Below are 72,089 nucleotides of genomic sequence, written 5' to 3'. Positions count from 1 at the left end.
TATTTTTGCGACAAAAATCGAAGTGTCTCGAAATCGACGGTACTTAGCATATATATTCCCAGGCATGTATAGATGCCGCCAAACGCGAAAAATGAACGATTAGGCAAACAAAGATTTTCCCCACAACATTGAAAAAGTGGCACTGAGAATTCATTTTTGCGACAAAAATCGAAGTGTCTCGAAATCGACGGTACTCAGCACATATATTCCCAGGCATGTATAGATGCCGCCAAACTCGAAAAATGAACGATTAGGCAAACAAAGATTTTCTCCACATCATTGAAAAAGTGGCACTGACAATTCATTTTTGCGACAAAAATCGAAGTGTCTCGAAATCGACGGTACTCAGCACATATATTCCCAGACATGTATAGATGCCGCCAAACGCGAAACATGAACGATTAGGCAAACAAAGATTTTCCCCACAAAATTGAAAAAGTGGCACTGACAATTTATTTTTGCGACAAAAATCGAAGTGTCTCGAAATCGACGGTACTTAGCATATATATTCCCAGGCATGTATAGATGCCGCCAAACGCGAAAAATGAACGATTAGGCAAACAAAGATTTTCCCCACAACATTGAAAATGCGGCACTGAGAATTCATTTTTGTGACAAAAATCGAAGTGTCTCGAAATCGACGGTACTCAGCACATATATTCCCAGGCATGTATAGATGCCGCCAAATGCGAAAAATGAACGATTAGGCAAACAAAGATTTTCTCCACATCATTGAAAAAGTGGCACTGACAATTCATTTTTGCGACAAAAATCGAAGTGTCTCGAAATCGACGGTACTCAGCACATATATTCCCAGGCATGTATAGATGCCATAAACGCGAAAAATGAACGATTAGGCCAACAAAGATTTTCTCCACAAGATTGAAAAAGTGGCACTGAGAATTCATTTTTGCAACAAAATCGAAGTGTCTCGAAATCGACGGTACTCAGCACATATATTCCCAGGCACGTATAGATGCCGCCAAACGCGAAAAATAAACGATTAGGCAATCAAAGATTTTCTACACAACATTGAAAAAGTGGCATGAGAATTCATTTTTGCGACAAAAATCGAATATTCTCGAAATCGACGGTACTCAGCACATATATTCCCAGATATGTATAGATGCCGCCAAACGCGAAAAATGAACGATTAGGCAAACAAAGATTTTCCCCACAACATTGAAAAAGTGGCATGAGAATTCATTTTTGCGACAAAAATCGAATATTCTCGAAATCGACGGTACTCAGCACATATATTCCCAGATATGTATAGATGCCGCCAAACCGCGAAAAATGAACGATTAGGCAAACAAAGATTTTCCCCACATTAGGCAAACAAAGATTTTCCCCACAACATTGAAAAAGTGGCACTGAGAATTCGTTTGTGCGACAAAAATCGAAGTGTCTCGAAATCGACGGTACTCAGCACATATATTCCCAGGCATGTATAGATGCCGCCAAACGCGAAAAATGAACGACTAGGCAAACAATGATTTTCCCCACAACATTGAAAAAGTGGCACTGAGAATTCATTTTTGCGACAAAAATCGAAGTGTCTCGAAATCGACGGTACTCAGCACATATATTCCCAGGCATGTATAGATGCCGCCAAACTCGAAAAATGAACGATTAGGCAAACAAAGATTTTCTCCACATCATTGAAAAAGTGGCACTGACAATTCATTTTTGCGACAAAAATCGAAGTGTCTCGAAATCGACGGTACTCAGCACATATATTCCCAGGCATGTATAGATGCCGCCAAACGAGAAAAATCAACGATTAGGCAAACAAAGATTTCTTCCACAAAATTGAAAAAGTGGCACTGACAATTCATTTTTGCGACAAAAATCGAATTGTCTCGAAATCGACGGTACTCAGCACATATATTCCCAGGCATGTATAGATGCCGCCAAACACGAAAAATGAACGATCAGGCAAACAAAGATTTTCTCCACAACATTGAAAAAGTGGCACTGACAATTCATTTTTGCGACAAAAATCGAAGTGTCTCGAAATCGACGGTACTCAGCACATATATTCCCAGATATGTATAGATGCCGCCAAACGCGAAAAATGAACGATTAGGCAAACAAAGATTTTCCCCACAACATTGAAAAAGTGGCACTGACAATTTATTTTTGCGACAAAAATCGAAGTGTCTCGAAATCGACGGTACTTAGCATATATATTCCCAGGCATGTATAGATGCCGCCAAACGCGAAAAATGAACGATTAGGCAAACAAATATTTTCTCCACAACATTGAAAAAGTGGCACTGACAATTCATTTTTGCGACAAAAATCGAAGTGTCTCGAAATCGACGGTACTCAGCACATATATTCCAAGACATGTATAGATGCCGCCAAATGCGAAAAATGAACGATTAGGCAAACAAAGATTTTCTCCACATCATTGAAAAAGTGGCACTGACAATTCATTTTTGCGACAAAAATCGAAGTGTCTCGAAATCGACGGTACTCAGCACATATATTCCCAGGCATGTATAGATGCCACCAAACGCGAAAAATGAACGATTAGGCAAACAAAGATTTTCTCCACAAGATTGAAAAAGTGGCACTGAGAATTCATTTTTGCAACAAAATCGAAGTGTCTCGAAATCGAAGGTACTCAGCACATATATTCCCAGGCACGTATAGATGCCGCCAAACGCGAAAAATGAACGATTAGGCAATCAAAGATTTTCTCCACAACATTGAAAAAGTGGCATGAGAATTCATTTTTGCGACAAAAATCGAATATTCTCGAAATCGACGGTACTCAGCACATATATTCCCAGGCATGTATAGATGCCGCCAAACGCGAAAAATGAAGGATTAGGCAATCAAAGATTTTCTCCACAACATTGAAAAAGTGGCACTGAGAATTCATTTTTGCGACAAAAATCGAAGTGTCTCGAAATCGACGGTACTCAGCACATATATTCCCAGGCATTTATAGATGCCGCCAAACGCGAAAAATGAACGATTAGGCAATCAAAGATTTTCTCCACAACATTGAAAAAGTGGCACTGAGAAATAAATTTTGCGACAAAAATTGAAGTGTCTCGAAATCGACAGTACTCAGCACATATATTCCCAGGCATGTATAGATGCCGCCAAACGCGAAAAATGAAGGATTAGGCAATCAAAGATTTTCTCCACAACATTGAAAAAGTGGCACTGAGAATTCATTTTTGCGACAAAAATCGAAGTGTCTCGAAATCGACGGTACTCAGCACATATATTCCCAGGCATTTATAGATGCCGCCAAACGCGAAAAATGAACGATTAGGCAATCAAAGATTTTCTCCACAACATTGAAAAAGTGGCACTGAGAAATAAATTTTGCGACAAAAATTGAAGTGTCTCGAAATCGACGGTACTCAGCACATATATTCCCAGGCATGTATAGATGCCGCCAATCGCGAAAAATGAACGATTAGGCAAACAAAGATTTTCTCCACAACATTGAAAAAGTGGCACTGACAATTCATTTTTGCGACAAAAATCGAAGTGTCTCGAAATCGACGGTACTCAGCACATATATTCCCAGGCATGTATAGATGCCGCCAAACGCGAAAAATGAACGATTAGGCAATCAAAGATTTTCTCCACAACATTGAAAAAGTGGCACTGAGAATTCATTTTTGCGACAAAAATCGAAGTGTCTCGAAATCGACGGTACTCAGCAGACATATTCCCAGGCATGTATAGATGCCGCCAAACGCGAAAAATGAACGACTAGGCAAACAAAGATTTTCTCCACAACATTGAAAAAGTGGCACTGAGAATTCATTTTTGCGACAAAAATCGAAGTGTCTCGATATCGACGGTACTCGGCACATATATTCCCAGGCATGTATAGATGCCGCCAAACGCGAAAAATGAACGATTAGGCAATCAAAGATTTTCTCCACAACATTGAAAAAGTGGCACTGACAATTCATTTTTGCGACAAAAATCGAAGTGTCTCGAAATCGACGGTACTCGGCACATATATTCCCAGGCATGTATAGATGCCGCCAAACACGAAAAATGAACGATTAGGCAAACAAAGATTTTCCCCACAACATTGAAAAAGTGGCACTGAGAATTCATTTTTGCGACAAAAATTGAAGTGTCTCGAAATCGACGGTACTCAGCACATATATTCCCAGGCATGTATAGATGCCGCCAAACGCGAAAAATGAACGACTAGGCAAACAATGATTTTCCCCACAACATTGAAAAAGTGGCACTGAGAATTCATTTTTGCGACAAAAATCGAAGTGTCTCGAAATCGACGGTACTCAGCACATATATTCCCAGGCATGTATAGATGCCGCCAAACTCGAAAAATGAACGATTAGGCAAACAAAGATTTTCTCCACATCATTGAAAAAGTGGCACTGACAATTCATTTTTGCGACAAAAATCGAAGTGTCTCGAAATCGACGGTACTCAGCACATATATTCCCAGGCATGTATAGATGCCGCCAAACGCGTAAAATGAACGATTAGGCAAACAAAGATTTTCTCCACAACATTGAAAAAGTGGCACTGACAATTCATTTTTGCGACAAAAATCGAAGTGTCTCGAAATCGACGGTACTCAGCACATATATTCCCAGGCAGGTATAGATGCCGCCAAACACGAAAAATGAACGATCAGGCAAACAAAGATTTTCTCCACAACATTGAAAAAGTGGCACTGACAATTCATTTTTGCGACAAAAATCGAAGTGTCTCGAAATCGACGGTACTCAGCACATATATTCCCAGACATGTATAGATGCCGCCAAACGCGAAACATGAACGATTAGGCAAACAAAGATTTTCCCCACAAAATTGAAAAAGTGGCACTGACAATTTATTTTTGCGACAAAAATCGAAGTGTCTCGAAATCGACGGTACTTAGCATATATATTCCCAGGCATGTATAGATGCCGCCAAACGCGAAAAATGAACGATTAGGCAAACAAAGATTTTCCCCACAACATTGAAAATGCGGCACTGAGAATTCATTTTTGTGACAAAAATCGCAGTGTCTCGAAATCGACGGTACTCAGCACATATATTCCCAGGCATGTATAGATGCCGCCAAATGCGAAAAATGAACGATTAGGCAAACAAAGATTTTCTCCACATCATTGAAAAAGTGGCACTGACAATTCATTTTTGCGACAAAAATCGAAGTGTCTCGAAATCGACGGTACTCAGCACATATATTCCCAGGCATGTATAGATGCCATAAACGCGAAAAATGAACGATTAGGCCAACAAAGATTTTCTCCACAAGATTGAAAAAGTGGCACTGAGAATTCATTTTTGCAACAAAATCGAAGTGTCTCGAAATCGACGGTACTCAGCACATATATTCCCAGGCACGTATAGATGCCGCCAAACGCGAAAAATGAACGATTAGGCAATCAAAGATTTTCTACACAACATTGAAAAAGTGGCATGAGAATTCATTTTTGCGACAAAAATCGAAGTGTCTCAAAATCGACGGTACTCAGCAGACATATTCCCAGGCATGTATAGATGCCGCCAAACGCGAAAAATGAACGACTAGGCAAACAAAGATTTTCTCCACAACATTGAAAAAGTGGCACTGAGAATTCATTTTTGCGACAAAAATCGAAGTGTCTCGATATCGACGGTACTCGGCACATATATTCCCAGGCATGTATAGATGCCGCCAAACGCGAAAAATGAACGATTAGGCAATCAAAGATTTTCTCCACAACATTGAAAAAGTGGCACTGACAATTCATTTTTGCGACAAAAATCGAAGTGTCTCGAAATCGACGGTACTCGGCACATATATTCCCAGGCATGTATAGATGCCGCCAAACACGAAAAATGAACGATTAGGCAAACAAAGATTTTCCCCACAACATTGAAAAAGTGGCACTGAGAATTCATTTTTGCGACAAAAATCGAAGTGTCTCGAAATCGACGGTACTCAGCAGACATATTCCCAGGCATGTATAGATGCCGCCAAACGCGAAAAATGAACGACTAGGCAAACAAAGATTTTCTCCACAACATTGAAAAAGTGGCACTGAGAATTCATTTTTGCGACAAAAATCGAAGTGTCTCGATATCGACGGTACTCGGCACATATATTCCCAGGCATGTATAGATGCCGCCAAACGCGAAAAATGAACGATTAGGCAATCAAAGATTTTCTCCACAACATTGAAAAAGTGGCACTGACAATTCATTTTTGCGACAAAAATCGAAGTGTCTCGAAATCGACGGTACTCGGCACATATATTCCCAGGCATGTATAGATGCCGCCAAACACGAAAAATGAACGATTAGGCAAACAAAGATTTTCCCCACAACATTGAAAAAGTGGCACTGAGAATTCATTTTTGCGACAAAAATTGAAGTGTCTCGAAATCGACGGTACTCAGCACATATATTCCCAGGCATGTATAGATGCCGCCAAACGCGAAAAATGAACGACTAGGCAAACAATGATTTTCCCCACAACATTGAAAAAGTGGCACTGAGAATTCATTTTTGCGACAAAAATCGAAGTGTCTCGAAATCGACGGTACTCAGCACATATATTCCCAGGCATGTATAGATGCCGCCAAACTCGAAAAATGAACGATTAGGCAAACAAAGATTTTCTCCACATCATTGAAAAAGTGGCACTGACAATTCATTTTTGCGACAAAAATCGAAGTGTCTCGAAATCGACGGTACTCAGCACATATATTCCCAGGCATGTATAGATGCCGCCAAACGCGTAAAATGAACGATTAGGCAAACAAAGATTTTCTCCACAACATTGAAAAAGTGGCACTGACAATTCATTTTTGCGACAAAAATCGAAGTGTCTCGAAATCGACGGTACTCAGCACATATATTCCCAGGCAGGTATAGATGCCGCCAAACACGAAAAATGAACGATCAGGCAAACACAGATTTTCTCCACAACATTGAAAAAGTGGCACTGACAATTCATTTTTGCGACAAAAATCGAAGTGTCTCGAAATCGACGGTACTCAGCACATATATTCCCAGACATGTATAGATGCCGCCAAACGCGAAACATGAACGATTAGGCAAACAAAGATTTTCCCCACAAAATTGAAAAAGTGGCACTGACAATTTATTTTTGCGACAAAAATCGAAGTGTCTCGAAATCGACGGTACTTAGCATATATATTCCCAGGCATGTATAGATGCCGCCAAACGCGAAAAATGAACGATTAGGCAAACAAAGATTTTCCCCACAACATTGAAAATGCGGCACTGAGAATTCATTTTTGTGACAAAAATCGAAGTGTCTCGAAATCGACGGTACTCAGCACATATATTCCCAGGCATGTATAGATGCCGCCAAATGCGAAAAATGAACGATTAGGCAAACAAAGATTTTCTCCACATCATTGAAAAAGTGGCACTGACAATTCATTTTTGCGACAAAAATCGAAGTGTCTCGAAATCGACGGTACTCAGCACATATATTCCCAGGCATGTATAGATGCCATAAACGCGAAAAATGAACGATTAGGCCAACAAAGATTTTCTCCACAAGATTGAAAAAGTGGCACTGAGAATTCATTTTTGCAACAAAATCGAAGTGTCTCGAAATCGACGGTACTCAGCACATATATTCCCAGGCACGTATAGATGCCGCCAAACGCGAAAAATGAACGATTAGGCAATCAAAGATTTTCTACACAACATTGAAAAAGTGGCATGAGAATTCATTTTTGCGACAAAAATCGAATATTCTCGAAATCGACGGTACTCAGCACATATATTCCCAGGCATGTATAGATGCCGCCAAACGCGAAAAATGACCGATTAGGCAATCAAAGATTTTCTCCACAACATTGAAAAAGTGGCACTGAGAATTCATTTTTGCGACAAAAATCGAAGTGTCTCGAAATCGACGGTACTCAGCACATATATTCCCAGGCATTTATAGATGCCGCCAAACGCGAAAAATGAACGATTAGGCAATCAAAGATTTTCTCCACAACATTGAAAAAGTGGCACTGAGAATTATTTTTGCGACAAAAATTGAAGTGTCTCGAAATCGACGGTACTCGGCACATATATTCCCAGGCATGTATAGATGCCGCCAATCGCGAAAAATGAACGATTAGGCAAACAAAGATTTTCTCCACAACATTGAAAAAGTGGCACTGACAATTCATTTTTGCGACAAAAATCGAAGTGGCTCGAAATCGACGGTACTCAGCACATATATTCCCAGGCATGTATAGATGCCGCCAAACGCGAAAAATGAACGATTAGGCAATCAAAGATTTTCTCTACACCATTGAAAAAGTGGCACTGAGAATTCATTTTTGCGACAAAAATGGAAGTGTCTCGAAATCGACGGTACTCAAGACATATATTCCCAGGCATGTATAGATGCCGCCAAACCGCGAAAAATGAACGATTAGGCAAACAAAGATTTTCCCCACATTAGGCAAACAAAGATTTTCCCCACAACATTGAAAAAGTGGCACTGAGAATTCATTTGTGCGACAAAAATCGAAGTGTCTCGAAATCGACGGTACTCAGCACATATATTCCCAGGCATGTATAGATGCCGCCAAACGCGAAAAATGAACGACTAGGCAAACAATGATTTTCCCCACAACATTGAAAAAGTGGCACTGAGAATTCATTTTTGCGACAAAAATCGAAGTGTCTCGAAATCGACGGTACTCAGCACATATATTCCCAGGCATGTATAGATGCCGCCAAACTCGAAAAATGAACGATTAGGCAAACAAAGATTTTCTCCACATCATTGAAAAAGTGGCACTGACAATTCATTTTTGCGACAAAAATCGAAGTGTCTCGAAATCGACGGTACTCAGCACATATATTCCCAGGCATGTATAGATGCCGCCAAACGAGAAAAATCAACGATTAGGCAAACAAAGATTTCTTCCACAAAATTGAAAAAGTGGCACTGACAATTCATTTTTGCGACAAAAATCGAATTGTCTCGAAATCGACGGTACTCAGCACATATATTCCCAGGCATGTATAGATGCCGCCAAACACGAAAAATGAACGATCAGGCAAACAAAGATTTTCTCCACAACATTGAAAAAGTGGCACTGACAATTCATTTTTGCGACAAAAATCGAAGTGTCTCGAAATCGACGGTACTCAGCACATATATTCCCAGATATGTATAGATGCCGCCAAACGCGAAAAATGAACGATTAGGCAAACAAAGATTTTCCCCACAACATTGAAAAAGTGGCACTGACAATTTATTTTTGCGACAAAAATTGAAGTGTCTCGAAATCGACGGTACTTAGCATATATATTCCCAGGCATGTATAGATGCCGCCAAACGCGAAAAGTGAACGATTAGGCAAACAAATATTTTCTCCACAACATTGAAAAAGTGGCACTGACAATTCATTTTTGCGACAAAAATCGAAGTGTCTCGAAATCGACGGTACTCAGCACATATATTCCAAGACATGTATAGATGCCGCCAAATGCGAAAAATGAACGATTAGGCAAACAAAGATTTTCTCCACATCATTGAAAAAGTGGCACTGACAATTCATTTTTGCGACAAAAATCGAAGTGTCTCGAAATCGACGGTACTCAGCACATATATTCCCAGGCATGTATAGATGCCACCAAACGCGAAAAATGAACGATTAGGCAAACAAAGATTTTCTCCACAAGATTGAAAAAGTGGCACTGAGAATTCATTTTTGCAACAAAATCGAAGTGTCTCGAAATCGAAGGTACTCAGCACATATATTCCCAGGCACGTATAGATGCCGCCAAACGCGAAAAATGAACGATTAGGCAATCAAAGATTTTCTCCACAACATTGAAAAAGTGGCATGAGAATTCATTTTTGCGACAAAAATCGAATATTCTCGAAATCGACGGTACTCAGCACATATATTCCCAGGCATGTATAGATGCCGCCAAACGCGAAAAATGAAGGATTAGGCAATCAAAGATTTTCTCCACAACATTGAAAAAGTGGCACTGAGAATTCATTTTTGCGACAAAAATCGAAGTGTCTCGAAATCGACGGTACTCAGCACATATATTCCCAGGCATTTATAGATGCCGCCAAACGCGAAAAATGAACGATTAGGCAATCAAAGATTTTCTCCACAACATTGAAAAAGTGGCACTGAGAAATAAATTTTGCGACAAAAATTGAAGTGTCTCGAAATCGACGGTACTCAGCACATATATTCCCAGGCATGTATAGATGCCGCCAATCGCGAAAAATGAACGATTAGGCAAACAAAGATTTTCTCCACAACATTGAAAAAGTGGCACTGACAATTCATTTTTGCGACAAAAATCGAAGTGTCTCGAAATCGACGGTACTCAGCACATATATTCCCAGGCATGTATAGATGCCGCCAAACGCGAAAAATGAACGATTAGGCAATCAAAGATTTTCTCCACAACATTGAAAAAGTGGCACTGAGAATTCATTTTTGCGACAAAAATGGAAGTGTCTCGAAATCGACGGTACTCAAGACATATATTCCCAGGCATGTATAGATGCCGCCAAACCGCGAAAAATGAACGATTAGGCAAACAAAGATTTTCCCCACAACATTGAAAAAGTGGCACTGAGAATTCATTTGTGCGACAAAAATCGAAGTGTCTCGAAATCGACGGTACTCAGCACATATATTCCCAGGCATGTATAGATGCCGCCAAACGCGAAAAATGAACGACTAGGCAAACAATGATTTTCCCCACAACATTGAAAAAGTGGCACTGAGAATTCATTTTTGCGACAAAAATCGAAGTGTCTCGAAATCGACGGTACTCAGCACATATATTCCCAGGCATGTATAGATGCCGCCAAACTCGAAAAATGAACGATTAGGCAAACAAAGATTTTCTCCACATCATTGAAAAAGTGGCACTGACAATTCATTTTTGCGACAAAAATCGAAGTTTCTCGAAATCGACGGTACTCAGCACATATATTCCCAGGCATGTATAGATGCCGCCAAACGAGAAAAATCAACGATTAGGCAAACAAAGATTTCTTCCACAAAATTGAAAAAGGGGCACTGACAATTCATTTTTGCGACAAAAATCGAATTGTCTCGAAATCGACGGTACTCAGCACATATATTCCCAGGCATGTATAGATGCCGCCAAACACGAAAAATGAACGATCAGGCAAACAAAGATTTTCTCCACAACATTGAAAAAGTGGCACTGACAATTCATTTTTGCGACAAAAATCGAAGTGTCTCGAAATCGACGGTACTCAGCACATATATTCCCAGATATGTATAGATGCCGCCAAACGCGAAAAATGAACGATTAGGCAAACAAAGATTTTCCCCACAACATTGAAAAGTGGCACTGACAATTTATTTTTGCGACAAAAATCGAAGTGTCTCGAAATCGACGGTACTTAGCATATATATTCCCAGGCATGTATAGATGCCGCCAAACGCGAAAAATGAACGATTAGGCAAACAAATATTTTCTCCACAACATTGAAAAAGTGGCACTGACAATTCATTTTTGCGACAAAAATCGAAGTGTCTCGAAATCGACGGTACTCAGCACATATATTCCAAGACATGTATAGATGCCGCCAAATGCGAAAAATGAACGATTAGGCAAACAAAGATTTTCTCCACATCATTGAAAAAGTGGCACTGACAATTCATTTTTGCGACAAAAATCGAAGTGTCTCGAAATCGACGGTACTCAGCACATATATTCCCAGGCATGTATAGATGCCACCAAACGCGAAAAATGAACGATTAGGCAAACAAAGATTTTCTCCACAAGATTGAAAAAGTGGCACTGAGAATTCATTTTTGCAACAAAATCGAAGTGTCTCGAAATCGAAGGTACTCAGCACATATATTCCCAGGCACGTATAGATGCCGCCAAACGCGAAAAATGAACGATTAGGCAATCAAAGATTTTCTCCACAACATTGAAAAAGTGGCATGAGAATTCATTTTTGCGACAAAAATCGAATATTCTCGAAATCGACGGTACTCAGCACATATATTGCCAGGCATGTATAGATGCCGCCAAACGCGAAAAATGAAGGATTAGGCAATCAAAGATTTTCTCCACAACATTGAAAAAGTGGCACTGAGAATTCATTTTTGCGACAAAAATCGAAGTGTCTCGAAATCGACGGTACTCAGCACATATATTCCCAGGCATTTATAGATGCCGCCAAACGCGAAAAATGAACGATTAGGCAATCAAAGATTTTCTCCACAACATTGAAAAAGTGGCACTGAGAAATAAATTTTGCGACAAAAATTGAAGTGTCTCGAAATCGACGGTACTCAGCACATATATTCCCAGGCATGTATAGATGCCGCCAATCGCGAAAAATGAACGATTAGGCAAACAAAGATTTTCTCCACAACATTGAAAAAGTGGCACTGACAATTCATTTTTGCGACAAAAATCGAAGTGTCTCGAAATCGACGGTACTCAGCACATATATTCCCAGGCATGTATAGATGCCGCCAAACGCGAAAAATGAACGATTAGGCAATCAAAGATTTTCTCCACAACATTGAAAAAGTGGCACTGAGAATTCATTTTTGCGACAAAAATGGAAGTGTCTCGAAATCGACGGTACTCAAGACATATATTCCCAGGCATGTATAGATGCCGCCAAACCGCGAAAAATGAACGATTAGGCAAACAAAGATTTTCCCCACAACATTGAAAAAGTGGCACTGAGAATTCATTTGTGCGACAAAAATCGAAGTGTCTCGAAATCGACGGTACTCAGCACATATATTCCCAGGCATGTATAGATGCCGCCAAACGCGAAAAATGAACGACTAGGCAAACAATGATTTTCCCCACAACATTGAAAAAGTGGCACTGAGAATTCATTTTTGCGACAAAAATCGAAGTGTCTCGAAATCGACGTTACTCAGTACATATATTCCCAGGCATGTATAGATGCCGCCAAACTCGAAAAATGAACGATTAGGCAAACAAAGATTTTCTCCACATCATTGAAAAAGCGGCACTGACAATTCATTTTTGCGACAAAAATCGAAGTGTCTCGAAATCGACGGTACTCAGCACATATATTCCCAGGCATGTATACATGCCACCAAACGCGAAAAATGAACGATTAGGCAAACAAAGATTTTCTCCACAAGATTGAAAAAGTGGCACTGAGAATTCATTTTTGCAACAAAATCGAAGTGTCTCGAAATCGAAGGTACTCAGCACATATATTCCCAGGCACGTATAGATGCCGCCAAACGCGAAAAATGAACGATAAGGCAATCAAAGATTTTCTCCACAACATTGAAAAAGTGGCATGAGAATTCATTTTTGCGACAAAAATCGAATATTCTCGAAATCGACGGTACTCAGCACATATATTCCCAGGCATGTATAGATGCCGCCAAACGCGAAAAATGAAGGATTAGGCAATCAAAGATTTTCTCCACAACATTGAAAAAGTGGCACTGAGAATTCATTTTTGCGACAAAAATCGAAGTGTCTCGAAATCGACGGTACTCAGCACATATATTCCCAGGCATTTATAGATGCCGCCAAACGCGAAAAATGAACGATTAGGCAATCAAAGATTTTCTCCACAACATTGAAAAAGTGGCACTGAGAATTAATTTTTGCGACAAAAATTGAAGTGTCTCGAAATCGACGGTAATCAGCACATATATTCCCAGGCATGTATAGATGCCGCCAATCGCGAAAAATGAATGATTAGGCAAACAAAGATTTTCTCCACAACATTGAAAAAGTGGCACTGACAATTCATTTTTGCGACAAAAATCGAAGTGTCTCGAAATCGACGGTACTCAGCACATATATTCCCAGGCATGTATAGATGCCGCCAAACGCGAAAAATGAACGATTAGGCAATCAAAGATTTTCTCCACAACATTGAAAAAGTGGCGCTGAGAATTCATTTTTGCGACAAAAATGGAAGTGTCTCGAAATCGACGGTACTCAAGACATATATTCCCAGGCATGTATAGATTCCGCCAAACCGCGAAAAATGAACGATTAGGCAAACAAAGATTTTTCCCACATTAGGCAAACAAAGATTTTCCCCACAACATTGAAAAAGTGGCACTGAGAATTCATTTGTGCGACAAAAATCGAAGTGTCTCGAAATCGACGGTACTCAGCACATATATTCCCAGGCATGTATAGATGCCGCCAAACGCGAAAAATGAACGACTAGGCAAACAATGATTTTCCCCACAACATTGAAAAAGTGGCACTGAGAATTCATTTTTGCGACAAAAATCGAAGTGTCTCGAAATCGACGGTACTCAGCACATATATTCCCAGGCATGTATAGATGCCGCCAAACTCGAAAAATGAACGATTAGGCAAACAAAGATTTTCTCCACATCATTGAAAAAGTGGCACTGACAATTCATTTTTGCGACAAAAATCGAAGTGTCTCGAAATCGACGGTACTCAGCACATATATTCCCAGGCATGTATAGATGCCGCCAAACGAGAAAAATCAACGATTAGGCAAACAAAGATTTTCTCCACAACATTGAAAAAGTGGCACTGACAATTCATTTTTGCGACAAAAATCGAATTGTCTCGAAATCGACGGTACTCAGCACATATATTCCCAGGCATGTATAGATGCCGCCAAACACGAAAAATGAACGATCAGGCAAACAAAGATTTTCTCCACAACATTGAAAAAGTGGCACTGACAATTCATTTTTGCGACAAAAATCGAAGTGTCTCGAAATCGACGGTACTCAGCACATATATCCCCAGATATGTATAGATGCCGCCAAACGCGAAAAATGAACGATTAGGCAAACAAAGATTTTCCCCACAACATTGAAAAAGTGGCACTGACAATTTATTTTTGCGACAAAAATCGAAGTGTCTCGAAATCGACGGTACTTAGCATATATATTCCCAGGCATGTATAGATGCCGCCAAACGCGAAAAATGAACGATTAGGCAAACAAATATTTTCTCCACAACATTGAAAAAGTGGCACTGACAATTTATTTTTGCGACAAAAATGGAAGTGTCTCGAAACCGACGGTACTCAGCACATATATTCCCAGATATGTATAGATGCCGCCAAACGCAAAAAATGAACGATTAGGCAAACAAAGATTTTCCCCACAACATTGAAAAAGTGGCACTGACAATTTATTTTTGCAACAAAAATCGAAGTGTCTCGAAATCGACGGTACTTAGCATATATATTCCCAGGCATGTATAGATGCCGCCAAACGCGAAAAATGAACGATTAGGCAAACAAATATTTTCTCCACAACATTGAAAAAGTGGCACTGACAATTCATTTTTGCGACAAAAATGGAAGTGTCTCGAAATCGACGGTACTCAAGACATATATTCCCAGGCATGTATAGATGCCGCCAAACCGCGAAAAATGAACGATTAGGCAAACAAAGATTTTCCCCACATTAGGCAAACAAAGATTTTCCCCACAACATTGAAAAAGTGGCACTGAGAATTCATTTGTGCGACAAAAATCGAAGTGTCTCGAAATCGACGGTACTCAGCACATATATTCCCAGGCATGTATAGATGCCGCCAAACGCGAAAAATGAACGACTAGGCAAACAATGATTTTCCCCACAACATTGAAAAAGTGGCACTGAGAATTCATTTTTGCGACAAAAAATCGAAGTGTCTCGAAATCGACGGTACTCAGCACATATATTCCCAGGCATGTATAGATGCCGCCAAACTCGAAAAATGAACGATTAGGCAAACAAAGATTTTCTCCACATCATTGAAAAAGTGGCACTGACAATTCATTTTTGCGACAAAAATCGAAGTGTCTCGAAATCGACGGTACTCAGCACATATATTCCCATGCATGTATAGATGCCGCCAAACGAGAAAAATCAACGATTAGGCAAACAAAGATTTTCTCCACAACATTGAAAAAGTGGCACTGACAATTCATTTTTGCGACAAAAATCGAATTGTCTCGAAATCGATGGTACTCAGCACATATATTCCCAGGCATGTATAGATGCCGCCAAACACGAAAAATGAACGATCAGGCAAACAAAGATTTTCTCCACAACATTGAAAAAGTGGCACTGACAATTCATTTTTGCGACAAAAATCGAAGTGTCTCGAAATCGACGGTACTCAGCACATATATTCCCAGATATGTATAGATGCCGCCAAACGCGAAAAATGAACGATTAGGCAAACAAAGATTTTCCCCACAACATTGAAAAAGTGGCACTGACAATTTATTTTTGCGACAAAAATCGAAGTGTCTCGAAATCGACGGTACTTAGCATATATATTCCCAGGCATGTATAGATGCCGCCAAACGCGAAAAATGAACGATTAGGCAAACAAATATTTTCTCCACAACATTGAAAAAGTGGCACTGACAATTTATTTTTGCGACAAAAATGGAAGTGTCTCGAAATCGACGGTACTCAGCACATATATTCCCAGGCATGTATAGATGCCGCCAAACTCGAAAAATGAACGATTAGGCAAACAAAGATTTTCTCCACATCATTGAAAAAGTGGCACTGACAATTCATTTTTGCGACAAAAATCGAAGTGTCTCGAAATCGACGGTACTCAGCACATATATTCCCAGGCATGTATAGATGCCGCCAAACGAGAAAAATGAACGATTAGGCAAACAAAGATTTTCCCCACAACATTGAAAAAGTGGCACTGACAATTTATTTTTGCAACAAAAATCGAAGTGTCTCGAAATCGACGGTACTTAGCATATATATTCCCAGGCATGTATAGATGCCGCCAAACGCGAAAAATGAACGATTAGGCAAACAAATATTTTCTCCACAACATTGAAAAAGTGGCACTGACAATTCATTTTTGCGACAAAAATGGAAGTGTCTCGAAATCGACGGTACTCAAGACATATATTCCCAGGCATGTATAGATGCCGCCAAACCGCGAAAAATGAACGATTAGGCAAACAAAGATTTTCCCCACATTAGGCAAACAAAGATTTTCCCCACAACATTGAAAAAGTGGCACTGAGAATTCATTTGTGCGACAAAAATCGAAGTGTCTCGAAATCGACGGTACTCAGCACATATATTCCCAGGCATGTATAGATGCCGCCAAACGCGAAAAATGAACGACTAGGCAAACAATGATTTTCCCCACAACATTGAAAAAGTGGCACTGAGAATTCATTTTTGCGACAAAAATCGAAGTGTCTCGAAATCGACGGTACTCAGCACATATATTCCCAGGCATGTATAGATGCCGCCAAACTCGAAAAATGAACGATTAGGCAAACAAAGATTTTCTCCACATCATTGAAAAAGTGGCACTGACAATTCATTTTTGCGACAAAAATCGAAGTGTCTCGAAATCGACGGTACTCAGCACATATATTCCCAGGCATGTATAGATGCCGCCAAACGAGAAAAATCAACGATTAGGCAAACAAAGATTTTCTCCACAACATTGAAAAAGTGGCACTGACAATTCATTTTTGCGACAAAAATCGAATTGTCTCGAAATCGACGGTACTCAGCACATATATTCCCAGGCATGTATAGATGCCGCCAAACACGAAAAATGAACGATCAGGCAAACAAAGATTTTCTCCACAACATTGAAATGTGGCACTGACAATTCATTTTTGCGACAAAAATCGAAGTGTCTCGAAATCGACGGTACTCAGCACATATATTCCCAGATATGTATAGATGCCGCCAAACGCGAAAAATGAACGATTAGGCAAACAAAGATTTTCCCCACAACATTGAAAAAGTGGCACTGACAATTTATTTTTGCGACAAAAATCGAAGTGTCTCGAAATCGACGGTACTTAGCATATATATTCCCAGGCATGTATAGATGCCGCCAAACGCGAAAATGAACGATTAGGCAAACAAATATTTTCTCCACAACATTGAAAAAGTGGCACTGACAATTTATTTTTGCGACAAAAATGGAAGTGTCTCGAAATCGACGGTACTCAGCACATATATTCCCAGGCATGTATAGATGCCGCCAAACTCGAAAAATGAACGATTAGGCAAACAAAGATTTTCTCCACATCATTGAAAAAGTGGCACTGACAATTCATTTTTGCGACAAAAATCGAAGTGTCTCGAAATCGACGGTACTCAGCACATATATTCCCAGGCATGTATAGATGCCGCCAAACGAGAAAAATCAACGATTAGGCAAACAAAGATTTTCTCCACAACATTGAAAAAGTGGCACTGACAATTCATTTTTGCGACAAAAATCGAATTGTCTCGAAATCGACGGTACTCAGCACATATATTCCCAGGCATGTATAGATGCCGCCAAACACGAAAAATGAACGATCAGGCAAACAAAGATTTTCTCCACAACATCGAAAAAGTGGCACTGACAATTCATTTTTGCGACAAAAATCGAAGTGTCTCGAAACCGACGGTACTCAGCACATATATTCCCAGATATGTATAGATGCCGCCAAACGCAAAAAATGAACGATTAGGCAAACAAAGATTTTCCCCACAACATTGAAAAAGTGGCACTGACAATTTATTTTTGCAACAAAAATCGAAGTGTCTCGAAATCGACGGTACTTAGCATATATATTCCCAGGCATGTATAGATGCCGCCAAACGCGAAAAATGAACGATTAGGCAAACAAATATTTTCTCCACAACATTGAAAAAGTGGCACTGACAATTCATTTTTGCGACAAAAATCGAAGTGTCTCGAAATCGACGGTACTCGGCACATATATTCCAAGACATGTATAGATGCCTCGAAACGCGAAAAATGAACGATTAGGCAAACAAAGATTTTCCCCACAACATTGAAAAAGTGGCACTGAGAATTCATTTTTGCGAAAAAAATCGAAGTGTCTCGAAATCGACGGTACTCGGCCCATATATTCCTAGGCATGTATAGATGCCGCCAAACGCGAAAAATGAACGATTAGGCAAACAAAGATTTTCCCCACAACATTGAAAATGCGGCACTGAGAATTCATTTTTGTGACAAAAATCGAAGTGTCTCGAAATCGACGGTACTCAGCACATATATTCCCAGGCATGTATAGATGCCGCCAAATGCGAAAAATGAACGATTAGGCAAACAAAGATTTTCTCCACATCATTGAAAAAGTGGCACTGACAATTCATTTTTGCGACAAAAATTGAAGTGTCTCGAAATCGACGGTACTCAGCACATATATTCCCAGGCATGTATAGATGCCAGCAAACGCGAAAAATGAACGATTAGGCAAACAAAGACTTTCTCCACAAGATTGAAAAAGTGGCACTGAGAATTCATTTTTGCAACAAAATCGAAGTGTCTCGAAATCGACGGTACTCAGCACATATATTCCCAGGCACGTATAGATGCCGCCAAACGCGAAAAATGAACGATTAGGCAATCAAAGATTTTCTCCACAACATTGAAAAAGTGGCATGAGAATTCATTTTTGCGACAAAAATCGAATATTCTCGAAATCGACGGTACTCAGCACATATATTCCCAGGCATGTATAGATGCCGCCAAACGCGAAAAATGAACGATTAGGCAATCAAAGATTTTCTCCACAACATTGAAAAAGTGGCACTGAGAATTCATTTTTGCGACAAAAATGGAAGTGTCTCGAAATCGACGGTACTCAAGACATATATTCCCAGGCATGTATAGATGCCGCCAAACCGCGAAAAATGAACGATTAGGCAAACAAAGATTTTCCCCACATTAGGCAAACAAAGATTTTCCCCACAACATTCAAAAAGTGGCACTGAGAAGTCATTTGTGCGACAAAAATCGAAGTGTCTCGAAATCGACGGTACTCAGCACATATATTCCCAGGCATGTATAGATGCCGCCAAACGCGAAAAATGAACGACTAGGCAAACAATGATTTTCCCCACAACATTGAAAAAGTGGCACTGAGAATTCATTTTTGCGACAAAAATCGAAGTGTCTCGAAATCGACGGTACACAGCACATATATTCCCAGGCATGTATAGATGCCGCCAAACTCGAAAAATGAACGATTAGGCAAACAAAGATTTTCTCCACATCATTGAAAAAGTGGCACTGACAATTCATTTTTGCGACAAAAATCGAATTGTCTCGAAATCGACGGTACTCAGCACATATATTCCCAGGCATGTATAGATGCCGCCAAACACGAAAAATGAACGATCAGGCAAACAAAGATTTTCTCCACAACATTGAAAAAGTGGCACTGACAATTCATTTTTGCGACAAAAATCGAAGTGTCTCGAAATCGACGGTACTCAGCACATATATTCCCAGATATGTATAGATGCCGCCAAACGCGAAAAATGAACGATTAGGCAAACAAAGATTTTCCCCACAACATTGAAAAAGTGGCACTGACAATTTATTTTTGCGACAAAAATCGAAGTGTCTCGAAATCGACGGTACTTAGCATATATATTCCCAGGCATGTATAGATGCCGCCAAACGCGAAAAATGAACGATTAGGCAAACAAATATTTTCTCCACAACATTGAAAAAGTGGCACTGACAATTTATTTTTGCGACAAAAATGGAAGTGTCTCGAAATCGACGGTACTCAGCACATATATTCCCAGGCATGTATAGATGCCGCCAAACTCGAAAAATGAACGATTAGGCAAACAAAGATTTTCTCCACATCATTGAAAAAGTGGCACTGACAATTCATTTTTGCGACAAAAATCGAAGTGTCTCGAAATCGACGGTACTCAGCACATATATTCCCAGGCATGTATAGATGCCGCCAAACGAGAAAAATCAACGATTAGGCAAACAAAGATTTTCTCCACAACATTGAAAAAGTGGCACTGACAATTCATTTTTGCGACAAAAATCGAATTGTCTCGAAATCGACGGTACTCAGCACATATATTCCCAGGCATGTATAGATGCCGCCAAACACGAAAAATGAACGATCAGGCAAACAAAGATTTTCTCCACAACAACGAAAAAGTGGCACTGACAATTCATTTTTGCGACAAAAATCGAAGTGTCTCGAAACCGACGGTACTCAGCACATATATTCCCAGATATGTATAGATGCCGCCAAACGCAAAAAATGAACGATTAGGCAAACAAAGATTTTCCCCACAACATTGAAAAAGTGGCACTGACAATTTATTTTTGCAACAAAAATCGAAGTGTCTCGAAATCGACGGTACTTAGCATATATATTCCCAGGCATGTATAGATGCCGCCAAACGCGAAAAATGAACGATTAGGCAAACAAATATTTTCGCCACAACATTGAAAAAGTGGCACTGACAATTCATTTTTGCGACAAAAATCGAAGTGTCTCGAAATCGACGGTACTCAGCACATATATTCCAAGACATGTATAGATGCCTCGAAACGCGAAAAATGAACGATTAGGCAAACAAAGATTTTCCCCACAACATTGAAAAAGTGGCACTGAGAATTCATTTTTGCGAAAAAAATCGAAGTGTCTCGAAATCGACGGTACTCGGCCCATATATTCCTAGGCATGTATAGATGCCGCCAAACGCGAAAAATGAACGATTAGGCAAACAAAGATTTTCCCCACAACATTGAAAATGCGGCACTGAGAATTCATTTTTGTGACAAAAATCGAAGTGTCTCGAAATCGACGGTACTCAGCACATATATTCCCAGGCATGTATAGATGCCGCCAAATGCGAAAAATGAACGATTAGGCAAACAAAGATTTTCTCCACATCATTGAAAAAGTGGCACTGACAATTCATTTTTGCGACAAAAATTGAAGTGTCTCGAAATCGACGGTACTCAGCACATATATTCCCAGGCATGTATAGATGCCAGCAAACGCGAAAAATGAACGATTAGGCAAACAAAGATTTTCTCCACAAGATTGAAAAAGTGGCACTGAGAATTCATTTTTGCAACAAAATCGAAGTGTCTCGAAATCGACGGTACTCAGCACATATATTCCCAGGCACGTATAGATGCCGCCAAACGCGAAAAATGAACGATTAGGCAATCAAAGATTTTCTCCACAACATTGAAAAAGTGGCATGAGAATTCATTTTTGCGACAAAAATCGAATATTCTCGAAATCGACGGTACTCAGCACATATATTCCCAGGCATGTATAGATGCCGCCAAACGCGAAAAATGAACGATTAGGCAATCAAAGATTTTCTCCACAACATTGAAAAAGTGGCACTGAGAATTCATTTTTGCGACAAAAATCGAAGTGTCTCGAAATCGACGGTACTCAGCACATATATTCCCAGGCATTTATAGATGCCGCCAAACGCGAAAAATGAACGATTAGGCAATCAAAGATTTTCTCCACAACATTGAAAAAGTGGCACTGAGAATAAATTTTTGCGACAAAAATTGAAGTGTCTCGAAATCGACGGTACTCGGCACATATATTCCCAGGCATGTATAGATGCCGCCAATCGCGAAAAATGAACGATTAGGCAAACAAAGATTTTCTCCACAACATTGAAAAAGTGGCACTGACAATTCATTTTTGCGACAAAAATCGAAGTGTCTCGAAATCGACGGTACTCAGCACATATATTCCCAGGCATGTATAGATGCCGCCAAACGAGAAAAATCAACGATTAGGCAAACAAAGATTTTCTCCACAACATTGAAAAAGTGGCACTGACAATTCATTTTTGCGACAAAAATCGAATTGTCTCGAAATCGACGGTACTCAGCACATATATTCCCAGGCATGTATAGATGCCGCCAAACACGAAAAATGAACGATCAGGCAAACAAAGATTTTCTCCACAACATTGAAAAAGTGGCACTGACAATTCATTTTTGCGACAAAAATCGAAGTGTCTCGAAATCGACGGTACTCAGCACATATATTCCCAGATATGTATAGATGCCGCCAAACGCGAAAAATGAACGATTAGGCAAACAAAGATTTTCCCCACAACATTGAAAAAGTGGCACTGACAATTTATTTTTGCGACAAAAATCGAAGTGTCTCGAAATCGACGGTACTTAGCATATATATTCCCAGGCATGTATAGATGCCGCCAAACGCGAAAAATGAACGATTAGGCAAACAAATATTTTCTCCACAACATTGAAAAAGTGGCACTGACAATTTATTTTTGCGACAAAAATGGAAGTGTCTCGAAATCGACGGTACTCAGCACATATATTCCAAGACATGTATAGATGCCTCGAAACGCGAAAAATGAACGATTAGGCAAACAAAGATTTTCCCCACAACATTGAAAAAGTGGCACTGAGAATTCATTTTTGCGAGAAAAATCGAAGTGTCTCGAAATCGACGGTACTCAGTCCATATATTCCTAGGCATGTATAGATGCCGCCAAACGCGAAAAATGAACGATTAGGCAAACAAAGATTTTCCCCACATTAGGCAAACAAAGATTTTCCCCACAACATTCAAAAAGTGGCACTGAGAAGTCATTTGTGCGACAAAAATCGAAGTGTCTCGAAATCGACGGTACTCAGCACATATATTCCCAGGCATGTATAGATGCCGCCAAACGCGAAAAATGAACGACTAGGCAAACAATGATTTTCCCCACAACATTGAAAAAGTGGCACTGAGAATTCATTTTTGCGACAAAAATCGAAGTGTCTCGAAATCGACGGTACACAGCACATATATTCCCAGGCATGTATAGATGCCGCCAAACTCGAAAAATGAACGATTAGGCAAACAAAGATTTTCTCCACATCATTGAAAAAGTGGCACTGACAATTCATTTTTGCGACAAAAATCGAATTGTCTCGAAATCGACGGTACTCAGCACATATATTCCCAGGCATGTATAGATGCCGCCAAACACGAAAAATGAACGATCAGGCAAACAAAGATTTTCTCCACAACATTGAAAAAGTGGCACTGACAATTCATTTTTGCGACAAAAATCGAAGTGTCTCGAAATCGACGGTACTCAGCACATATATTCCCAGATATGTATAGATGCCGCCAAACGCGAAAAATGAACGATTAGGCAAACAAAGATTTTCCCCACAACATTGAAAAAGTGGCACTGACAATTTATTTTTGCGACAAAAATCGAAGTGTCTCGAAATCGACGGTACTTAGCATATATATTCCCAGGCATGTATAGATGCCGCCAAACGCGAAAAATGAACGATTAGGCAAACAAATATTTTCTCCACAACATTGAAAAAGTGGCACTGACAATTTATTTTTGCGACAAAAATGGAAGTGTCTCGAAATCGACGGTACTCAGCACATATATTCCCAGGCATGTATAGATGCCGCCAAACTCGAAAAATGAACGATTAGGCAAACAAAGATTTTCTCCACATCATTGAAAAAGTGGCACTGACAATTCATTTTTGCGACAAAAATCGAAGTGTCTCGAAATCGACGGTACTCAGCACATATATTCCCAGGCATGTATAGATGCCGCCAAACGAGAAAAATCAACGATTAGGCAAACAAAGATTTTCTCCACAACATTGAAAAAGTGGCACTGACAATTCATTTTTGCGACAAAAATCGAATTGTCTCGAAATCGACGGTACTCAGCACATATATTCCCAGGCATGTATAGATGCCGCCAAACACGAAAAATGAACGATCAGGCAAACAAAGATTTTCTCCACAACATCGAAAAAGTGGCACTGACAATTCATTTTTGCGACAAAAATCGAAGTGTCTCGAAACCGACGGTACTCAGCACATATATTCCCAGATATGTATAGATGCCGCCAAACGCAAAAAATGAACGATTAGGCAAACAAAGATTTTCCCCACAACATTGAAAAAGTGGCACTGACAATTTATTTTTGCAACAAAAATCGAAGTGTCTCGAAATCGACGGTACTTCGCATATATATTCCCAGGCATGTATAGATGCCGCCAAACGCGAAAAATGAACGATTAGGCAAACAAATATTTTCGCCACAACATTGAAAAAGTGGCACTGACAATTCATTTTTGCGACAAAAATCGAAGTGTCTCGAAATCGACGGTACTCAGCACATATATTCCAAGACATGTATAGATGCCTCGAAACGCGAAAAATGAACGATTAGGCAAACAAAGATTTTCCCCACAACATTGAAAAAGTGGCACTGAGAATTCATTTTTGCGAAAAAAATCGAAGTGTCTCGAAATCGACGGTACTCGGCCCATATATTCCTAGGCATGTATAGATGCCGCCAAACGCGAAAAATGAACGATTAGGCAAACAAAGATTTTCCCCACAACATTGAAAATGCGGCACTGAGAATTCATTTTTGTGACAAAAATCGAAGTGTCTCGAAATCGACGGTACTCAGCACATATATTCCCAGGCATGTATAGATGCCGCCAAATGCGAAAAATGAACGATTAGGCAAACAAAGATTTTCTCCACATCATTGAAAAAGTGGCACTGACAATTCATTTTTGCGACAAAAATTGAAGTGTCTCGAAATCGACGGTACTCAGCACATATATTCCCAGGCATGTATAGATGCCAGCAAACGCGAAAAATGAACGATTAGGCAAACAAAGATTTTCTCCACAAGATTGAAAAAGTGGCACTGAGAATTCATTTTTGCAACAAAATCGAAGTGTCTCGAAATCGACGGTACTCAGCACATATATTCCCAGGCACGTATAGATGCCGCCAAACGCGAAAAATGAACGATTAGGCAATCAAAGATTTTCTCCACAACATTGAAAAAGTGGCATGAGAATTCATTTTTGCGACAAAAATCGAATATTCTCGAAATCGACGGTACTCAGCACATATATTCCCAGGCATGTATAGATGCCGCCAAACGCGAAAAATGAACGATTAGGCAATCAAAGATTTTCTCCACAACATTGAAAAAGTGGCACTGAGAATTCATTTTTGCGACAAAAATCGAAGTGTCTCGAAATCGACGGTACTCAGCACATATATTCCCAGGCATTTATAGATGCCGCCAAACGCGAAAAATGAACGATTAGGCAATCAAAGATTTTCTCCACAACATTGAAAAAGTGGCACTGAGAATAAATTTTTGCGACAAAAATTGAAGTGTCTCGAAATCGACGGTACTCGGCACATATATTCCCAGGCATGTATAGATGCCGCCAATCGCGAAAAATGAACGATTAGGCAAACAAAGATTTTCTCCACAACATTGAAAAAGTGGCACTGACAATTCATTTTTGCGACAAAAATCGAAGTGTCTCGAAATCGACGGTACTCAGCACATATATTCCCAGGCATGTATAGATGCCGCCAAACGAGAAAAATCAACGATTAGGCAAACAAAGATTTTCTCCACAACATTGAAAAAGTGGCACTGACAATTCATTTTTGCGACAAAAATCGAATTGTCTCGAAATCGACGGTACTCAGCACATATATTCCCAGGCATGTATAGATGCCGCCAAACACGAAAAATGAACGATCAGGCAAACAAAGATTTTCTCCACAACATTGAAAAAGTGGCACTGACAATTCATTTTTGCGACAAAAATCGAAGTGTCTCGAAATCGACGGTACTCAGCACATATATTCCCAGATATGTATAGATGCCGCCAAACGCGAAAAATGAACGATTAGGCAAACAAAGATTTTCCCCACAACATTGAAAAAGTGGCACTGACAATTTATTTTTGCGACAAAAATCGAAGTGTCTCGAAATCGACGGTACTTAGCATATATATTCCCAGGCATGTATAGATGCCGCCAAACGCGAAAAATGAACGATTAGGCAAACAAATATTTTCTCCACAACATTGAAAAAGTGGCACTGACAATTTATTTTTGCGACAAAAATGGAAGTGTCTCGAAATCGACGGTACTCAGCACATATATTCCAAGACATGTATAGATGCCTCGAAACGCGAAAAATGAACGATTAGGCAAACAAAGATTTTCCCCACAACATTGAAAAAGTGGCACTGAGAATTCATTTTTGCGAGAAAAATCGAAGTGTCTCGAAATCGACGGTACTCAGTCCATATATTCCTAGGCATGTATAGATGCCGCCAAACGCGAAAAATGAACGATTAGGCAAACAAAGATTTTCCCCACAACATTGAAAATGCGGCACTGAGAATTCATTTTTGTGACAAAAATCGAAGTGTCTCGAAATCGACGGTACTCAGCAAATATATTCCCAGGCATGTATAGATGCCGCCAAACGCGAAAAATGAACGATTAGGCAAACAAAGATTTTCCCCACAACAGTGAAAAAGTGGCACTGAGAATTCATTTTTGCGACAAAAATCGAATATTCTCGAAATCGACGGTACTCAGCACATATATTCCCAGGCATGTATAGATGCCGCCAAACGCGAAAAATGAACGATTAGGCAATCAAAGATTTTCTCCACAACATTGAAAAAGTGGCACTGACAATTCATTTTTGCGACAAAAATCGAAGTGTCTCGAAATCGACGGTACTCAGCACATATATTCCCAGGCATGTATAGATGCCGCCAAACGAGAAAAATCAACGATTAGGCAAACAAAGATTTTCTCCACAACATTGAAAAAGTGGCACTGACAATTCATTTTTGCGACAAAAATCGAATTGTCTCGAAATCGACGGTACTCAGCACATATATTCCCAGGCATGTATAGATGCCGCCAAACACGAAAAATGAACGATCAGGCAAACAAAGATTTTCTCCACAACATTGAAAAAGTGGCACTGACAATTCATTTTTGCGACAAAAATCGAAGTGTCTCGAAATCGACGGTACTCAGCACATATATTCCCAGATATGTATAGATGCCGCCAAACGCGAAAAATGAACGATTAGGCAAACAAAGATTTTCCCCACAACATTGAAAAAGTGGCACTGACAATTTATTTTTGCGACAAAAATCGAAGTGTCTCGAAATCGACGGTACTTAGCATATATATTCCCAGGCATGTATAGATGCCGCCAAACGCGAAAAATGAACGATTAGGCAAACAAATATTTTCTCCACAACATTGAAAAAGTGGCACTGACAATTTATTTTTGCGACAAAAATGGAAGTGTCTCGAAATCGACGGTACTCAGCACATATATTCCAAGACATGTATAGATGCCTCGAAACGCGAAAAATGAACGATTAGGCAAACAAAGATTTTCCCCACAACATTGAAAAAGTGGCACTGAGAATTCATTTTTGCGAGAAAAATCGAAGTGTCTCGAAATCGACGGTACTCAGTCCATATATTCCTAGGCATGTATAGATGCCGCCAAACGCGAAAAATGAACGATTAGGCAAACAAAGATTTTCCCCACAACATTGAAAATGCGGCACTGAGAATTCATTTTTGTGACAAAAATCGAAGTGTCTCGAAATCGACGGTACTCAGCACATATATTCCCAGGCATGTATAGATGCCGCCAAACCGCGAAAAATGAACGATTAGGCAAACAAAGATTTTCCCCACATTAGGCAAACAAAGATTTTCCCCACAACATTCAAAAAGTGGCACTGAGAATTCATTTGTGCGACAAAAATCGAAGTGTCTCGAAATCGACGGTACTCAGCACATATATTCCCAGGCATGTATAGATGCCGCCAAACGCGAAAAATGAACGACTAGGCAAACAATGATTTTCCCCACAACATTGAAAAAGTGGCACTGAGAATTCATTTTTGCGACAAAAATCGAAGTGTCTCGAAATCGACGGTACTCAGCACATATATTCCCAGGCATGTATAGATGCCGCCAAACTCGAAAAATGAACGATTAGGAAAACAAAGATTTTCTCCACATCATTGAAAAAGTGGCACTGACAATTCATTTTTGCGACAAAAATCGAAGTGTCTCGAAATCGACGGTACTCAGCACATATATTCCCAGGCATGTATAGATGCCGCCAAACGAGAAAAATCAACGATTAGGCAAACAAAGATTTTCTCCACAACATTGAAAAAGTGGCACTGACAATTCATTTTTGCGACAAAAATCGAATTGTCTCGAAATCGACGGTACTCAGCACATATATTCCCAGGCATGTATAGATGCCGCCAAACACGAAAAATGAACGATCAGGCAAACAAAGATTTTCTCCACAACATTGAAAAAGTGGCACTGACAATTCATTTTTGCGACAAAAATCGAAGTGTCTCGAAATCGACGGTACTCAGCACATATATTCCCAGATATGTATAGATGCCGCCAAACGCGAAAAATGAACGATTAGGCAAACAAATATTTTCTCCACAACATTGAAAAAGTGGCACTGACAATTTATTTTTGCGACAAAAATGGAAGTGTCTCGAAATCGACGGTACTCAGCACATATATTCCAAGACATGTATAGATGCCTCGAAACGCGAAAAATGAACGATTAGGCAAACAAAGATTTTCCCCACAACATTGAAAAAGTGGCACTGACAATTTATTTTTGCGACAAAAATCGAAGTGTCTCGAAATCGACGGTACTTAGCATATATATTCCCAGGCATGTATAGATGCCGCCAAACGCGAAAAATGAACGATTAGGCAAACAAATATTTTCTCCACAACATTGAAAAAGTGGCACTGACAATTTATTTTTGCGACAAAAATGGAAGTGTCTCGAAATCGACGGTACTCAGCACATATATTCCAAGACATGTATAGATGCCTCGAAACGCGAAAAATGAACGATTAGGCAAACAAAGATTTTCCCCACAACATTGAAAAAGTGGCACTGAGAATTCATTTTTGCGAGAAAAATCGAAGTGTCTCGAAATCGACGGTACTCAGTCCATATATTCCTAGGCATGTATAGATGCCGCCAAACGCGAAAAATGAACGATTAGGCAAACAAAGATTTTCCCCACAACATTGAAAATGCGGCACTGAGAATTCATTTTTGTGACAAAAATCGAAGTGTCTCGAAATCGACGGTACTCAGCACATATATTCCCAGGCATGTATAGATGCCGCCAAACGCGAAAAATGAACGATTAGGCAAACAAAGATTTTCCCCACAACAGTGAAAAAGTGGCACTGAGAATTCATTTTTGCGACAAAAATCGAAGTGTCTCGAAATCGACGGTACTCAGCACATATATTCCCAGGCATGTATAGATGCCGCCAATCGCGAAAAATGAACGATTAGGCAAACAAAGATTTTCTCCACAACATTGAAAAAGTGGCACTGACAATTCATTTTTGCGACAAAAATCGAAGTGTCTCGAAATCGACGGTACTCGGCACATATATTCCCAGGCATGTATAGATGCCGCCAAACACGAAAAATGAACGATCAGGCAAACAAAGATTTTCTCCACAACATTGAAAAAGTGGCACTGACAATTCATTTTTGCGACAAAAATCGAAGTGTCTCGAAATCGACGGTACTCAGCACATATATTCCCAGATATGTATAGATGCCGCCAAACGCGAAAAATGAACGATTAGGCAAACAAAGATTTTCCCCACAACATTGAAAAAGTGGCACTGACAATTTATTTTTGCGACAAAAATCGAAGTGTCTCGAAATCGACGGTACTTAGCATATATATTCCCAGGCATGTATAGATGCCGCCAAACGCGAAAAATGAACGATTAGGCAAACAAATATTTTCTCCACAACATTGAAAAAGTGGCACTGACAATTTATTTTTGCGACAAAAATGGAAGTGTCTCGAAATCGACGGTACTCAGCACATATATTCCAAGACATGTATAGATGCCTCGAAACGCGAAAAATGAACGATTAGGCAAACAAAGATTTTCCCCACAACATTGAAAAAGTGGCACTGAGAATTCATTTTTGCGAGAAAAATCGAAGTGTCTCGAAATCGACGGTACTCAGTCCATATATTCCTAGGCATGTATAGATGCCGCCAAACGCGAAAAATGAACGATTAGGCAAACAAAGATTTTCCCCACAACATTGAAAATGCGGCACTGAGAATTCATTTTTGTGACAAAAATCGAAGTGTCTCGAAATCGACGGTACTCAGCACATATATTCCCAGGCATGTATAGATGCCGCCAAACCGCGAAAAATGAACGATTAGGCAAACAAAGATTTTCCCCACATTAGGCAAACAAAGATTTTCCCCACAACATTCAAAAAGTGGCACTGAGAATTCATTTGTGCGACAAAAATCGAAGTGTCTCGAAATCGACGGTACTCAGCACATATATTCCCAGGCATGTATAGATGCCGCCAAACGCGAAAAATGAACGACTAGGCAAACAATGATTTTCCCCACAACATTGAAAAAGTGGCACTGAGAATTCATTTTTGCGACAAAAATCGAAGTGTCTCGAAATCGACGGTACTCAGCACATATATTCCCAGGCATGTATAGATGCCGCCAAACTCGAAAAATGAACGATTAGGAAAACAAAGATTTTCTCCACATCATTGAAAAAGTGGCACTGACAATTCATTTTTGCGACAAAAATCGAAGTGTCTCGAAATCGACGGTACTCAGCACATATATTCCCAGGCATGTATAGATGCCGCCAAACGAGAAAAATCAACGATTAGGCAAACAAAGATTTTCTCCACAACATTGAAAAAGTGGCACTGACAATTCATTTTTGCGACAAAAATCGAATTGTCTCGAAATCGACGGTACTCAGCACATATATTCCCAGGCATGTATAGATGCCGCCAAACACGAAAAATGAACGATCAGGCAAACAAAGATTTTCTCCACAACATTGAAAAAGTGGCACTGACAATTCATTTTTGCGACAAAAATCGAAGTGTCTCGAAATCGACGGTACTCAGCACATATATTCCCAGATATGTATAGATGCCGCCAAACGCGAAAAATGAACGATTAGGCAAACAAATATTTTCTCCACAACATTGAAAAAGTGGCACTGACAATTTATTTTTGCGACAAAAATGGAAGTGTCTCGAAATCGACGGTACTCAGCACATATATTCCAAGACATGTATAGATGCCTCGAAACGCGAAAAATGAACGATTAGGCAAACAAAGATTTTCCCCACAACATTGAAAAAGTGGCACTGACAATTTATTTTTGCGACAAAAATCGAAGTGTCTCGAAATCGACGGTACTTAGCATATATATTCCCAGGCATGTATAGATGCCGCCAAACGCGAAAAATGAACGATTAGGCAAACAAATATTTTCTCCACAACATTGAAAAAGTGGCACTGACAATTTATTTTTGCGACAAAAATGGAAGTGTCTCGAAATCGACGGTACTCAGCACATATATTCCAAGACATGTATAGATGCCTCGAAACGCGAAAAATGAACGATTAGGCAAACAAAGATTTTCCCCACAACATTGAAAAAGTGGCACTGAGAATTCATTTTTGCGAGAAAAATCGAAGTGTCTCGAAATCGACGGTACTCAGTCCATATATTCCTAGGCATGTATAGATGCCGCCAAACGCGAAAAATGAACGATTAGGCAAACAAAGATTTTCCCCACAACATTGAAAATGCGGCACTGAGAATTCATTTTTGTGACAAAAATCGAAGTGTCTCGAAATCGACGGTACTCAGCACATATATTCCCAGGCATGTATAGATGCCGCCAAACGCGAAAAATGAACGATTAGGCAAACAAAGATTTTCCCCACAACAGTGAAAAAGTGGCACTGAGAATTCATTTTTGCGACAAAAATCGAAGTGTCTCGAAATCGACGGTACTCAGCACATATATTCCCAGGCATGTATAGATGCCGCCAATCGCGAAAAATGAACGATTAGGCAAACAAAGATTTTCTCCACAACATTGAAAAAGTGGCACTGACAATTCATTTTTGCGACAAAAATCGAAGTGTCTCGAAATCGACGGTACTCGGCACATATATTCCCAGGCATGTATAGATGCCGCCAAACGCGAAAAATGAAGGATTAGGCAATCAACGATTTTCTCCACAACATTGAAAAAGTGGCACTGAGAATTCATTTTTGCGACAAAAATGGAAGTGTCTCGAAATCGACGGTACTTAGCATATATATTCCCAGGCATGTATAGATGCCGCCAAACGCGAAAAATGAACGATTAGGCAAACAAATATTTTCTCCACAACATTGAAAAAGTGGCACTGACAATTCATTTTTGCGACAAAAATCGAAGTGTCTCGAAATCGACGGTACTCAGCCCATATATTCCTAGGCATGTATAGATGCCGCCAAACGCGAAAAATGAACGATTAGGCAAACAAAGATTTTCCCCACAACATTGAAAATGCGGCACTGAGAATTCATTTTTGTGACAAAAATCGAAGTGTCTCGAAATCGACGGTACTCAGCACATATATTCCCAGGCATGTATAGATGCCGCCAAATGCGAAAAATGAACGATTAGGCAAACAAAGATTTTCTCCACATCATTGAAAAAGTGGCATTGACAATTCATTTTTGCGACAAAAATCGAAGTGTCTCGAAATCGACGGTACTCAGCACATATATTCCCAGGCATGTATAGATGCCACCAAACGCGAAAAATGAACGATTAGGCAAACAAAGATTTTCTCCACAAGATTGAAAAAGTGGCACTGAGAATTCATTTTTGCAACAAAATCGAAGTGTCTCGAAATCGACGGTACTCAGCACATATATTCCCAGGCACGTATAGATGCCGCCAAACGCGAAAAATGAACGATTAGGCAATCAAAGATTTTCTCCACAACATTGAAAAAGTGGCATGAGAATTCATTTTTGCGACAAAAATCGAATATTCTCGAAATCGACGGTACTCAGCACATATATTCCCAGGCATGTATAGATGCCGCCAAACGCGAAAAATGAACGATTAGGCAATCAAAGATTTTCTCCACAACATTGAAAAAGTGGCACTGAGAATTCATTTTTGCGACAAAAATCGAAGTGTCTCGAAATCGACGGTACTCAGCACATATATTCCCAGGCATGTATAGATGCCGCCAATCGCGAAAAATGAACGATTAGGCAAACAAAGATTTTCTCCACAACATTGAAAAAGTGGCACTGACAATTCATTTTTGCGACAAAAATCGAAGTGTCTCGAAATCGACGGTACTCAGCACATATATTCCCAGGCATGTATAGATGCCGCCAAACGCGAAAAATGAACGATTAGGCAATCAAAGATTTTCTCCACAACATTGAAAAAGTGGCACTGAGAATTCATTGTTGTGACAAAAATGGAAGTGTCTCGAAATCGACGGTACTCAAGACATATATTCCCAGGCATGTATAGATGCCGCCAAACCGCGAAAAATGAACGATTAGGCAAACAAAGATTTTCCCCACATTAGGCAAACAAAGATTTTCCCCACAACATTGAAAAAGTGGCACTGAGAATTCATTTGTGCGACAAAAATCGAAGTGTCTCGAAATCGACGGTACTCAGCACATATATTCCCAGGCATGTATAGATGCCGCCAATCGCGAAAAATGAACGATTAGGCAAACAAAGATTTTCTCCACAACATTGAAAAAGTGGCACTGACAATTCATTTTTGCGACAAAAATCGAAGTGTCTCGAAATCGACGGTACTCGGCACATATGTTCCCAGGCATGTATAGATGCCGCCAAACGCGAAAAATGAACGACTAGGCAAACAATGATTTTCCCCACAACATTGAAAAAGTGGCACTGAGAATTCATTTTTGCGACAAAAATCGAAGTGTCTCGATATCGACGGTACTCAAGACATATATTCCCAGGCATGTATAGATGCCGCCAAACCGCGAAAAATGAACGATTAGGCAAACAAAGATTTTCCCCACAACATTGAAAAAGTGGCACTGAGAATTCATTTTTGCGACAAAAATTGAAGTGTCTCGAAATCGACGGTACTCAGCACAAATATTCCCAGGCATGTATAGATGCCGCCAAACGCGAAAAATGAACGACTAGGCAAACAATGATTTTCCCCACAACATTGAAAAAGTGGCACTGAGAATTCATTTTTGCGACAAAAATCGAAGTGTCTCGAAATCGACGGTACTCAGCACATATATTCCCAGGCATGTATAGATGCCGCCAAACGCGAAAAATGAACGATTAGGCAATCAAAGATTTTCTCCACAACATTGAAAAAGTGGCACTGAGAATTCATTGTTGCGACAAAAATGGAAGTGTCTCGAAATCGACGGTACTCAAGACATATATTCCCAGGCATGTATAGATGCCGCCAAACCGCGAAAAATGAACGATTAGGCAAACAAAGATTTTCCCCACATTAGGCAAACAAAGATTTTCCCCACAACATTGAAAAAGTGGCACTGAGAATTCATTTGTGCGACAAAAATCGAAGTGTCTCGAAATCGACGGTACTCAGCACATATATTCCCAGGCATGTATAGATGCCGCCAAACGCGAAAAATGAACGACTAGGCAAACAATGATTTTCCCCACAACATTGAAAAAGTGGCACTGAGAATTCATTTTTGCGACAAAAATCGAAGTGTCTCGAAATCGACGGTACTCAAGACATATATTCCCAGGCATGTATAGATGCCGCCAAACCGCGAAAAATGAACGATTAGGCAAACAAAGATTTTCCCCACAACATTGAAAAAGTGGCACTGAGAATTCATTTTTGCGACAAAAGTTGAAGTGTCTCGAAATCGACGGTACTCAGCACAAATATTCCCAGGCATGTATAGATGCCGCCAAACGCGAAAAATGAACGACTAGGCAAACAATGATTTTCCCCACAACATTGAAAAAGTGGCACTGAGAATTCATTTTTGCGACAAAAATCGAAGTGTCTCGAAATCGACGGTACTCAGCACATATATTCCCAGGCATGTATAGATGCCACCAAACTCGAAAAATGAACGATTAGGCAAACAAAGATTTTCTCCACATCATTGAAAAAGTGGCACTGACAATTCATTTTTGCGACAAAAATCGAAGTGTCTCGAAATCGACGGTACTCAGCACATATATTCCCAGGCATGTATAGATGCCGCCAAACGAGAAAAATGAACGATTAGGCAAGCAAAGATTTTCTCCACAACATTGAAAAAGTGGCACGGACAATTCATTTTTGCGACAGAAATCGAAGTGTCTCGAAATCGACGGTACTCAGCACATATATTCCCACGCATGTATAGATGCCGCCAAACACGAAAAATGAACGATCAGGCAAACAAAGATTTTCTCCACAACATTGAAAAAGTGGCACTGACAATTCATTTTTGCGACAAAAATCGAAGTGTCTCGAAATCGACGGTACTCAGCACATATATTCCCAGATATGTATAGATGCCGCCAAACGCGAAAAATGAACGATTAGGCAAACAAAGATTTTCCCCACAACATTGAAAAAGTGGCACTGACAATTTATTTTTGCGACAAAAATCGAAGTGTCTCGAAATCGACGGTGCTTAGCATATATATTCCCAGGCATGTATAGATGCCGCCAAACGCGAAAAATGAACGATTAGGCAAACAAATATTTTCTCCACAACATTGAAAAAGTGGCACTGACAATTTATTTTTGCGACAAAAATCGAAGTGTCTCGAAATCGACGGTACTCAGCACATATATTCCAAGACATGTATAGATGCCTCGAAACGCGAAAAATGAACGATTAGGCAAACAAAGATTTTCCCCACAACATTGAAAAAGTGGCACTGAGAATTCATTTTTGCGAGAAAAATCGAAGTGTCTCGAAATCGACGGTACTCAGCCCATATATTCCTAGACATGTATAGATGCCGCCAAACGCGAAAAATGAACGATTAGGCAAACAAAGATTTTCTCCACAACATTGAAATAGTGGCACTGAGAGTCATTTTTGCGACAAAAATGGAAGTGTCTCGAAATCGACGGTACTCAAGACATATATTCCCAGGCATGTATAGATGCCGCCAAACCGCGAAAAATGAACGATTAGGCAAACAAAGATTTTCCCCACATTAGGCAAACAAAGATTTTCCCCACAACATTGAAAAAGTGGCACTGAGAATTCATTTGTGCGACAAAAATCGAAGTGTCTCGAAATCGACGGTACTCAGCACATATATTCCCAGGCATGTATAGATGCCGCCAAACGCGAAAAATGAACGACTAGGCAAACAATGATTTTCCCCACAACATTGAAAAAGTGGCACTGAGAATTCATTTTTGCGACAAAAATCGAAGTGTCTCGAAATCGACGGTACTCAGCACATATATTCCCAGGCATGTATAGATGCCGCCAAACTCGAAAAATGAACGATTAGGCAAACAAAGATTTTCTCCACATCATTGAAAAAGTGGCACTGACAATTCATTTTTGCGACAAAAATCGAAGTGTCTCGAAATCGACGGTACTCAGCACATATATTCCCAGGCATGTATAGATGCCGCCAAACACGAAAAATGAACGATCAGGCAAACAAAGATTTTCTCCACAACATTGAAAAAGTGGCACTGACAATTCATTTTTGCGACAAAAATCGAAGTGTCTCGAAATCGACGGTACTCGGCACATATGTTCCCAGGCATGTATAGATGCCGCCAAACGCGAAAAATGAACGACTAGGCAAACAATGATTTTCCCCACAACATTGAAAAAGTGGCACTGAGAATTCATTTTTGCGACAAAAATCGAAGTGTCTCGATATCGACGGTACTCAAGACATATATTCCCAGGCATGTATAGATACCGCCAAACCGCGAAAAATGAACGATTAGGCAAACAAAGATTTTCCCCACAACATTGAAAAAGTGGCACTGAGAATTCATTTTTGCGACAAAAATTGAAGTGTCTCGAAATCGACGGTACTCAGCACAAATATTCCCAGGCATGTATAGATGCCGCCAAACGCGAAAAATGAACGACTAGGCAAACAATGATTTTCCCCACAACATTGAAAAAGTGGCACTGAGAATTCATTTTTGCGACAAAAATCGAAGTGTCTCGAAATCGACGGTACTCAGCACATATATTCCCAGGCATGTATAGATGCCGCCAAACGCGAAAAATGAACGATTAGGCAATCAAAGATTTTCTCCACAACATTGAAAAAGTGGCACTGAGAATTCATTGTTGCGACAAAAATGGAAGTGTCTCGAAATCGACGGTACTCAAGACATATATTCCCAGGCATGTATAGATGCCGCCAAACCGCGAAAAATGAACGATTAGGCAAACAAAGATTTTCCCCACATTAGGCAAACAAAGATTTTCCCCACAACATTGAAAAAGTGGCACTGAGAATTCATTTGTGCGACAAAAATCGAAGTGTCTCGAAATCGACGGTACTCAGCACATATATTCCCAGGCATGTATAGATGCCGCCAAACGCGAAAAATGAACGACTAGGCAAACAATGATTTTCCCCACAACATTGAAAAAGTGGCACTGAGAATTCATTTTTGCGACAAAAATCGAAGTGTCTCGAAATCGACGGTACTCAAGACATATATTCCCAGGCATGTATAGATGCCGCCAAACCGCGAAAAATGAACGATTAGGCAAACAAAGATTTTCCCCACAACATTGAAAAAGTGGCACTGAGAATTCATTTTTGCGACAAAAATTGAAGTGTCTCGAAATCGACGGTACTCAGCACAAATATTCCCAGGCATGTATAGATGCCGCCAAACGCGAAAAATGAACGACTAGGCAAACAATGATTTTCCCCACAACATTGAAAAAGTGGCACTGAGAATTCATTTTTGCGACAAAAATCGAAGTGTCTCGAAATCGACGGTACTCAGCACATATATTCCCAGGCATGTATAGATGCCACCAAACTCGAAAAATGAACGATTAGGCAAACAAAGATTTTCTCCACATCATTGAAAAAGTGGCACTGACAATTCATTTTTGCGACAAAAATCGAAGTGTCTCGAAATCGACGGTACTCAGCACATATATTCCCAGGCATGTATAGATGCCGCCAAACGAGAAAAATGAACGATTAGGCAAGCAAAGATTTTCTCCACAACATTGAAAAAGTGGCACGGACAATTCATTTTTGCGACAGAAATCGAAGTGTCTCGAAATCGACGGTACTCAGCACATATATTCCCACGCATGTATAGATGCCGCCAAACACGAAAAATGAACGATCAGGCAAACAAAGATTTTCTCCACAACATTGAAAAAGTGGCACTGACAATTCATTTTTGCGACAAAAATCGAAGTGTCTCGAAATCGACGGTACTCAGCACATATATTCCCAGATATGTATAGATGCCGCCAAACGCGAAAAATGAACGATTAGGCAAACAAAGATTTTCCCCACAACATTGAAAAAGTGGCACTGACAATTTATTTTTGCGACAAAAATCGAAGTGTCTCGAAATCGACGGTACTTAGCATATATATTCCCAGGCATGTATAGATGCCGCCAAACGCGAAAAATGAACGATTAGGCAAACAAATATTTTCTCCACAACATTGAAAAAGTGGCACTGACAATTTATTTTTGCGACAAAAATCGAAGTGTCTCGAAATCGACGGTACTCAGCACATATATTCCAAGACATGTATAGATGCCTCGAAACGCGAAAAATGAACGATTAGGCAAACAAAGATTTTCCCCACAACATTGAAAAAGTGGCACTGAGAATTCATTTTTGCGAGAAAAATCGAAGTGTCTCGAAATCGACGGTACTCAGCCCATATATTCCTAGACATGTATAGATGCCGCCAAACGCGAAAAATGAACGATTAGGCAAACAAAGATTTTCTCCACAACATTGAAATAGTGGCACTGAGAGTCATTTTTGCGACAAAAATGGAAGTGTCTCGAAATCGACGGTACTCAAGACATATATTCCCAGGCATGTAGAGATGCCGCCAAACCGCGAAAAATGAACGATTAGGCAAACAAAGATTTTCCCCACATTAGGCAAACAAAGATTTTCCCCACAACATTGAAAAAGTGGCACTGAGAATTCATTTGTGCGACAAAAATCGAAGTGTCTCGAAATCGACGGTACTCAGCACATATATTCCCAGGCATGTATAGATGCCGCCAAACGCGAAAAATGAACGACTAGGCAAACAATGATTTTCCCCACAACATTGAAAAAGTGGCACTGAGAATTCATTTTTGCGACAAAAATCGAAGTGTCTCGAAATCGACGGTACTCAGCACATATATTCCCAGGCATGTATAGATGCCGCCAAACTCGAAAAATGAACGATTAGGCAAACAAAGATTTTCTCCACATCATTGAAAAAGTGGCACTGACAATTCATTTTTGCGACAAAAATCGAAGTGTCTCGAAATCGACGGTACTCAGCACATATATTCCCAGGCATGTATAGATGCCGCCAAACACGAAAAATGAACGATCAGGCAAACAAAGATTTTCTCCACAACATTGAAAAAGTGGCACTGACAATTCATTTTTGCGACAAAAATCGAAGTGTCTCGAAATCGACGGTACTTAGCATATATATTCCCAGGCATGTATAGATGCCGCCAAACGCGAAAAATGAACGATTAGGCAAACAAATATTTTCTCCACAACATTGAAAAAGTGGCACTGACAATTCATTTTTGCGACAAAAATCGAAGTGTCTCGAAATCGACGGTACTCAGCACATATATTCCAAGACATGTATAGATGCCGCCAAATGCGAAAAATGAACGATTAGGCAAACAAAGATTTTCTCCACATCATTGAAAAAGTGGCACTGACAATTCATTTTTGCGACAAAAATCAAAGTGTCTCGAAATCGACGGTACTCAGCACATATATTCCCAGGCATGTATAGATGCCGCCAAACGCGAAAAATGAACGATTAGGCAAACAAAGATTTTCTCCACAACATTGAAAAAGTGGCACTGACAATTCATTTTTGCGACAAAAATCGAAGTGTCTCGAAATCGACGGTACTCAGCACATATATTCCCAGGCATGTATAGATGCCGCCAAACACGAAAAATGAACGATCAGGCAAACAAAGATTTTCTCCACAACATTGAAAAAGTGGCACTGACAATTCATTTTTGCGACAAAAATCGAAGTGTCTCGAAATCGACGGTACTTAGCATATATATTCCCAGGCATGTATAGATGCCCCCAAACGCGAAAAATGAACGATTAGGCAAACAAATATTTTCTCCACAACATTGAAAAAGTGGCACTGACAATTCATTTTTGCGACAAAAATCGAAGTGTCTCGAAATCGACGGTACTCGGCACATATATTCCAAGACATGTATAGATGCCTCGAAACGCGAAAAATGAACGATTAGGCAAGCAAAGATTTTCCCAACAACATTGAAAAAGTGGCACTGAGAATTCATTTTTGCGAAAAAAATCGTAGTGTCTCGAAATCGACGGTACTCAGCCCATATATTCGTAGGCATGTATAGATGCCGCCAAACGCGAAAAATGAACGATTAGGCAAACAAAGATTTTCCCCACAACATTGAAAATGCGGCACTGAGAATTCATTTTTGTGACAAAAATCGAAGTGTCTCGAAATCGACGGTACTCAGCACATATATTCCCAGGCATGTATAGATGCCGCCAAATGCGAAAAATGAACGATTAGGCAAACAAAGATTTTCTCCACATCATTGAAAAAGTGGCACTGACAATTTATTTTTGCGACAAAAATCGAAGTGTCTCGAAATCGACGGTACTCAGCACATATATTCCCAGGCATGTATAGATGCCGCCAAACGCGAAAAATGAACGATTAGGCAAACAAAGATTTTCTCCACAAGATTGAAAAAGTGGCACTGAGAATTCATTTTTGCGAGAAAAAATCGAAGTGTCTCGAAATCGACGGTACTCAGCACGTGTATTGCCAGGAATGTATAGATGCCCCCAAACGCGAAAAATGAACGATAAGGCAAACAAAGACTTTCTCCACAACATTGAAAAAGTGGCACTGAGAATTCATTTTTGCGACAAAAATCGAAGTGTCTCGAAATCGACGGTACTCAGCACATATATTCCCAGGCATGTATAGATGCCGCCAAACGCGAAAAATGAACGATTAGGCAATCAAAGATTTTCTCCACAACATTGAAAAAGTGGCACTGAGAATTCATTTTTGCGACAAAAATCGAAGTGTCTCGAAATCGACGGTACGCAAGACATATTCCCAGGCATGTATAGATGCCACCAAACGCGAAAAATGAACGATTAGGCAAACAAAGATTTTCCCCACAACATTGAAAAAGTGGCACTGAGAATTCATTTGTGCGACAAAAATCGAAGTGTCTCGAAATCGACGGTACTCAAGACATATATTCCCAGGCATGTATAGATGCCGCGAAACCGCGAAAAATGAACGATTAGGCAAACAAAGATTTTCCCCACAACATTGAAAAAGTGGCACTGAGAATTCATTTTTGCGACAAAAATTGAAGTGTCTCGAAATCGACGGTACTCAGCACATATATTCCCAGGCATGTATAGATGCCGCCAAACGCGAAAAATGAACGACTAGGCAAACAATGATTTTCCCCACAACATTGAAAAAGTGGCACTGAGAATTCATTTTTGCGACAAAAATCGAAGTGTCTCGAAATCGACGGTACTCAGCACGTGTATTGCCAGGAATGTATAGATGCCCCCAAACGCGAAAAATGAACGATTAGGCAAACAAAGATTTTCTCCACAACATTGAAAAAGTGGCACTGAGAATTCATTTTTGCGACAAAAATCGAAGTGTCTCGAAATCGACGGTACTCAGCACATATATTCCCAAGCATGTATAGATGCCGCCAAACGCGAAAAATGAACGATTAGGCAAACAAAGATTTTCCCCACAACATTGAAAAAGTGGCACTGGCAATTTATTTTTGCGACAAAAATCGAAGTGTCTCGAAATCGACGGTACTTAGCATATATATTCCCAGGCATGTATAGATGCCACCAAACGCGAAAAATGAACGATTAGGCAAACAAATATTTTCTCCACAACATTGAAAAAGTGGCACTGACAATTCATTTTTGCGACAAAAATCGAAGTGTCTCGAAATCGACGGTACTCAGCACATATATTCCAAGACATGTATAGATGCCTCGAAACGCGAAAAATGGACGATTAGGCAAACAAAAATTTTCCCCACAACATTGAAAAAGTGGCACTGAGAATTCATTTTTGCGAAAAAAATCGAAGTGGCTCGAAATCGACGGTACTCAGCCCATATATTCCTAGGCATGTATAGATGCCGCCAAACGCGAAAAATGAACGATTAGGCAAACAAAGATTTTCCCCACAACATTGAAAATGCGGCACTGAGAATTCATTTTTGTGACAAAAATCAAAGTGTCTCGAAATCGACGGTACTCAGCACATATATTCCCAGGCATGTATAGATGCCGCCAAATACGAAAAATGAACGATTAGGCAAACAAAGATTTTCTCCACATCATTGAAAAAGTGGCACTGACAATTCATTTTTGCGACAAAAATCGAAGTGTCTCGAAATCGACGGTACTCAGCACATATATTCCCAGGCATGTATAGATGCCGCCAAACGCGAAAAATGAACGATTAGGCAAACAAAGATTTTCTCCACAAGATTGAAAAAGTGGCACTGAGAATTCATTTTTGCAACAAAATCGAAGTGTCTCGAAATCGACGGTACTCAGCACATATATTCCCAGGCACGTATAGATGCCGCCAAACGCGAAAAATGAACGATTACGCAATCAAAGATTTTCTCCACAACATTGAAAAAGTGGCACTGAGAATTCATTTTTGCGACAAAAATCGAATTGTCTCGAAATCGACGGCACTCAGCACATATATTCCCAGGCATGTATAGATGCCGCCAAACGCGAAAAATGAACGATTAGGCAATCAAAGATTTTCTCCACAACATTGAAAAAGTGGCACTGAGAGTTCATTTTTGCGACAAAAATCGAAGTGTCTCGAAATCGACGGTACTCAGCACATATATTCCCAGGCATTTATAGATGCCGCCAAACGCGAAAAATGAACGATTAGGCAATCAAAGATTTTCTCCACAACATTGAAAAAGTGGCACTGAGAATTAACTTTTGCGACAAAAATTGAAGTGTCTCGAAATCGACGGTACTCAGCACATATATTCCCAGGCATGTATAGATGCCGGCAAACGCGAAAAATGAACGACTAGGCAAACAATGATTTTCCCCACAACATTGAAAAAGTGGCACTGAGAATTCATTTTTGCGACAAAAATCGAAGTGTCTCGAAATCGACGGTACTCAGCATATATTCCCAGGCATGTATAGATGCCGCCAAACGCGAAAAATGAACGATTAAGCAAACAAAGATTTCCCCCACAACATTGAAAAAGTGGCACTGAGAATTCATTTGTGCGACAAAAATCGAAGTGTCTCGAAATCGACGGTACTCAGCACATATATTCCCAGGCATGTATAGATGCCGCCAAACGCGAAAAATGAACGACTAGGCAAACAATGATTTTCCCCACAACATTGAAAAAGTGGCACTGAGAATTCATTTTTGCGACAAAAATCGAAGTGTCTCGAAATCGACGGTACTCAGCACATATATTCCCAGGCATGTATAGATGCCGCCAAACGCGAAAAATGAACGATTAGGCAAACAAAGATTTTCTCCACAAGATTGAAAAAGTGGCACTGAGAATTCATTTTTGCGAGAAAAAATCGAAGTGTCTCGAAATCGACGGTACTCAGCACGTGTATTGCCAGGAATGTATAGATGCCCCCAAACGCGAAAAATGAACGATTAGGCAAACAAAAATTTTCTCCACAACATTGAAAAAGTGGCACTGAGAATTCATTTTTGCGACAAAAATCGAAGTGTCTCGAAATCGACGGTACTCAGCACGTGTATTGCCAGGAATGTATAGATGCCCCCAAACGCGAAAAATGAACGATTAGGCAAACAAAGATTTTCTCCACAACATTGAAAAAGTGGCACTGAGAATTCATTTTTGCGACAAAAATCGAAGTGTCTCGAAATCGACGGTACTCAGCACATATATTCCCAGGCATGTATAGATGCCGCCAAACGCGAAAAATGAACGATTAGGCAAACAAAGATTTTCCCCACAACATTGAAAAAGTGGCACTGAGAATTCATTTGTGCGACAAAAATCGAAGTGTCTCGAAATCGACGGTACTCAGCACATATATTCCCAGGCATGTATAGATGCCGCCAAACGCGAAAAACGAACGACTAGGCAAAAAATGATTTTCCCCACAACATTGAAAAAGTGGCACTGAGAATTCATTTTTGCGACAAAAATCGAAGTGTCTCGAAATCGACGGTACTCAGCACATATATTCCCAGGCATGTATAGATGCCGCCAAACGCGAAAAATGAACAATTAGGCAAACAAAGATTTTCCCCACAACATTGAAAAAGTGGCACTGACAATTTATTTTTGCGACAAAAATCGAAGTGTCTCGAAATCGACGGTACTCAGCACATATATCCCCAGGCATTTATAGATGCCGCCAAACGCGAAAAATGAACGATTAGGCAATCAAAGATTTTCTCCACAACATTGAAAAAGTGGCACTGAGAATTTATTTTTGCGACAAAAATCGAAGTGTCTCGAAATCGACGGTACTCAGCACATATATTCCCAGGCATTTATAGATGCCGCCAAACGCGAAAAATGAACGATTAGGCAATCAAAGATTTTCTCCACAACATTGAAAAAGTGGCACTGAGAATTAACTTTTGCGACAAAAATTGAAGTGTCTCGAAATCGACGGTACTCAGCACATATATTCCCAGGCATGTATAGATGCCGCCAATCGCGAAAAATGAACGATTAGGCAAACAAAGTTTTTCTCCACAACATTGAAAAAGTGGCACTGACAATTCATTTTTGCGACAAAAATCGAAGTGTCTCGAAATCGACGGTACTCAGCACATATATTCCCAGGCATGTATAGATGCCGCCAAACTCGAAAAATGAACGATTAGGCAAACAAAGATTTTCTCCACATCATTGAAAAAGTGGCCCTGACAATTCATTTTTGCGACAAAAATCGAAGTGTCTCGAAATCGACGGTACTCAGCACATATATTCCCAGGCATGTATAGATGCCGCCAAACGCGAAAAATGAACGATTAGGCAAACAAAGATTTTCCCCACATTAGGCAAACAAAGATTTCCCCCACAACATTGAAAAAGTGGCACTGAGAATTCATTTGTGCGACAAAAATCGAAGTGTCTCGAAATCGACGGTACTCAGCACATATATTCCCAGGCATGTATAGATGCCGCCAAACGCGAAAAATGAACGACTAGGCAAACAATGATTTTCCCCACAACATTGAAAAAGTGGCACTGAGAATTCATTTTTGCGACAAAAATCGAAGTGTCTCGAAATCGACGGTACTCAGCACATATATTCCCAGGCATGTATAGATGCCGCCAAACGCGAAAAATGAACGATTAGGCAAACAAAGATTTTCTCCACAAGATTGAAAAAGTGGCACTGAGAATTCATTTTTGCGAGAAAAAATCGAAGTGTCTCGAAATCGACGGTACTCAGCACGTCTATTGCCAGGAATGTATAGATGCCCCCAAACGCGAAAAATGAACGATTAGGCAAACAAAAATTTTCTCCACAACATTGAAAAAGTGGCACTGAGAATTCATTTTTGCGACAAAAATCGAAGTGTCTCGAAATCGACGGTACTCAGCACGTGTATTGCCAGGAATGTATAGATGCCCCCAAACGCGAAAAATGAACGATTAGGCAAACAAAGATTTTCTCCACAACATTGAAAAAGTGGCACTGAGAATTCATTTTTGCGACAAAAATCGAAGTGTCTCGAAATCGACGGTACTCAGCACATATATTCCCAGGCATGTATAGATGCCGCCAAACGCGAAAAATGAACGATTAGGCAAACAAAGATTTTCCCCACAACATTGAAAAAGTGGCACTGAGAATTCATTTGTGCGACAAAAATCGAAGTGTCTCGAAATCGACGGTACTCAGCACATATATTCCCAGGCATGTATAGATGCCGCCAAACGCGAAAAACGAACGACTAGGCAAAAAATGATTTTCCCCACAACATTGAAAAAGTGGCACTGAGAATTCATTTTTGCGACAAAAATCGAAGTGTCTCGAAATCGACGGTACTCAGCACATATATTCCCAGGCATGTATAGACGCCGCCAAACGCGAAAAATGAACAATTAGGCAAACAAAGATTTTCCCCACAACATTGAAAAAGTGGCACTGACAATTTATTTTTGCGACAAAAATCGAAGTGTCTCGAAATCGACGGTACTCAGCACATATATCCCCAGGCATTTATAGATGCCGCCAAACGCGAAAAATGAACGATTAGGCAATCAAAGATTTTCTCCACAACATTGAAAAAGTGGCACTGAGAATTAGCTTTTGCGACAAAAATCGAAGTGTCTCGAAATCGACGGTACTCAGCACATATATTCCCAGGCATTTATAGATGCCGCCAAACGCGAAAAATGAACGATTAGGCAATCAAAGATTTTCTCCACAACATTGAAAAAGTGGCACTGAGAATTAACTTTTGCGACAAAAATTGAAGTGTCTCGAAATCGACGGTACTCAGCACATATATTCCCAGGCATGTATAGATGCCGCCAATCGCGAAAAATGAACGATTAGGCAAACAAAGTTTTTCTCCACAACATTGAAAAAGTGGCACTGACAATTCATTTTTGCGACAAAAATCGAAGTGTCTCGAAATCGACGGTACTCAGCACATATATTCCCAGGCATGTATAGATGCCGCCAAACTCGAAAAATGAACGATTAGGCAAACAAAGATTTTCTCCACATCATTGAAAAAGTGGCCCTGACAATTCATTTTTGCGACAAAAATTGAAGTGTCTCGAAATCGACGGTACTCAGCACATATATTCCCAGGCATGTATAGATGCCGCCAAACGCGAAAAATGAACGATTAGGCAAACAAAGATTTTCCCCACATTAGGCAAACAAAGATTTCCCCCACAACATTGAAAAAGTGGCACTGAGAATTCATTTGTGCGACAAAAATCGAAGCGTCTCGAAATCGACGGTACTCAGCACATATATTCCCAGGCATGTATAGATGCCGCCAAACGCGAAAAATGAACGACTAGGCAAACAATGATTTTCCCCACAACATTGAAAAAGTGGCACTGAGAATTCATTTTTGCGACAAAAATCGAAGTGTCTCGAAATCGACGGTACTCAGCACATATATTCCCAGGCATGTATAGATGCCGCCAAACGCGAAAAATGAACGATTAGGCAAACAAAGATTTTCTCCACAACATTGAAAAAGTGGCACTGACAATTTATTTTTGCGACAAAAATCGAAGTGTCTCGAAATCGACGGTACTCAGCACATATATTCCCAGGCATTTATAGATGCCGCCAAACGCGAAAAATGAACGATTAGGCAATCAAAGATTTTCTCCACAACATTGAAAAAGTGGCACTGAGAATTAACTTTTGCGACAAAAATTGAAGTGTCTCGAAATCGACGGTACTCAGCACATATATTCCCAGGCATGTATAGATGCCGCCAATCGCGAAAAATGAACGATTAGGCAAACAAAGTTTTTCTCCACAACATTGAAAAAGTGGCACTGACAATTCATTTTTGCGACAAAAATCGAAGTGTCTCGAAATCGACGGTACTCAGCACATATATTCCCAGGCATGTATAGATGCCGCCAAACTCGAAAAATGAACGATTAGGCAAACAAAGATTTTCTCCACATCATTGAAAAAGTGGCCCTGACAATTCATTTTTGCGACAAAAATCGAAGTGTCTCGAAATCGACGGTACTCAGCACATATATTCCCAGGCATGTATAGATGCCGCCAAACGCGAAAAATGAACGATTAGGCAAACAAAGATTTTCCCCACATTAGGCAAACAAAGATTTCCCCCACAACATTGAAAAAGTGGCACTGAGAATTCATTTGTGCGACAAAAATCGAAGTGTCTCGAAATCGACGGTACTCAGGACATATATTCCCAGGCATGTATAGATGCCGCCAAACGCGAAAAATGAACGACTAGGCAAACAATGATTTTCCCCACAACATTGAAAAAGTGGCACTGAGAATTCATTTTTGCGACAAAAATCGAAGTGTCTCGAAATCGACGGTACTCAGCACATATATTCCCAGGCATGTATAGATGCCGCCAAACGCGAAAAATGAACGATTAGGCAAACAAAGATTTTCCCCACAACATTGAAAAAGTGGCACTGACAATTTATTTTTGCGACAAAAATCGAAGTGTCTCGAAATCGACGGTACTCAGCACATATATTCCCAGGCATTTATAGATGCCGCCAAACGCGAAAAATGAACGATTAGGCAATCAAAGATTTTCTCCACAACATTGAAAAAGTGGCACTGAGAATTAACTTTTGCGACAAAAATTGAAGTGTCTCGAAATCGACGGTACTCAGCACATATATTCCCAGGCATGTATAGATGCCGCCAATCGCGAAAAATGAACGATTACGCAAACAAAGTTTTTCTCCACAACATTGAAAAAGTGGCACTGACAATTCATTTTTGCGACAAAAATCGAAGTGTCTCGAAATCGACGGTACTCAGCACATATATTCCCAGGCATGTATAAATGCCGCCAAACTCGAAAAATGAACGATTAGGCAAACAAAGATTTTCTCCACATCATTGAAAAAGTGGCACTGACAATTCATTTTTGCGACAAAAATCGAAGTGTCTCGAAATCGACGGTACTCAAGACATATATTCCCAGGCATGTATAGATGCCGCCAAATGCGAAAAATGAACGATTAGGCAAACAAAGATTTTCTCCACATCATTGAAAAAGTGGCACTGACAATTCATTTTTGCGACAAAAATCGAAGTGTCTCGAAATCGACGGTACTCAGCACATATATTCCCAGGCATGTATAGATGCCGCCAAACGCGAAAAATGAACGATTAGGCAAACAAAGATTTTCTCCACAAGATTGAAAAAGTGGCACTGAGAATTCATTTTTGCGAGAAAAAATCGAAGTGTCTCGAAATCGACGGTACTCAGCACGTGTATTGCCAGGAATGTATAGATGCCCCCAAACGCGAAAAATGAACGATTAGGCAAACAAAAATTTTCTCCACAACATTGAAAAAGTGGCACTGAGAATTCATTTTTGCGACAAAAATCGAAGTGTCTCGAAATCGACGGTACTCAGCACGTGTATTGCCAGGAATGTATAGATGCCCCCAAACGCGAAAAATGAACGATTAGGCAAACAAAGATTTTCTCCACAACATTGAAAAAGTGGCACTGAGAATTCATTTTTGCGACCAAAATCGAAGTGTCTCGAAATCGACGGTACTCAGCACATATATTCCCAGGCATGTATAGATGCCGCCAAACGCGAAAAATGAACGATTAGGCAAAGATTTTCCCCACAACATTGAAAAAGTGGCACTGAGAATTCATTTGTGCGACAAAAATCGAAGTGTCTCGAAATCGACGGTACTCAGCACATATATTCCCAGGCATGTATAGATGCCGCCAAACGCGAAAAATGAACGACTAGGCAAAAAATGATTTTCCCCACAACATTGAAAAAGTGGCACTGAGAATTCATTTTTGCGACAAAAATCGAAGTGTCTTGAAATCGACGGTACTCAGCACATATATTCCCAGGCATGTATAGATGCCGCCAAACGCGAAAAATGAACAATTAGGCAAACAAAGATTTTCCCCACAACATTGAAAAAGTGGCACTGACAATTTATTTTTGCGACAAAAATCGAAGTGTCTCGAAATCGACGGTACTCAGCACATATATTCCCAGGCATTTATAGATGCCGCCAAACGCGAAAAATGAACGATTAGGCAATCAAAGATTTTCTCCACAACATTGAAAAAGTGGCACTGAGAATTAACTTTTGCGACAAAAATTGAAGTGTCTCGAAATCGACGGTACTCAGCACATATATTCCCAGGCATGTATAGATGCCGCCAATCGCGAAAAATGAACGATTAGGCAAACAAAGTTTTTCTCCACAACATTGAAAAAGTGGCACTGACAATTCATTTTTGCGACAAAAATCGAAGTGTCTCGAAATCGACGGTACTCAGCACATATATTCCCAGGCATGTATAGATGCCGCCAAACTCGAAAAATGAACGATTAGGCAAACAAAGATTTTCTCCACATCATTGAAAAAGTGGCCCTGACAATTCATTTTTGCGACAAAAATTGAAGTGTCTCGAAATCGACGGTACTCAGCACATATATTCCCAGGCATGTATAGATGCCGCCAAACGCGAAAAATGAACGATTAGGCAAACAAAGATTTTCCCCACATTAGGCAAAGATTTCCCCCACAACATTGAAAAAGTGGCACTGAGAATTCATTTGTGCGACAAAAATCGAAGTGTCTCGAAATCGACGGTACTCAGCACATATATTCCCAGGCATGTATAGATGCCGCCAAACGCGAAAAATGAACGACTAGGCAAACAATGATTTTCCCCACAACATTGAAAAAGTGGCACTGAGAATTCATTTTTGCGACAAAAATCGAAGTGTCTTGAAATCGACGGTACTCAGCACATATATTCCCAGGCATGTATAGATGCCGCCAAACGCGAAAAATGAACAATTAGGCAAACAAAGATTTTCCCCACAACATTGAAAAAGTGGCACTGACAATTTATTTTTGCGACAAAAATCGAAGTGTCTCGAAATCGACGGTACTCAGCACATATATTCCCAGGCATTTATAGATGCCGCCAAACGCGAAAAATGAACGATTAGGCAATCAAAGATTTTCTCCACAACATTGAAAAAGTGGCACTGAGAATTAACTTTTGCGACAAAAATTGAAGTGTCTCGAAATCGACGGTACTCAGCACATATATTCCCAGGCATGTATAGATGCCGCCAATCGCGAAAAATGAACGATTAGGCAAACAAAGTTTTTCTCCACAACATTGAAAAAGTGGCACTGACAATTCATTTTTGCGACAAAAATCGAAGTGTCTCGAAATCGACGGTACTCAGCACATATATTCCCAGGCATGTATAGATGCCGCCAAACTCGAAAAATGAACGATTAGGCAAACAAAGATTTTCTCCACATCATTGAAAAAGTGGCCCTGACAATTCATTTTTGCGACAAAAATTGAAGTGTCTCGAAATCGACGGTACTCAGCACATATATTCCCAGGCATGTATAGATGCCGCCAAACGCGAAAAATGAACGATTAGGCAAACAAAGATTTTCCCCACATTAGGCAAAGATTTCCCCCACAACATTGAAAAAGTGGCACTGAGAATTCATTTGTGCGACAAAAATCGAAGTGTCTCGAAATCGACGGTACTCAGCACATATATTCCCAGGCATGTATAGATGCCGCCAAACGCGAAAAATGAACGATAGGCAAACAATGATTTTCCCCACAACATTGAAAAAGTGGCACTGAGAATTCATTTTTGCGACAAAAATCGAAGTGTCTCGAAATCGACGGTACTCAGCACATATATTCCCAGGCATGTATAGATGCCGCCAAACGCGAAAAATGAACGATTAGGCAAACAAAGATTTTCCCCACAACATTGAAAAAGTGGCACTGACAATTTATTTTTGCGACAAAAATCGAAGTGTCTCGAAATCGACGGTACTCACCACATATATTCCCAGGCATTTATAGATGCCGCCAAACGCGAAAAATGAACGATTAGGCAATCAAAGATTTTCTCCACAACATTGAAAAAGTGGCACTGAGAATTAACTTTTGCGACAAAAATTGAAGTGTCTCGAAATCGACGGTACTCAGCACATATATTCCCAGGCATGTATAGATGCCGCCAAACGCGAAAAATGAACGATTAGGCAAACAAAGATTTTCCCCACATTAGGCAAACAAAGATTTCCCCCACAACATTGAAAAAGTGGCACTGAGAATTCATTTGTGCGACAAAAATCGAAGTGTCTCGAAATCGACGGTACTCAGCACATATATTCCCAGGCATGTATAGATGCCGCCAAACGCGAAAAATGAACGACTAGGCAAACAATGATTTTCCCCACAACATTGAAAAAGTGGCACTGAGAATTCATTTTTGCGACAAAAATCGAAGTGTCTCGAAATCGACGGTACTCAGCACATATATTCCCAGGCATGTATAGATGCCGCCAAACGCGAAAAATGAACGATTAGGCAAACAAAGATTTTCCCCACAACATTGAAAAAGTGGCACTGACAATTTATTTTTGCGACAAAAATCGAAGTGTCTCGAAATCGACGGTACTCAGCACATATATTCCCAGGCATTTCTAGATGCCGCCAAACGCGAAAAATGAACGATTAGGCAATCAAAGATTTTCTCCACAACATTGAAAAAGTGGCACTGAGAATTAACTTTTGCGACAAAAATTGAAGTGTCTCGAAATCGACGGTACTCAGCACATATATTCCCAGGCATGTATAGATGCCGCCAATCGCGAAAAATGAACGATTACGCAAACAAAGTTTTTCTCCACAACATTGAAAAAGTGGCACTGACAATTCATTTTTGCGACAAAAATCGAAGTGTCTCGAAATCGACGGTACTCAGCACATATATTCCCAGGCATGTATAAATGCCGCCAAACTCGAAAAATGAACGATTAGGCAAACAAAGATTTTCTCCACATCATTGAAAAAGTGGCACTGACAATTCATTTTTGCGACAAAAATCGAAGTGTCTCGAAATCGACGGTACTCAGCACATATATTCCCAGGCATGTATAGATGCCGCCAATCGCGAAAAATGAACGATTAGGCAAACAATGATTTTCCCCACAACATTGAAAAAGAGGCACTGAGAATTCATTTTTGCGACAAAAATCGAAGTGTCTCGAAATCGACGGTACTCAAGACATATATTCCCAGGCATGTATAGATGCCGCCAAACCGCGAAAAATGAACGACTAGGCAAACAAAGATTTTCCCCACAACATTGAAAAAGTGGCACTCAGAATTCATTTTTGCGACAAAAATTGAAGTGTCTCGAAATCGACGGTACTCAGCACATATATTCCCAGGCATGTATAGATGCCGGCAAACGCGAAAAATTAACGACTAGGCAAACAATGATTTTCCCCACAACATTGAAAAAGTGGCACTGAGAATTCATTTTTGCGACAAAAATCGAAGTGTCTCGAAATCGACGGTACTCAGCACATATATTCCCAGGCATGTATAGATGCCGCCAAACGCGAAAAATGAACGATTAAGCAAACAAAGATTTTCCCCACAACATTGAAAATGTGGCACTGACAATTTATTTTTGCGACAAAAATCGAAGTGTGTCGAAATCGACGGTACTCAGCACATATATTCCAAGACATGTATAGATGCCTCGAAACGCGAAAAATGAACGATTAGGCAAACAAAGATTTTCCCCACAACATTGAAAAAGTGGCACTGAGAATTCATTTTTGCGAAAAAAATCGAAGTGTCTCGAAATCGACGGTACTCAGCCCATACATTCCTAGGCATGTATAGATGCCGCCAAACGCGAAAAATGAACGATTAGGCAAACAAAGATTTTCCCCACAACATTGAAAATGGGCACTGAGAATTCATTTTTGTGACAAAAATCGAAGTGTCTCGAAATCGACGGTACTCAGCACATATATTCCCAGGCATGTATAGATGCCGCCAAATGCGAAAAATGAACGATTAGGCAAACAAAGATTTTCTCCACGTCATTGAAAAAGTGGCACTGACAATTCATTTTTGCGACAAAAATCGAAGTGTCTCGAAATCGACGGTACTCAGCACATATATTCCCAGGCATGTATAGATGCCGCCAAACGCGAAAAATGAACGATTAGGCAAACAAAGATTTTCTCCACAAGATTGAAAAAGTGGCACTGAGAATTCATTTTTGCGAGAAAAAATCGAAGTGTCTCGAAATCGACGGTACTCAGCACGTGTATTGCCAGGAATGTATAGATGCCCCCAAACGCGAAAAATGAACGATTAGGCAAACAAAGATTTTCTCCACAACATTGAAAAAGTGGCACTGAGAATTAACTTTTGCGACAAAAATTGAAGTGTCTCGAAATCGACGGTACTCAGCATATATAGTCCCAGGCATGTATAGATGCCGCCAATCGCGAAAAATGAACGATTAGGCAAACAAAGTTTTTCTCCACAACATTGAAAAAGTGGCACTGACAATTCATTTTTGCGACAAAAATCGAAGTGTCTCGAAATCGACGGTACTCAGCACATATATTCCCAGGCATGTATAGATGCCGCCAAACTCGAAAAATGAACGATTAGGCAAACAAAGATTTTCTCCACATCATTGAAAAAGTGGCCCTGACAATTCATTTTTGCGACAAAAATCGAAGTGTCTCGAAATCGACGGTACTCAGCACATATATTCCCAGGCATGTATAGATGCCGCCAAACGCGAAAAATGAACGATTAGGCAAACAAAGATTTTCCCCACATTAGGCAAACAAAGATTTCCCCCACAACATTGAAAAAGTGGCACTGAGAATTCATTTGTGCGACAAAAATCGAAGTGTCTCGAAATCGACGGTACTCAGCACATATATTCCCAGGCATGTATAGATGCCGCCAAACGCGAAAAATGAACGACTAGGCAAACAATGATTTTCCCCACAACATTGAAAAAGTGGCACTGAGAATTCATTTTTGCGACAAAAATCGAAGTGTCTCGAAATCGACGGTACTCAGCACATATATTCCCAGGCATGTATAGATGCCGCCAAACGCGAAAAATGAACGATTAGGCAAACAAAGATTTTCCCCACAACATTGAAAAAGTGGCACTGACAATTTATTTTTGCGACAAAAATCGAAGTGTCTCGAAATCGACGGTACTCAGCACATATATTCCCAGGCATTTATAGATGCCGCCAAACGCGAAAAATGAACAATTAGGCAAACAAAGATTTTCCCCACAACATTGAAAAAGTGGCACTGACAATTTATTTTTGCGACAAAAATCGAAGTGTCTCGAAATCGACGGTACTCAGCACATATATTCCCAGGCATGTATAGATGCCGCCAATCGCGAAAAATGAACGATTAGGCAAACAAAGTTTTTCTCCACAACATTGAAAAAGTGGCACTGACAATTCATTTTTGCGACAAAAATCGAAGTGTCTCGAAATCGACGGTACTCAGCACATATATTCCCAGGCATGTATAGATGCCGCCAAACTCGAAAAATGAACGATTAGGCAAACAAAGATTTTCTCCACATCATTGAAAAAGTGGCCCTGACAATTCATTTTTGCGACAAAAATCGAAGTGTCTCGAAATCGACGGTACTCAGCACATATATTCCCAGGCATGTATAGATGCCGCCAAACGCGAAAAATGAACGATTAGGCAAACAAAGATTTTTCCCACATTAGGCAAAGAAAGATTTCGCCCACAACATTGAAAAAGTGGCACTGAGAATTCATTTGTGCGACAAAAATCGAAGTGTCTCGAAATCGACGGTACTCAGCACATATATTCCCAGGCATGTATAGATGCCGCCAAACGCGAAAAATGAACGACTAGGCAAACAATGATTTTCCCCACAACATTGAAAAAGTGGCACTGAGAATTCATTTTTGCGACAAAAATCGAAGTGTCTCGAAATCGACGGTACTCAGCACATATATTCCCAGGCATGTATAGATGCCGCCAAACGCGAAAAATGAACGATTAGGCAAACAAAGATTTTCCCCACAACATTGAAAAAGTGGCACTGACAATTTATTTTTGCGACAAAAATCGAAGTGTCTCGAAATCGACGGTACTCAGCACATATATTCCCAGGCATTTATAGATGCCGCCAAACGCGAAAAATGAACGATTAGGCAATCAAAGATTTTCTCCACAACATTGAAAAAGTGGCACTGAGAATTAACTTTTGCGACAAAAATTGAAGTGTCTCGAAATCGACGGTACTCTGCACATATATTCCCAGGCATGTATAGATGCCGCCAATCGCGAAAAATGAACGATTAGGCAAACAAAGTTTTTCTCCACAACATTGAAAAAGTGGCACTGACAATTCATTTTTGCGACAAAAATCGAAGTGTCTCGAAATCGACGGTACTCAGCACATATATTCCCAGGCATGTATAGATGCCGCCAAACTCGAAAAATGAACGATTAGGCAAACAAAGATTTTCTCCACATCATTGAAAAAGTGGCCCTGACAATTCATTTTTGCGACAAAAATCGAAGTGTCTCGAAATCGACGGTACTCAGCACATATATTCCCAGGCATGTATAGATGCCGCCAAACGCGAAAAATGAACGATTAGGCAAACAAAGATTTTCCCCACATTAGGCAAACAAAGATTTCCCCCACAACATTGAAAAAGTGGCACTGAGAATTCATTTGTGCGACAAAAATCGAAGTGTCTCGAAATCGACGGTACTCAGCACATATATTCCCAGGCATGTATAGATGCCGCCAAACGCGAAAAATGAACGACTAGGCAAACAATGATTTTCCCCACAACATTGAAAAAGTGGCACTGAGAATTCATTTTTGCGACAAAAATCGAAGTGTCTCGAAATCGACGGTACTCAGCACATATATTCCCAGGCATGTATAGATGCCGCCAAACGCGAAAAATGAACGATTAGGCAAACAAAGATTTTCCCCACAACATTGAAAAAGTGGCACTGACAATTTATTTTTGCGACAAAAATCGAAGTGTCTCGAAATCGACGGTACTCAGCACATATATTCCAAGGCATTTATAGATGCCGCCAAACGCGAAAAATGAACGATTAGGCAATCAAAGATTTTCTCCACAACATTGAAAAAGTGGCACTGAGAATTAACTTTTGCGACAAAAATTGAAGTGTCTCGAAATCGACGGTACTCAGCACATATATTCCCAGGCATGTATAGATGCCGCCAATCGCGAAAAATGAACGATTACGCAAACAAAGTTTTTCTCCACAACATTGAAAAAGTGGCACTGACAATTCATTTTTGCGACAAAAATCGAAGTGTCTCGAAATCGACGGTACTCAGCACATATATTCCCAGGCATGTATAAATGCCGCCAAACTCGAAAAATGAACGATTAGGCAAACAAAGATTTTCTCCACATCATTGAAAAAGTGGCACTGACAATTCATTTTTGCGACAAAAATCGAAGTGTCTCGAAATCGACGGTACTCAGCACATATATTCCCAGGCATGTATAGATGCCGCCAATCGCGAAAAATGAACGATTAGGCAAACAATGATTTTCCCCACAACATTGAAAAAGAGGCACTGAGAATTCATTTTTGCGACAAAAATCGAAGTGTCTCGAAATCGACGGTACTCAAGACATATATTCCCAGGCATGTATAGATGCCGCCAAACCGCGAAAAATGAACGACTAGGCAAACAAAGATTTTCCCCACAACATTGAAAAAGTGGCACTCAGAATTCATTTTTGCGACAAAAATTGAAGTGTCTCGAAATCGACGGTACTCAGCACATATATTCCCAGGCATGTATAGATGCCGGCAGACGCGAAAAATTAACGACTAGGCAAACAATGATTTTCCCCACAACATTGAAAAAGTGGCACTGAGAATTCATTTTTGCGACAAAAATCGAAGTGTCTCAAAATCGACGGTACTCAGCACATATATTCCCAGGTATGTATAGATGCCGCCAAACGCGAAAAATGAACGATTAAGCAAACAAAGATTTTCCCCACAACATTGAAAATGTGGCACTGACAATTTATTTTTGCGATAAAAATCGAAGTGTGTCGAAATCGACGGTACTCAGCACATATATTCCAAGACATGTATAGATGCCTCGAAACGCGAAAAATGAACGATTAGGCAAACAAAGATTTTCCCCACAACATTGAAAAAGTGGCACTGAGAATTCATTTTTGCGAAAAAAATCGAAGTGTCTCGAAATCGACGGTACTCAGCCCATACATTCCTAGGCATGTATAGATGCCGCCAAACGCGAAAAATGAACGATTAGGCAAACAAAGATTTTCCCCACAACATTGAAAATGCGGCACTGAGAATTCATTTTTGTGACAAAAATCGAAGTGTCTCGAAATCGACGGTACTCAGCACATATATTCCCAGGCATGTATAGATGCCGCCAAATGCGAAAAATGAACGATTAGGCAAACAAAGATTTTCTCCACGTCATTGAAAAAGTGGCACTGACAATTCATTTTTGCGACAAAAATCGAAGTGTCTCGAAATCGACGGTACTCAGCACATATATTCCCAGGCATGTATAGATGCCGCCAAACGCGAAAAATGAACGATTAGGCAAACAAAGATTTTCTCCACAAGATTGAAAAAGTGGCACTGAGAATTCATTTTTGCGACAAAAATCGAAGTGTCTCGAAATCGACGGTACTCAGCACGTGTATTGCCAGGAATGTATAGATGCCCCCAAACGCGAAAAATGAACGATTAGGCAAACAAAGATTTTCTCCACAACATTGAAAATGTGGCACTGAGAATTCATTTTTGCGACAAAAATCGAAGTGTGTCGAAATCGACGGTACTCAGCACATATATTCCCAGGCATGTATAGATGCCGCCAAACGCGAAAAATGAACGATTAGGCAAACAAAGATTTTCCCCACAACATTGAAAAAGTGGCACTGACAATTTATTTTTGCGACAAAAATCGAAGTGTCTCGAAATCGACGGTACTCAGCACATATATTCCCAGGCATTTATAGATGCCGCCAAACGCGAAAAATGAACAATTAGGCAAACAAAGATTTTCCCCACAACATTGAAAAAGTGGCACTGACAATTTATTTTTGCGACAAAAATCGAAGTGTCTCGAAATCGACGGTACTCAGCACATATATTCCCAGGCATGTATAGATGCCGCCAATCGCGAAAAATGAACGATTAGGCAAACAAAGTTTTTCTCCACAACATTGAAAAAGTGGCACTGACAATTCATTTTTGCGACAAAAATCGAAGTGTCTCGAAATCGACGGTACTCAGCACATATATTCCCAGGCATGTATAGATGCCGCCAAACTCGAAAAATGAACGATTAGGCAAACAAAGATTTTCTCCACATCATTGAAAAAGTGGCCCTGACAATTCATTTTTGCGACAAAAATCGAAGTGTCTCGAAATCGACGGTACTCAGCACATATATTCCCAGGCATGTATAGATGCCGCCAAACGCGAAAAATGAACGATTAGGCAAACAAAGATTTTTCCCACATTAGGCAAAGAAAGATTTCGCCCACAACATTGAAAAAGTGGCACTGAGAATTCATTTGTGCGACAAAAATCGAAGTGTCTCGAAATCGACGGTACTCAGCACATATATTCCCAGGCATGTATAGATGCCGCCAAACGCGAAAAATGAACGACTAGGCAAACAATGATTTTCCCCACAACATTGAAAAAGTGGCACTGAGAATTCATTTTTGCGACAAAAATCGAAGTGTCTCGAAATCGACGGTACTCAGCACATATATTCCCAGGCATGTATAGATGCCGCCAAACGCGAAAAATGAACGATTAGGCAAACAAAGATTTTCCCCACAACATTGAAAAAGTGGCACTGACAATTTATTTTTGCGACAAAAATCGAAGTGTCTCGAAATCGACGGTACTCAGCACATATATTCCCAGGCATTTATAGATGCCGCCAAACGCGAAAAATGAACGATTAGGCAATCAAAGATTTTCTCCACAACATTGAAAAAGTGGCACTGAGAATTAACTTTTGCGACAAAAATTGAAGTGTCTCGAAATCGACGGTACTCTGCACATATATTCCCAGGCATGTATAGATGCCGCCAATCGCGAAAAATGAACGATTAGGCAAACAAAGTTTTTCTCCACAACATTGAAAAAGTGGCACTGACAATTCATTTTTGCGACAAAAATCGAAGTGTCTCGAAATCGACGGTACTCAGCACATATATTCCCAGGCATGTATAGATGCCGCCAAACTCGAAAAATGAACGATTAGGCAAACAAAGATTTTCTCCACATCATTGAAAAAGTGGCCCTGACAATTCATTTTTGCGACAAAAATCGAAGTGTCTCGAAATCGACGGTACTCAGCACATATATTCCCAGGCATGTATAGATGCCGCCAAACGCGAAAAATGAACGATTAGGCAAACAAAGATTTTCCCCACATTAGGCAAACAAAGATTTCCCCCACAACATTGAAAAAGTGGCACTGAGAATTCATTTGTGCGACAAAAATCGAAGTGTCTCGAAATCGACGGTACTCAGCACATATATTCCCAGGCATGTATAGATGCCGCCAAACGCGAAAAATGAACGACTAGGCAAACAATGATTTTCCCCACAACATTGAAAAAGTGGCACTGAGAATTCATTTTTGCGACAAAAATCGAAGTGTCTCGAAATCGACGGTACTCAGCACATATATTCCCAGGCATGTATAGATGCCGCCAAACGCGAAAAATGAACGATTAGGCAAACAAAGATTTTCCCCACAACATTGAAAAAGTGGCACTGACAATTTATTTTTGCGACAAAAATCGAAGTGTCTCGAAATCGACGGTACTCAGCACATATATTCCAAGGCATTTATAGATGCCGCCAAACGCGAAAAATGAACGATTAGGCAATCAAAGATTTTCTCCACAACATTGAAAAAGTGGCACTGAGAATTAACTTTTGCGACAAAAATTGAAGTGTCTCGAAATCGACGGTACTCAGCACATATATTCCCAGGCATGTATAGATGCCGCCAATCGCGAAAAATGAACGATTACGCAAACAAAGTTTTTCTCCACAACATTGAAAAAGTGGCACTGACAATTCATTTTTGCGACAAAAATCGAAGTGTCTCGAAATCGACGGTACTCAGCACATATATTCCCAGGCATGTATAAATGCCGCCAAACTCGAAAAATGAACGATTAGGCAAACAAAGATTTTCTCCACATCATTGAAAAAGTGGCACTGACAATTCATTTTTGCGACAAAAATCGAAGTGTCTCGAAATCGACGGTACTCAGCACATATATTCCCAGGCATGTATAGATGCCGCCAATCGCGAAAAATGAACGATTAGGCAAACAATGATTTTCCCCACAACATTGAAAAAGAGGCACTGAGAATTCATTTTTGCGACAAAAATCGAAGTGTCTCGAAATCGACGGTACTCAAGACATATATTCCCAGGCATGTATAGATGCCGCCAAACCGCGAAAAATGAACGACTAGGCAAACAAAGATTTTCCCCACAACATTGAAAAAGTGGCACTCAGAATTCATTTTTGCGACAAAAATTGAAGTGTCTCGAAATCGACGGTACTCAGCACATATATTCCCAGGCATGTATAGATGCCGGCAAACGCGAAAAATTAACGACTAGGCAAACAATGATTTTCCCCACAACATTGAAAAAGTGGCACTGAGAATTCATTTTTGCGACAAAAATCGAAGTGTCTCAAAATCGACGGTACTCAGCACATATATTCCCAGGCATGTATAGATGCCGCCAAACGCGAAAAATGAACGATTAAGCAAACAAAGATTTTCCCCACAACATTGAAAATGTGGCACTGACAATTTATTTTTGCGATAAAAATCGAAGTGTGTCGAAATCGACGGTACTCAGCACATATATTCCAAGACATGTATAGATGCCTCGAAACGCGAAAAATGAACGATTAGGCAAACAAAGATTTTCCCCACAACATTGAAAAAGTGGCACTGAGAATTCATTTTTGCGAAAAAAATCGAAGTGTCTCGAAATCGACGGTACTCAGCCCATACATTCCTAGGCATGTATAGATGCCGCCAAACGCGAAAAATGAACGATTAGGCAAACAAAGATTTTCCCCACAACATTGAAAATGCGGCACTGAGAATTCATTTTTGTGACAAAAATCGAAGTGTCTCGAAATCGACGGTACTCAGCACATATATTCCCAGGCATGTATAGATGCCGCCAAATGCGAAAAATGAACGATTAGGCAAACAAAGATTTTCTCCACGTCATTGAAAAAGTGGCACTGACAATTCATTTTTGCGACAAAAATCGAAGTGTCTCGAAATCGACGGTACTCAGCACATATATTCCCAGGCATGTATAGATGCCGCCAAACGCGAAAAATGAACGATTAGGCAAACAAAGATTTTCTCCACAAGATTGAAAAAGTGGCACTGAGAATTCATTTTTGCGACAAAAATCGAAGTGTCTCGAAATCGACGGTACTCAGCACGTGTATTGCCAGGAATGTATAGATGCCCCCAAACGCGAAAAATGAACGATTAGGCAAACAAAGATTTTCTCCACAACATTGAAAATGTGGCACTGAGAATTCATTTTTGCGACAAAAATCGAAGTGTGTCGAAATCGACGGTACTCAGCACATATATTCCCAGGCATGTATAGATGCCGCCAAACGCGAAAAATGAACGATTAGGCAATCAAAGATTTTCTCCACAACATTGAAAAAGTGGCACTGAGAATTCATTTTTGCGACAAAAATCGAAGTGTCTCGAAATCGACGGTACTCAAGACATATATTCCCAGGCATGTATAGATGCCGCCAAACCGCGAAAAATGAACGATTAGGCAAACAAAGATTTTCCCCACAACATTGAAAAAGTGGCACTGAGAATTCATTTGTGCGACAAAAATCGAAGTGTCTCGAAATCGACGGTACTCAGCACATATATTCCCAGGCATGTATAGATGCCGCCAAACGCGAAAAATGAACGACTAGGCAAACAATGATTTTCCCCACAACATTGAAAAAGTGGCACTGAGAATTCATTTTTGCGACAAAAATCGAAGTGTCTCGAAATCGACGGTACTCAGCACATATATTCCCAGGCATGTATAGATGCCGCCAAAGGCGAAAAATGAACGATTAGGCAAACAAAGATTTTCCCCACAACATTGAAAAAGTGGCACTGACAATTTATTTTTGCGACAAAAATCGAAGTGTCTCGAAATCGACGGTACTCAGCACATATATTCCCAGGCATGTATAGATACCGCCAACCGCGAAAAATGAACGATTAGGCAAACAAAGTTTTTCTCCACAACATTGAAAAAGTGGCACTGACAATTCATTTTTGCGACAAAAATCGAAGTGTCTCGAAATCGACGGTACTCGGCACATATATTCCCAGGCATGTATAAATGCCGCCAAACTCGAAAAATGAACGATTAGGCAAACAAAGATTTTCTCCACATCATTGAAAAAGTGGCACTGACAATTCATTTTTGCGACAAAAATCGAAGTGTCTCGAAATCGACGGTACTCAGCACATATATTCCCAGGCATGTATAGATGCCGCCAAACGCGAAAAATGAACGACTAGGCAAACAATGATTTTCCCCACAACATTGAAAAAGTGGCACTGAGAATTCATTTTTGCGACAAAAATCGAAGTGTCTCGAAATCGACGGTACTCAAGACATATATTCCCAGGCATGTATAGATGCCGCCAAACCGCGAAAAATGAACGATTAGGCAAACAAAGATTTTCCCCACAACATTGAAAAAGTGGCACTCAGAATTCATTTTTGCGACAAAAATTGAAGTGTCTCGAAATCGACGGTACTCAGCACATATATTCCCAGGCATGTATAGATGCCGCCAAACGCGAAAAATGAACGACTAGGCAAACAATGATTTTCCCCACAACATTGAAAAAGTGGCACTGAGAATTCATTTTTGCGACAAAAATCGAAGTGTCTCGAAATGGACGGTACTCAGCACATATATTCCCAGGCATGTATAGATGCCGCCAAACGCGAAAAATGAACGATTAGGCAAACAAAGATTTTCCCCACAACATTGAAAAAGTGGCACTGACAATTTATTTTTGCGACAAAAATCGAAGTGTGTCGAAATCGACGGTACTCAGCACATATATTCCAAGACATGTATAGATGCCTCGAAACGCGAAAAATGAACGATTAGGCAAACAAAGATTTTCCCCACAACATTGAAAAAGTGGCACTGAGAATTCATTTTTGCGAAAAAAATCGAAGTGTCTCGAAATCGACGGTACTCAGCCCATACATTCCTAGGCATGTATAGATGCCGCCAAACGCGAAAAATGAACGATTAGGCAAACAAAGATTTTCCCCACAACATTGAAAATGCGGCACTGAGAATTCATTTTTGTGACAAAAATCGAAGTGTCTCGAAATCGACGGTACTCAGCACATATATTCCCAGGCATGTATAGATGCCGCCAAATGCGAAAAATGAACGATTAGGCAAACAAAGATTTTCTCCACGTCATTGAAAAAGTGGCACTGACAATTCATTTTTGCGACAAAAATCGAAGTGTCTCGAAATCGACGGTACTCAGCACATATATTCCCAGGCATGTATAGATGCCGCCAAACGCGAAAAATGAACGATTAGGCAAACAAAGATTTTCTCCACAAGATTGAAAAAGTGGCACTGAGAATTCATTTTTGCGACAAAAATCGAAGTGTCTCGAAATCGACGGTACTCAGCACGTGTATTGCCAGGAATGTATAGATGCCCCCAAACGCGAAAAATGAACGATTAGGCAAACAAAGATTTTCTCCACAACATTGAAAATGTGGCACTGAGAATTCATTTTTGCGACAAAAATCGAAGTGTGTCGAAATCGACGGTACTCAGCACATATATTCCCAGGCATGTATAGATGCCGCCAAACGCGAAAAATGAACGATTAGGCAATCAAAGATTTTCTCCACAACATTGAAAAAGTGGCACTGAGAATTCATTTTTGCGACAAAAATCGAAGTGTCTCGAAATCGACGGTACTCAAGACATATATTCCCAGGCATGTATAGATGCCGCCAAACCGCGAAAAATGAACGATTAGGCAAACAAAGATTTTCCCCACAACATTGAAAAAGTGGCACTGAGAATTCATTTGTGCGACAAAAATCGAAGTGTCTCGAAATCGACGGTACTCAGCACATATATTCCCAGGCATGTATAGATGCCGCCAAACGCGAAAAATGAACGACTAGGCAAACAATGATTTTCCCCACAACATTGAAAAAGTGGCACTGAGAATTCATTTTTGCGACAAAAATCGAAGTGTCTCGAAATCGACGGTACTCAGCACATATATTCCCAGGCATGTATAGATGCCGCCAAAGGCGAAAAATGAACGATTAGGCAAACAAAGATTTTCCCCACAACATTGAAAAAGTGGCACTGACAATTTATTTTTGCGACAAAAATCGAAGTGTCTCGAAATCGACGGTACTCAGCACATATATTCCCAGGCATTTATAGATGCCGCCAAACGCGAAAAATGAACGATTAGGCAATCAAAGATTTTCTCCACAACATTGAAAAAGTGGCACTGAGAATTAACTTTTGCGACAAAAATTGAAGTGTCTCGAAATCGACGGTACTCAGCACATATATTCCCAGGCATGTATAGATACCGCCAACCGCGAAAAATGAACGATTAGGCAAACAAAGTTTTTCTCCACAACATTGAAAAAGTGGCACTGACAATTCATTTTTGCGACAAAAATCGAAGTGTCTCGAAATCGACGGTACTCGGCACATATATTCCCAGGCATGTATAAATGCCGCCAAACTCGAAAAATGAACGATTAGGCAAACAAAGATTTTCTCCACATCATTGAAAAAGTGGCACTGACAATTCATTTTTGCGACAAAAATCGAAGTGTCTCGAAATCGACGGTACTCAGCACATATATTCCCAGGCATGTATAGATGCCGCCAAACGCGAAAAATGAACGACTAGGCAAACAATGATTTTCCCCACAACATTGAAAAAGTGGCACTGAGAATTCATTTTTGCGACAAAAATCGAAGTGTCTCGAAATCGACGGTACTCAAGACATATATTCCCAGGCATGTATAGATGCCGCCAAACCGCGAAAAATGAACGATTAGGCAAACAAAGATTTTCCCCACAACATTGAAAAAGTGGCACTCAGAATTCATTTTTGCGACAAAAATTGAAGTGTCTCGAAATCGACGGTACTCAGCACATATATTCCCAGGCATGTATAGATGCCGCCAAACGCGAAAAATGAACGACTAGGCAAACAATGATTTTCCCCACAACATTGAAAAAGTGGCACTGAGAATTCATTTTTGCGACAAAAATCGAAGTGTCTCGAAATGGACGGTACTCAGCACATATATTCCCAGGCATGTATAGATGCCGCCAAACGCGAAAAATGAACGATTAGGCAAACAAAGATTTTCCCCACAACATTGAAAAAGTGGCACTGACAATTTATTTTTGCGACAAAAATCGAAGTGTCTCGAAATCGACGGTACTCAGCACATATATTCCAAGACATGTATAGATGCCTCGAAACGCGAAAAATGAACGATTAGGCAAACAAAGATTTTCCCCACAACATTGAAAAAGTGGCACTGAGAATTCATTTTTGTGAAAAATATCGAAGTGTCTCGAAATCGACGGTACTCAGCCCATATATTCCTAGGCATGTATAGATGCCGCCAAACGCGAAAAATGAACGATTAGGCAAACAAAGATTTTCCCCACAACATTGAAAATGCGGCACTGAGAAATCATTTTTGTGACAAAAATCGAAGTGTCTCGAAATCGACGGTACTCAGCACATATATTCCCAGGCATGTATAGATGCCGCCAAACGCGAAAAATGAACGACTAGGCAAACAATGATTTTCCCCACAACATTGAAAAAGTGGCACTCAGAATTCATTTTTGCGACAAAAATTGAAGTGTCTCGAAATCGACGGTACTCAGCACATATATTCCCAGGCATGTATAGATGCCGCCAAACGCGAAAAATGAACGACTAGGCAAACAATGATTTTCCCCACAACATTGAAAAAGTGGCACTGAGAATTCATTTTTGCGACAAAAATCGAAGTGTCTCGAAATGGACGGTACTCAGCACATATATTCCCAGGCATGTATAGATGCCGCCAAACGCGAAAAATGAACGATTAGGCAAACAAAGATTTTCCCCACAACATTGAAAAAGTGGCACTGACAATTTATTTTTGCGACAAAAATCGAAGTGTCTCGAAATCGACGGTACTCAGCACATATATTCCAAGACATGTATAGATGCCTCGAAACGCGAAAAATGAACGATTAGGCAAACAAAGATTTTCCCCACAACATTGAAAAAGTGGCACTGAGAATTCATTTTTGTGAAAAATATCGAAGTGTCTCGAAATCGACGGTACTCAGCCCATATATTCCTAGGCATGTATAGATGCCGCCAAACGCGAAAAATGAACGATTAGGCAAACAAAGATTTTCCCCACAACATTGAAAATGCGGCACTGAGAAATCATTTTTGTGACAAAAATCGAAGTGTCTCGAAATCGACGGTACTCAGCACATATATTCCCAGGCATGTATAGATGCCGCCAAATGCGAAAAATGAACGATTAGGCAAACAAAGATTTTCTCCACATCATTGAAAAAGTGGCAGTGCGAATTCATTTTTGCGACAAAAATCGAAGTGTCTCGAAATCGACGGTACTCAGCACATATATTCCCAGGCATGTATAGATGCCGCCAAACGCGAAAAATGAACGATTAGGCAAACAAAGATTTTCTCCACAAGATTGAAAAAGTGGCACTGAGAATTCATTTTTGCGAGAAAAAATCGAAGTGTCTCGAAATCGACGGTACTCAGCACGTGTATTGCCAGGAATGTATAGATGCCCCCAAACGCGAAAAATGAACGATTAGGCAAACAAAGATTTTCTCCACAACATTGAAAAAGTGGCACTGAGAATTCATTTTTGCGACAAAAATCGAAGTGTCTCGAAATCGACGGTACTCTGCGCATACATTCCCAGGCATGTATAGATGCCGCCAAACGCGAAAAATGAACGATTAGGCAATCAAAGATTTTCTCCACAACATTGAAAAAGTGGCACTGAGAATTCATTTTTGCGACAAAAATCGAAGTGTCTCGAAATCGACGGTACTCAAGACATATATTCCCAGGCATGTATAGATGCCGCCAAACCGCGAAAAATGAACGATTAGGCAAACAAAGATTTTCCCCACAACATTGAAAAAGTGGCACTGAGAATTCATTTGTGCGACAAAAATCGAAGTGTCTCGAAATCGACGGTACTCAGCACATATATTCCCAGGCATGTAGAGATGCCGCCAAACGCGAAAAATGAACGACTAGGCAAACAATGATTTTCCCCACAACATTGAAAAAGTGGCACTGAGAATTCATTTTTGCGACAAAAATCGAAGTGTCTCGAAATCGACGGTACTCAAGACATATATTCCCAGGCATGTATAGATGCCGCCAAACCGCGAAAAATGAACGATTAGGCAAACAAAGATTTTCTCCACAAGATTGAAAAAGTGGCACTGAGAATTCATTTTTGCGAGAAAAAATCGAAGTGTCTCGAAATCGACATTACTCAGCACGTGTATTGCCAGGAATGCATAGATGCCCCCAAACGCGAAAAATGAACGATTAGGCAAACAAAGATTTTCTCCACAACATTGAAAAAGTGGCACTGAGAATTCATTTTTGCGACAAAAATTGAAGTGTCTCGAAATCGACGGTACTCAGCACGTGTATTGCCAAGAATGTATAGATGCCCCCAAACGCGAAAAATGAACGATTAGGCAAACAAAGATTTTCTCCACAACATTGAAAAAGTGGCACTGAAAATTCATTTTTGCGACAAAAATCCAAGTGTGTCGAAATCGACGGTACTCAGCACATATATTCCCAGGCATGTATAGATGCCGCCAAACGCGAAAAATGAACGATTAGGCAATCAAAGATTTTCTCCACAACATTGAAAAAGTGGCACTGAGAATTCATTTTTGCGACAAAAATCGAAGTGTCTCGAAATCGACGGTACTCAAGACATATATTCCCAGGCATGTATAGATGCCGCCAAACCGCGAAAAATGAACGATTAGGCAAACAAAGATTTTCCCCACAACATTGAAAAAGTGGCACTGAGAATTCATTTGTGCGACAAAAATCGAAGTGTCTCGAAATCGACGGTACTCAGCACATATATTCCCAGGCATGTATAGATGCCGCCAAACGCGAAAAATGAACGACTAGGCAAACAATGATTTTCCCCACAACATTGAAAAAGTGGCACTGAGAATTCATTTTTGCGACAAAAATCGAAGTGTCTCGAAATCGACGGTACTCAGCACATATATTCCCAGGCATGTATAGATGCCGCCAAAGGCGAAAAATGAACGATTAGGCAAACAAAGATTTTCCCCACAACATTGAAAAAGTGGCACTGACAATTTATTTTTGCGACAAAAATCGAAGTGTCTCGAAATCGACGGTACTCAGCACATATATTCCCAGGCATTTATAGATGCCGCCAAACGCGAAAAATGAACGATTAGGCAATCAAAGATTTTCTCCACAACATTGAAAAAGTGGCACTGAGAATTAACTTTTGCGACAAAAATTGAAGTGTCTCGAAATCGACGGTACTCAGCACATATATTCCCAGGCATGTATAGATACCGCCAACCGCGAAAAATGAACGATTAGGCAAACAAAGTTTTTCTCCACAACATTGAAAAAGTGGCACTGACAATTCATTTTTGCGACAAAAATCGAAGTGTCTCGAAATCGACGGTACTCAGCACATATATTCCCAGGCATGTATAAATGCCGCCAAACTCGAAAAATGAACGATTAGGCAAACAAAGATTTTCTCCACATCATTGAAAAAGTGACACTGACAATTCATTTTTGCGACAAAAATCGAAGTGTCTCGAAATCGACGGTACTCAGCACATATATTCCCAGGCATGTATAGATGCCGCCAAACGCGAAAAATGAACGACTAGGCAAACAATGATTTTCCCCACAACATTGAAAAAGTGGCACTGAGAATTCATTTTTGCGACAAAAATCGAAGTGTCTCGAAATCGACGGTACTCAAGACATATATTCCCAGGCATGTATAGATGCCGCCAAACCGAGAAAAATGAACGATTAGGCAAACAAAGATTTTCCCCACAACATTGAAAAAGTGGCACTCAGAATTCATTTTTGCGACAAAAATTGAAGTGTCTCGAAATCGACGGTACTCAGCACATATATTCCCAGGCATGTATAGATGCCACCAAACGCGAAAAATGAACGATTAGGCAATCAAAGATTTTCTGCACAACATTGAAAAAGTGGCACTGACAATTCATTTTTGCGACAAAAATCGAAGTGTCTCGAAATCGACGGTACTCAAGACATATATTCCCAGGCATGTATAGATGCCGCCAAACCGCGAAAAATGAACGATTAGGCAAACAAAGATTTTCTCCACAAGATTGAAAAAGTGGCACTGAGAATTCATTTTTGCGAGAAAAAATCGAAGTGTCTCGAAATCGACATTACTCAGCACGTGTATTGCCAGGAATGTATAGATGCCCCCAAACGCGAAAAATGAACGATTAGGCAAACAAAGATTTTCTCCACAACATTGAAAAAGTGGCACTGAGAATTCATTTTTGCTTCAAAAATCGAAGTGTCTCGAAATCGACGGTACTCAGCACGTGTATTGCCAGGAATGTATAGATGCCCCCAAACGCGAAAAATGAACGATTAGGCAAACAAAGATTTTCTCCACAACATTGAAAAAGTGGCACTGAGAATTCATTTTTGCGACAAAAATCGAAGTGTGTCGAAATCGACGGTACTCAGCACATATATTCCCAGGCATGTATAGATGCCGCCAAACGCGAAAAATGAACGATTAGGCAATCAAAGATTTTCTCCACAACATTGAAAAAGTGTCACTGAGAATTCATTTTTGCGACAAAAATCGAAGTGTCTCGAAATCGACGGTACTCAAGACATATATTCCCAGGCATGTATAGATGCCGCCAAACCGCGAAAAATGAACGATTAGGCAAACAAAGATTTTCCCCACAACATTGAAAAAGTGGCACTGAGAATTCATTTGTGCGACAAAAATCGAAGTGTCTCGAAATCGACGGTACTCAGCACATATATTCCCAGGCATGTATAGATGCCACCAAACGCGAAAAATGAACGACTAGGCAAACAATGATTTTCCCCACAACATTGAAAAAGTGGCACTGAGAATTCATTTTTGCGACAAAAATCGAAGTGTCTCGAAATCGACGGTACTCAGCACATATATTCCCAGGCATGTATAGATGCCGCCAAACGCGAAAAATGAACGATTAGGCAAACAAAGATTTTCCCCACAACATTGAAAAAGTGGCACTGACAATTTATTTTTGCGACAAAAATCGAAGTG

This window comes from Dermacentor andersoni, chromosome 9 (assembly GCF_023375885.2).
Source record: "Dermacentor andersoni chromosome 9, qqDerAnde1_hic_scaffold, whole genome shotgun sequence".
Taxonomy (NCBI): domain Eukaryota; kingdom Metazoa; phylum Arthropoda; class Arachnida; order Ixodida; family Ixodidae; genus Dermacentor; species Dermacentor andersoni.
The sequence above is the reverse complement of the archived record's forward strand: the minus strand, read 5'-3'. Positions refer to the sequence as shown.